Source organism: Antedon bifida, chromosome 3 (genome assembly GCF_963402885.1).
Source record: "Antedon bifida chromosome 3, ecAntBifi1.1, whole genome shotgun sequence".
Classification (NCBI taxonomy): Eukaryota; Metazoa; Echinodermata; class Crinoidea; order Comatulida; family Antedonidae; genus Antedon; species Antedon bifida.
This window is the reverse complement of record NC_136228.1, coordinates 29,820,951-29,893,039: the sequence shown is the minus strand read 5'-3', so window position 1 is coordinate 29,893,039 and position 72,089 is coordinate 29,820,951. Positions and strand designations below refer to the sequence as shown.

Here is a 72,089-nt window from a genome sequence, read left to right as displayed (position 1 = left end):
ATCAAAGCTGACACAAGTGAGCTCATTGATGGAATCTATCAATAAAATGATGAATAAACCACAAGAAACAGAAACTGTTACATCATACATGACAACTATCACTGATGTTGGGAAAAATGTTTTAGCAGATAAATCATTTACTGAAACAAGTATTACACCAAAGTTTGTTCCGTCTCGAAGGCTGAGTGAGTTGATGAAGTATGAAAGTTTTGGTAAACTTATGATTGTCAAGGTTAATAAAGAAGATTGGAACATTTCAGTCACAAAAGGACAGCCATTTAGTGTGAGAGTATCAAGTCTAGCAGAGAGTGATGTTGGACAATTAACAGCCACACTAACCAACTCATCAGGTGAAAAATCTCAGACTAAAGTAACACACAGAAAGAGAGGGTACACAATAACAGGAAGATGTGATTTGGAAGGAGATTGGTACATGGATATCCTTGATGGAGATTTGTCACATGTCATAGGTTCACCAGTGAGTATCAAGGTGGAACCACTTGGACTTGTACATACCACAAACATCATATCAGAGTATAAAGAACATGATAAAGAAGATAATGTAACAGATGTAGTATTAGGTACTGATGGATGTATGTTAGTGTCAAGCTACAGTAAAGATTTAATAAAGTTTGATCAATCAGGTGGCTTTGTTTCTAAAATACAAATACCACAAAATGTAAGTGTCAATTGCATGCATCAAATAGGCAATGGTCACATGGTGTATAGTGACACAACAGAAAAATGTGTTGTAATGTGTGATAATCAATATCATGAAATCAAAACCTTTGGTAAAGGAGTTTTACAATATCCAGAAGGAATAACAGTAAACCAAACAACCAGGATCTTATATGTAGCAGATCGTAAATGTCACTGTGTGTTTAAATTCAATATTGATGATGGCAGAACATTGGGTCAGATTGGTCCTAAAGGTAGTAAAGCAGGTCAGATGAAACAGCCGTCAGATGTTGCAGTAACAAAGGAGGGGTATTTGATTGTTGCTGATTTTGAAAATGACTTAATACAAATGTTTGATGCTAATGATAAGCTGATAAATATCCTTGTAAGCTCTGGTCAAAGAGGTGGTAAAGTCTTTAGTCCTCAGGGTATAACCATTGATATGGATGGGAACATAATAGTATCCAGCAATCATAAAATACAACTATTTGATCAAAATGGTAAATTCATTAAAAGAATAGATAACAGAGTTGATGGGTTGGATGTTCCATGTGGGATTGCTGTAATCTCTAAAAGGCCACGAAGAGTAGCAGTGGCAAACCATGAACCAAACAATGTGAAAATATTTAATTATTAAATAACTACAAAACATGCAAACTATTCAACATCAAATTAAATTGTATGCTTCCAAATAATTAAATAATCCCAGTTAAATGTATAAAATAAACAAATCAGCTGCCTTGAAGCATACAAGCATTGTTTATCAATGTACATTTTATAGTTTTTACTTATATTATTGCTTATGTTGTCTAGCAAGAAATTAATGTTTTACATGTTGGACTACTAAATAAAAGCTGTATTATATGTTTATAGACAAGGCAAAATTGTCTACAACTGTAAATAAATGTTTAAATGTAAATGTATATCAATACAGATAGTAAAGAGGTTGTCTGTTCATCATAAACTAAAAGTCAACGAGTTGATTCAAAATTCATTCAGTTATAATTACACAGTATTTATGATCATTTGTATTTGTTGATATTCAGTTGATTTTGCAAAATTTGATTTCATAATAAAATAATATATCAGGTGCATTGTATTTAACATGGTACCCCTATGTAATCAAATAAGAAAAGTTGACACTATAGTAATAATATAATAGAAGTTTATCAAAATATTATTTTAATCATTTTGACTTACAATATGATTGTATTTTGTAGAATGCTTTTAAGTTGATTTTGTTACATTTTATTTCATTATAAAACAATAAATCAGATGACTTAAATTCAACATGGTAACTCAAGGCACAATGTTACCAACATAATAAATATTGAACACTAGTACAATAAAAGGAAAAGGTTTTTGCAATTGCCAATATATCACCGAGCGGTTTAGTTTAATGTTCTATGCCTAATGTGTTTATATATATATAAAAGTATATCCGCCATACCATGCCGAGGATGTTAGAGAGTTGCTATCCAATCGGGTTTGAACAATACCATGAAAGCCCCAGTGGTCTAATGGTTAACATCTGCATATCAAGCAGAAGGTTCTGTGTTTGAATCTCGTTTGGGGTGACTTTTTCTCATTCTCACAGATTTCCTCATTTTATCGTTTTAAATTAGTTAATTCAATTTCAGTATATCACCAGGCGGTTTAGAATTAATGTCCTATGCCTAATGTGTTTATATATAAGATCACAATGAGATTTATAATAGAAATATATAACATATTTTTATGGCCTATTAATACATTTTCACTATATTATATCTCTTATATTTTTAACTATTTACCTTTTAAAATACAATTAAACTTGTTTATCTGAGTAGATCAATTTTAATATGCCAGAATCTCATACATCATGATGCATAGTTTTACCAAGCCAATGCTATATCATCGGATAGACACATGTTTTATTTGCTGCTTTGATGTTTGGTAAAACTATTTTTCATTGCTAACTTATTATGTGTTTGTGTGTGTTGAAACCAATAAATGGATTACAATTAAAGTATGTATTGGCATACATTCAGAATTTATTTCTTAAACTGTGAATACATTTGGATCCATTTTATAAAGGGAAGTATATCTTCATAGATCATTCATCCTTTTGAAGTTTGCTAATCAAAGATCTAGCCTAACTAACCCAGAATACACTCCACCAAGCCTGCATCTACACGGATTTGTGCGGCCTAGGCCTGGGATGAGGCTTATTGTTGTCACTTTTTGCGAAGCGCATTTAATAACAGGATGGAAGACACTTTTGTACAACCGTCATGTGAACAAGTTGAGTATAAAAAATTACAAAACTGCTTTAAAGTAAACATGTATATATAAGTTGGCCTTATATTTTTAACACAACCAATGAGAGCATACAGTAAATTGACCAGAATCAGAAATATTCAAATGGTTTTCACAATATCGGTATTATGCTAAAGATTTACCTTATGACAACATAACTTTGGCTCAAAGATTATTCTACAAACATCTCAGATTCTATCAATTCAGTATTAATAGAGATATTGTTATAAAGTAGTATTTCCAGTCATATTGTTAAATCGCTGTTACAATGAATATTAGTACTTTATGTACCAATGCACTAACAGGGTAATAAACACTGTAGAAGCCAATGACATATCCAGGTATCACACAAGTGCAAATCAAACAAGTGTATGTAGAGGGCTACTTTAAAGCAATCAAGTACAGCTCGACTCATTAATTGATAATTTGTAAAAATGTCATACAATAGCATAATATCTAAAGAATTTTCACAATATTACTATAAAAGATATTGTGTGTACTTTTTTAGAAATAAAAACAACAAAGAAGAATTTGTAAAATTTCTTGCTTGTATAAGTAATAAATATAAAGGCAAGAGATGCTTGTGGCTATTAAGACTTCTGCTGAATGACAAGATGTATCAGCGCTTGAATGCTTTAATGAACTTGAAATGACAGGTTGTATTCATAACCCTACTGATGTAGACATTTTGTTAGACATTCTCTATAGAATAAACATCTGGATCTTGTGGGGATCCCGATATTTTCGACCAAAAGTTTTGGTCCAGAAATTTGTTGGAAAATATCGGGTTCCCGACCGATGTCCCGATCTTTTGGAAATCCTGATTACCTATCCCGTATTGGAACTTGTCGAGATATCAGATTTATGTCCTGATTTTGATATAGACTGTACCAGGATTTTGGACTGAAACAAAAAGATCCTGATCAAAAATCCTGTTTTGTGAACGTCCACGAAAACTCTGGATTTTTATCGGGATTCACAAAACAACGAGATCCCAATCAGAGATATTCCGTACACTAGAATTCCTAAAGGACTTAATTCGGTTGGTTATTGGTTTTACATTCTACATTTTTCAGCTGTTCTTTGTTTAATATATGATATGACGTCGATATGACTAAGACACATACTTTACTGTAAATGATCTCATTGTAATTGTCAAATTGATTTCACTATAATATTAATGATAATCAAAATCAGTTTTATATAGCTCTGTCTACACTATCAAACTATGTAACAAAAAATGTGATGTGCCCATACTGTATATGGACATGATGATGTCATATCACTACCATATTTTGGCACATCACACTTTTTTTGTCAGACTTGTTTTATAGTGTAGAGCTTGAGAACATAACCAACAGTTTTTTTAAAAGTGGCGGATATGTAAATACTAGCAATTATACCCGTCCCAGGGCAGGTTTCAAAATTAGACGCCAGTATCTCCGTATACGCACCAACCTCCACCCCTTAATAACACCCCATACTCTTTCCAGTGAAGGACAAATTCAATTAAACTTTAGCTTCAAATTGAGAGGGCATACATAGCTATGATAGGCATATGGCTTAAGTACGTTGTAAACTGTGTAAATGAGTAGGTGTCATATTGGCTGATAATTAAAATATATAATGTTGATACTGCGGTCCCCCGGCCTTCTTTCTCCTCTCACCATCGCAGCCGCAATCAACAAACCTTACCTCCTCCCCTTGACAGTTAAAATGTAGGCCTAGTAAGTTTTCGTTCTACAATTCAATCATATAGGCCTAGGCTACTTCATTACACCAGTATTTTCGCTCCTCCTCCCAACACACCCCAGAAACCGGGTGATGCTTTTAAGACGGTACCAGTACAAATTATGTTAGCCATCACTCCCAACCCATAATCCCTCAGTGGCAGTTTTTAAATGTAGTTGAAAACAATCCCAGTTTCGGTCATGGGAATAAATAAATACTGTAACATTTTCCATCCACAGTTCTGGTCAATTTGATAGCCTACTATTCCTAGCCTAAGCAAAATCCCCACTGTCCCCTGAACCCCAACACCATATATCTGCACTACTCCTAGCCTAAGCAAAATCCCCACTATCCCCTGAACCCCAACTCCCAAACCGTATCTCCCAACGCCCCTCTCCCACAATGGGCGTTTTTACCTTGGTGGGCATGGTGATGTAGTTGAACATAGTAACAGTAAAGAACGTGTGTATGTTCACACAGAAATGGATGTCTGTAATGAGACAATCCAAGAGACCAATACATATCTGGATATGGGTAAAGTACTATAATAAAATGTGTAAATGAATAGGTGTCATATTGGTTAATGAATAAAATATGTATATCTATATCTATATTTCCCCAAACGCCTTGCTGAGGATAATTCAAATACTGTAAAACTTTTGTAGTATAATTTTACAATTCGATAGCCTACAACCCCAAGCCCTAGCAAAAATGACATCACAAACCACCACACCCACACACACCCCCCCCCCCTTCCCACAAAAACCCCAGGAGTCGGGGGAATTTTTATAAATGTAGTTTAAAACCTTCCGGGTACAATTGCCATCATTTTGTATGGTTACGTACATGCAGAAACAGAAATTTGTATAACGAACAAACATTGAAAGTGGGGGTTTTGACCACATTTTGGTCCCTAACTTGGATCCTAGGTGGCGGACGATGTTCAAATATAGCTTAGAACATTCCTGGTACAATTGCGGTCATTTTGATACCCCATATGTAATATTACGTGCAGTAACAAAAGTTTGTATAACGAACAAACAGACAGACAGACAGACAGACGTACAAACTCTCTCACTTATAATATAGATGTCTCCCACGGTGTCACTGATGATCATTACTTCATTCATTGTTCATTTATTCATTATATTTATCATTACATATTCATTCATTTCATAACATTGTTGAGTGGTTTTTCAGGACTTTTAGTATGATTATCCAATCATAGTTTTGGACCTTTCCTGAAAAAATAAGCTTTATAAAAAAATGTCTGGGTCAAACTCTCAAACTCAACAGTTTCAAACTTGAAACATCAATGTGAAATTTATAAAAGTTCACTTAACACAGAAGTATGCATTTAAAGGTTATTTCCAGGTTTAGTATTGGTACAGTACTAGGGACTTTACGAAATTGGACAGTTTGGGGAGGACGATGAATATCCTGTGTTCGCTAGAGCGTAAAATCATAATCAGTTTACATTTTATTAGTTGCTCACCCTTGCGCGAAGACCACGACAATCGGCAGTATCTCTCGCCCTCCCCTGTCTCGCGGGGCTCTTCTGAATCACCTAATTGGCTCTGGTGATAAAGCATAGGCCTAGCCTTCCTACCTAGACCCTCAATTCAAAGTAAAACGCAGTGCAAATGTAGGCCTATTGCTTTTAACACAGCCAATTTAACCCAATAAAAATGTTATTTCGTCAAACAATTAAATTAGAAGTTCAAATATTATTTAGAGCTTTGAAAATTCCAGGTTTAAGTGTAATTTGAACTGTGTATTTAAGGTTATATGTACATTATTTCTAGTCGTTCTCCGTAAACGGGAAAATAAAAAAAGTTAAGACAACAGAATTTTATGACAAGCTACGCCCACTTTGTTAAAGCTAATGTTTAAATTATTCATGAGTACCGTCCTGTGGCTTCCCGTCCTGTTTCGTAAAGTCTCTAATATCAACAGTGGCGTAACTCAATGAGCAGGGTATTTGCATTGAGGCTGTTCATGCTCTGGGGGCCCCTAGGTTTAGCCAGTGATCGCATTGCCACTGAATATCAAATTAGAAAGCCACTCCGAGATGTAAAATTCTCCTACATAAGATTTCTCCAGGAAAATATATATATTTGTGTGTGCCTTAATGCTGGCGGAGGTAAAATATAAAATATAAGCATTATTGTGCCAAAATAACACAATTTCTTTGTTTTACAGCAATGAAAAAGAAGTGTTCTGTAAAAAAAAATCAGTTAATTTATACAAATTTTACAGAACAATTCACGAAGGAAATAAATAAATAATTAATTTCAATACATATTCTTACTTGATAATTAGGCCTAAGGATTAAAAGTTATATATATATTATAATTAGCAGAATAGAATAATTGTTAAAAGGTAAGATATTAATGTAAAAGCTCACATTAAAGACAAAAATATCAAAATTTAGTTTGACTTGTTGTTTTAAAACATCGTTGCGTTGTGAAAATTCAAGAATTATCAGCACGTACATATTTTTTTCACAAACCACTGGTGGTGACATAATTTGATTGGTCAGTTAATAATTATTGTATCACTAAAATAAAGTTGAACGCGGTTAAACATCAACAATTGCACATTTATTAAAAATTGTTGGCGTTGATTTTTACCTTCTTTTCCTATATAGTCAGGGTCCTCGTGTATTTCCGTAGGATTTTAATGCCCAAAGTGAGATTTTACTTGATTTCACTTTATTATGGTGCTAGGATACCAAAAATGCTAGGTAACACATTTTTACGATCCCATAACCATGGTAACAGCCCCAAGATCAAAATGGCCCTATCTCCATAACCCTTTGGTCTATCAACAAGATATTGGTATCAAAATACTTGGAACATATATATTTATATTCATTGTAATGGAACATTTTGACGAAATGTAATAGGAAATGCTATTTTTCTGCACTATTGACCCTTGCGTTATATTTCAAAAGTCTCTCATACTATTTTTGTTAATATTAACCTTATTTGAAAGCTTTTATTATTGAACACAAAAGTTTGTTTTACTCAATTGATGTGCATTCTTCATGCATGAGACATTTTCTTTGGATCTTGTGATACTAAAAAGTTTGTTAATTTTAGATTTGAAAGACATTCCAATTGCTGAACCTACACTACTGTATATTTCATTTTGTCGACTATTTGGTAATTCAGAATAAGAGGAACTGGTTGAGTTTGATATAATTACCATTTCATGTAAATCATACTACAGCAAGAAAAAGGTTAGTTGAAAACAATTTTAACTGCAGTAAAGTTTTTTTATGTTCTTTACGTACGTAAACGTTACGTACGTAAACGTTACGTTTATAACTATTGTACCAAAAGGAATTGTGTATATTGAATGGGTACTTTCCCAGCTAATTTTTATTATAAATACATAGTCACCAACCGTCTCACATCGTGAGGGACGATCCCGCATTTCAAAGTGATTTTTAATAAAACATGAATTTTGAACAAACACATACGTGACCACATATTCGTCACATATTTTACAGAAGATATGCATGATTATTATTTTCACTATTTGAGAATAAAATGCATTCAAATTAATTGGTATGTTTTAAAAGGATAAAACAGTTATGTGAATATTCATTAATAAACACCATACATATAAAAAATAATACGAACTATCATGCAAAATTACAGTTAACTTTTCCGTGGCCGCTCATCGTGATGAAGGATGGGCTCAAGATCGCGATGTAAAATCCTACGGTGGACTGAAACGACACAGGAACATTTTGCGTTTATAAATGGGGGAACCCCGGGATGTGCTGAATATTCTTGCCTGGTCGGTGGATCAGTTCAATTTTTACCCTCCAAAAAAAGAAATTTAATAAAATAAATTCAAGAATCAGCATAAAAATAATGTTGAATGATAATAAGAAATACAAAACAAAAGAGTAACAATACCATCTAATAATAATAATGTATTTGCATCGTTCACCGTACCGGAAGTACCTTATTATCAGGGACTGTAGCTTAAATGCTTTGTCTCCTAATTCCCTTTCCTAATGTCACTCATTTCAAATCTCTTAGGTTGGTAACTATGTAAATATAAAATACTAACCCATTCTTATTATACAAATATTTGACATCCCCTTGAGAATGATATTTTGCTCAATGAAATATATATTTCCCAAAGCGCAAGCTGAAGGAAATATATATTCTCTCGAGCAAAATATCATTCCCGAGGAGATGTCAAATTTGTATTTTACTGATATAAAAGGCGGTATCTGCGATATTTTTGTCTACACTGAATGTCTTTAAAAATACATTTTCTTGATTTTTGGATATACCGACAGTGAAATACCTGACATATCGATAAAGCAACAAATATTGATTGAAGAAAACTGTTTTAATTTACAAGTTGTAAGTTAGGATCATATCATTTTCTTCACTTTGATCAGCTAGGCCTTTCGCGCCTTGTAATACGTTTAACCAGGGACGCCAAGCATTGTGCTTACCACCATACAGTACGTTACGTTTAGTCTTTTGACTAGGCCTAGGATCACTCTCCTCATCTAAATCATTGGCTGTTTGGATATTTTTTAAACAAACTAGTGCGGATTATTACAACAATAATATTTACAGTTACTGTTGGTCGTACTGTAATTTTGTATCGTGACAACCGATGAAACGCTTGTCTTTGAATGCTTACATTATAACATAAAAAGGCGTAATTTCTACTTTTGCTCATCATCATGCAGTATAAAGTACAATTTAGAACATTATTCATCCATTTACTACAGTATGTATCATAGTAAGAATATGCACCCTAAGACATCGCAAGCAACTGGTCAGCACCTGCCCACATTAAGCAGGATAACTTGGATTTGAGATCACCACTCTGGCAAGCTCATCGAGATATCCGGTAAAACGTATATTAAGAAAACATCACCACTTAACGTCAAGTTACTTGATCATTATTGCTGGGGATGTCTCCTTAAATCCTGGACCTCAACAACTTGTGACGTATGCAGTAGAGGATTTAACAAGCGAAGTAAAATCATCAGATGCAATACATGCGACGTTAAAAGAATACACACAAAGTGCGCCGGTAAGACGTCCTCTTATACTTGCCATATATGCTCCTGGAACTCCCTCCCATGGCATGATGCAGACTTTCATGAAAATCGGAACCAAGATGAATCTGACGCTAATCAGATTGATCCCCTAGATGATGACATGGACGACATCGCAAAAATAATTAACAAACAAGGAACAAACAAGGAATGCATTTTCTTCAATTTAATGTACGATCGCTGATTCCCAAAATATCTGAAATAAGGGAAATCGCATCAAAATCAAAAGCAGCAGTTATATCCATCCGTCTGTTCCTGATAATGAAGTAAAAAGAGATGGATATACCTTAGTTCGCAATGATAGATCTTCTCGTAGAGGAGGGGGAGTATGTATGTATGTGCGTACGGACATAGCGTCAAGAGAGAAGACTTAATGGACAAAAATGTTGAATCAGTATGGATTGAACTCAACCACCCGGATACCAAACCAATCGTTGTTGGAACATATTACTGTCCTCCTGAACAGAATGTCAACAATTTTCTAAACTTTTTCGAAGACACTGTAAATAAAATTAACCACTTTGAAACCATCATAAATGGTGATTTTAACATAAATACTAACAGAGATTGTACTCAATCTACGAATTATAAAAACGTTCTCGAATTACTAGGATTCTCTAACTTGATAAGTGATGACACTCGTTTTGACAGGAATTCATCCTCATGTTTAGTTATAAACTGTGTGGCATCCCTTAGAAAGATCAGGGTGAAACAAAGGTCAGATCCATGGCTTAATACAGATATTCTAAATGATATACAAACTCGTGATCAATATCTTAATAAATTTAAAAAGAGTAAAATCAAAGAAGATCATGATATGTATTGTAAATTAAGAAACAATGTCAAGCGTAATGTTAAAAAAGCTAAATCAACGTATTTTCGAAATAAAATAATTGAAATAAAAACAATCCAAAGAAATTATGGCAACATCTTAAGAAATTAGGATATAGTCTGAACAAGCTAAAGTTCTTTTGGAAATAAACGAATCAAAAATTCACAATCAACGAGAGGTTGCTACACATTTTAATAATCATTTTACCAATGTAGTAAGATAAATGATGCATGATAAACTTCCACCCATGAGTAACATGTTTAACTATGGTTCCAAAATTGTAAAAGACTTTTATTCTTCAAAAGTTACAACTCTTTTTAGCCTTAAAACTGTGTCAGAAGAATTCATTCTTAAACAACTTGAAAGTTGGCGCCGGTGTACTGGCTTCCCCTTTAATGTATTTTTTCAATTTGTCAATTAATACAGGAGTTGTTCCGATTGATTTTAAAATAGTTAAAGTCATCCAACTGTATAAAAAGAAATGTCGTAAAAATCCACAAAACTATAGACCCATCAGCGTCTTAAGTGTTGTCTCAAAAATTCTCGAAAGGTTGGTTCATGTTCAGTTAGAACCTTGTGGAAAATGATCTTATTTATCAATATCAGTCAGGTTTTCGGCAATTTCATTCTACCGAAAGTGCTTTAATTAATCTATTAGACACAATTAAATTAAATAACTCTGAAGGTACTCATACTAGTATGGTAGTTATAGATTTATGTAAGGCATTCGACACTGTCGATCATGATATATTGTGTGAGAAGCTTTCGTTAATGGGCATCACCTCATTATTGGTTTCGTTCATATTTGTCAAACAGAAGCCAAATTGTTAAAATCGAAGACTTCTTATCCGTTCGCATGGATATTTCATGTGGAGTTCCACAGGGTAGCATATTGGGTCCTGCTTTTTTTATGTTTCATAAACGATATGTTTGTAAGTATTGACCCTGAATGCAAATTGCTGTTATATGCTGATGACAGTGCAATTATTTTTTGGCACAAAGATCCGACTGTCGTCGCTGATAAACTTAGTAAAGCTCTTGATTCATGTAGAGTATGGCTTGTCGATAACAAACTATCTATTCATATCAGTAAAACTGAATCTATCATCTTTTGTACCCAAAAAAGGCTTCAATGTTTACGATCTTTCAATATTATTTCTCATGGCCTTACTTTAACGGGTTCAAAATCAGTTAAATATTTAGGTATAGAACTTGATAGTTCTGCCTCTTGTAACAACATCGCCAAAAGTGTAATAAAAAAGGCGGTATATTAGAGTAAGGTATTTATATTGTCAGGCAAGTTGCTTGGACAAAAATACGAAAAAACTGTTATGCTCTGCCTTAATTCAATGCTTGTTTGATTATTGTGCTTCGACTTGGTATGAAGGTATCGACAAAGTTTTGAAGCAAAAACTACAGACCACTCGGTACAAATTTGTGCGTTTTATTTACGGTTTCGGACCACGATCTCATATTGGTCAGAAGGAGTTATCAGACATTGGCTTGCTTAAGGTGGAAAGTAGAGTAACATTTCTCAGGCTTTGTAATGTTCATAAAATTGTCAATAACAATGCAGCTTCATATCTATCTAAACATTTCTCACGGACATCCACAATCCACACACATAACACACGCCAACGTAATGTTAATCTGGTTCTACCTCTGCTTAAAGGAAATAAACAGTCTCATTCTACTTTTTTCTTCTCTTTCAACAAACTTAAAATTAATTTCAAAATAACTACTTTCAAATCACATATTAAAAAACATTTTGAACGCAATATTGAATATTAATAATAATTATGATAACTATAATAGTCTTGACAACGTGCAATCTCCTCATTACTTTTTTGCTATCTCTTTTTATTTTTCTGTTTAATATATTCTTTTTTATGTATTTTTTTATAAATGTTGTATTTTTTATTGTTTATTATGTGCAATTTGGACCCCATTGAATATGGGCTGGTTTTTTTCCGGCCTAATGGGTGTTCCTGATGCTCGTTATTAGGTGATCATTTATGAATTTCGCGTATTTAACATAGATTTAAAACCATATAACAATTTAAATTGAAACTTAGCAAAAGTTTAATTTATATCATGCGCTAACTTTCTGTGGAAATAAAATTGCGTGTTTTACACAAAGTTACGCGCGCACGCGCATTTAAAATTCAAAATGCGCAAAATTAATTTTTAATCAACTTTCTACGCTGATCATGACATTTTGAGCATGTCAACATTTCCCACGCGCGCGAACAATTTTATGCGCGTTGTGCGCACGTAGCGCTAAAAGTATTTTTTTTTATTGAATTATGTTTTTCCAGCCTTTTATAGTAATTTTACCAATTTTCAAACAATTTCGACTTACAATTACGTCATACGGGCACATTGAATTGGATACTTTACGTGCGTTTTTGAAGAAAAAGTTCAAAAATTTGTCAAAATTATGCCTTTTTTTAAACAGTCATATATTCTAAACAACGAGGTGAACTTTTTTTCAATTACATATTCTGGAAGTTGATGAGTTGTAGAAATCGGATCATGAATCAATATGGCTAACCGGACATTGTGACGTCATCGTATGGCCACACGAATGTAAAGTATAGGATTTTTGTTTCTTTCGTTATTGCTCATCATATTCAATGGAGCGCATCACGCCTATCTGTATTCCTTTTTCTCCGAGATTTTAATATTGTCTAGGTCAATCAACTATCTTACGCATGAGTTCAAAATATTTTAATTTTTATGACGTCATCATGTCTAAAAATATAAAAACCGTGGGTCACTTAATTTCATCTTTACAGTAAATTTCAATCTGTTATAGCTCATCAGAATAAAAAGTGATAATCATGATTAAAACGTTTTCTAGAAGCTATTGGATTGTAGATACGAATTCATGTGAACATTTTTCCAATCCGACGTTGTGACGTCATCATATGGCCAGTTGAATAAAAAAAGTCGTATTTTGATCTTTTGCGTCATAGTTCATCACATTTAAAAGAGCGCGCATCTATATTTTACGTATTCAAATTTCTTCTACACGTTAACATGTTGTTGCTGAGATAATGTACTTCCGAAATTGCTATCTTAGTGTTTCATTTTGATACCGTCGCCATGTTAACTAGAATTTAATTCGTCACTTTGACGAAATATAGGTGATCATTTTTATAATTTTATTGACATTAATATTTTTTAAACATGCACGTATGTTAACATACAATCGGAAAATGTTGATGTATGCCATCCTATTATACGCTTATAGTGCTTAGTTGTGCCTATTATATGTCATTATGTACAGTATATACTGTATATCTATATACAGTGTAGCATTGGTGAAATTACGGACACACATCATGTTCTAATTTTTCGGCACTGATGACATTATCAAAATAAACTTGTGGATAACAATATCGAAAGATAATGAATTGAGCAATAAAATATAACAATTGGAAGAAAATTTGGCACGTAGAAGGGCGGTGCGCGCTCTTTAAAAATTGTATAACTTTGACGAAAGAGATGAAAAAACTACTTTTTAACTTCAACTGGCCATATGATAACGTCACAACATCCGATAGGCTTAATTTTTATAATAATTCATATCTACATTTCACCAGCTCTCATAATAAGTTATAAACATCAAGGTCAACTTTAATTCAGAAGAGCTGTAAGGTATTCAAGTATACCTTGTAGGTGAAATTACGTAACCACCGTTATTTAAATTTTAAGACGTGATGACATCATCCAAATGAAAAAAATATTGGCAACTCATAAGTAACATAATTGGTTGAGGTAGAATATATTAAAAATTTAAAGAAAATCGATCACAAAGCGAGTTGCGCTCTGTTGAATATGGTGGTCCATTACAAAAGGGGAAAAAACCCTATTTTAAAAATTCATGTGGCCAAATGATGACGTCATACCATTTTGTACGTCTAATGTGTATATACATTTATATCTACAACTTATTGGCTTCCATATTAAGTTAAAAAAATTGGGGGTCATCTTCCATTCTGAAGAATTATATTCATTTTAAAAAGGCCCTACTTTTTTACCATTTTTAGCACTTTTGTACAATTAATGTGCGCATTTTGTCATTTTTAACCTGCTCGTATAGCGTTATTTTAAATTCAAATTTGGTGAATGTACTAAGGATGGTGAGTAGAATATGATTTTTAAAAAAAATTCATATTTTTTACGCATTTTAAGAATTGCGCACGCAAAAACTCATTTTTGCGCAGTAATTTTTTGAAACACGCAAATGTCCTAACTCATGCTCTAAATTGATCAAAACTCTAGTTTAGTCTTTTGTCTGTATATGTAATTTTAATGTTGAGCATCAAATAAATTCAATCAATATTATTAATACTAGTAGACCGAATAATTACTAATAATATTTCGTCTTCAAGATCTGATCTTTTAAGATTACCTAATTAATAAATAAGAAAGTACAGTACATTCAAACTACCAAATTATAACACTGATTCTTAGGAGGCCTAAGATAAATTTATATACTGTTCATTTAACATGTTTGCGTGACAAAGTCTATTATTATTAAATTCACTCTTAACAAAAGAAGGTTTGTGTAACTTTATGGCTGAGAAGTTTTTTCTTGATTGTAGGACTGTATAACACTTAAGCAGGCATCAGTCCAGGTTGTGCCTTGATTGTAGAACTGTATAACACTTAAGCAGGCATCAGTCCAGGTTGTGCCTTGATTGTAGGACTGTATAACTCTTAAACAGGCATCAGTCCAAGCTGTGCCTTGATTGTAGGACTGTATAACTCTTAAACAGGCATCAGTCCAGGTTGTGCCTTGATTGTAGGACTGTATAACTTAAACAGGCATCAGTCCAAGCTGTGCCTTGATTGTAGGACTGTATAACACTTAAGCAGGCATCAGTCCAAGCTGTGCCTTGATTGTAGGACTGTATAACACTTAAGCAGGCATCAGTCCAGGTTGTGCCTTGATTGTAGGACTGTATAACTCTTAAACAGGCATCAGTCCAAGCTGTGCCTTGATTGTAGAACCGTATAACTCTTAAACAGGCATCAGTCCAGGTTGTGCCTTGATTGTAGGACTGTATAACACTTAAGCAGGCATCAGTCCAGACTGTGCCTTAATTGTAGGACTGTATAACTCTTAAAAAGGCATCAGTCCAGACTGAGCCTTGATTGTAGGACTGTATAACTCTTAAACAGGCATCAGTCCAAGCTGTGCCTTGATTGTAGGACTGTATAACTCTTAAACAGGCATCAGTCCAAGCTGTGCCTTGATTGTAGAACCGTATAACTCTTAAGCAGGCATCAGTCCAGGTTGTGCCTTGATTGTAGGACTGTATAACTCTTAAACAGGCATCAGTCCAAGCTGTGCCTTGATTGTAGGACTGTATAACACTTAAGCAGGCATCAGTCCAGACTGTGCCTTGATTGTAGAACTGTATAACACTTAAGCAGGCATCAGTCCAGGCTGTGCCTTGATTGTAGAACTGTATAACACTTAAGCAGGCATCAGTCCAGACTGTGCCTTGATTGTAGGACTGTATAACTCTTAAACAGGCATCAGTCCAGGTTGTGCCTTGATTGTAGAACTGTATAACACTTAAGCAGGCATCAGTCCAGACTGTGCCTTAATTGTAGAACCGTATAACTCTTAAACAGGCATCAGTCCAAGCTGTGCCTTGATTGTAGGACTGTATAACTCTTAAACAGGCATCAGTCCAGGTTGTGCCTTGATTGTAGGACTGTATAACTCTTAAACAGGCATCAGTCCAAGCTGTGCCTTGATTGTAGGACTGTATAACACTTAAGCAGGCATCAGTCCAAGCTGTGCCTTGATTGTAGGACTGTATAACTCTTAAACAGGCATCAGTCCAAGCTGTGCCTTGATTGTAGGACTGTATAACTCTTAAACAGGCATCAGTCCAAGCTGTGCCTTGATTGTAGGACTGTATAACACTTAAGCAGGCATCAGTCCAAGCTGTGCCTTGATTGTAGGACTGTATAACTCTTAAACAGGCATCAGTCCAAGCTGTGCCTTGATTGTAGGACTGTATAACACTTAAGCAGGCATCAGTCCACAGGGCCGTAGCCAGGATCTGTCAAGGGGGGGTTCGGACAATAAGTATTTGGGTCACTGCGCCGCGGGTGGGGTCTGAGGCGAATTTAGTGACACCCCTTGATGGCCGGAAATGGTACTCTCGTACATAACATTCATGATAAATGGCACCTCTAATTGGCCGGAAAAACACTCTCATGCAGCATGCTACGATTGAACAAAACGATCGTACTTTTTTCCTCCTCCTCACGATAACATTTGTTGCCGCCGTATGTTAGATGCGCGTGCTCTGTGTGCGGAACCACCGCCGATTGTTTGATCATTCACTCGGTATTTTGTTTTGCGTTCAAGTTACAAGCCCCCCAAAAAAAGCACAATTTGGGTGAGAAGGCAAATTCAATGCTTATTATAGCCAGGGGCGGACCCAGAGGTGTTTCCCTTGTGGCCCGGGCAACAGCCTTAATTTCATACTAAATGTTGTTTCTGCCACTAAATTAAAATTGAGTTCCATTTCATCGTATACAATATCCATCCGGACCCGGAACTTGATAGGCTTAGTCATAAAGTAGTTACAGAGTTGCAGGGCATTTTATTATTGTTGAATGTTTTGATATTTTTATTGTTAAAACGACCTTCACAACCAAAATATTTCTTTTCATTTTAAATGGAACGCTACAAAAATAATCCTCTGCTTCATCGGAGCATGAATACCTAATAACCAGACAAGAACGTATCTTTGTTACGTTTTACTATCAATCCATTTTCATGTCACGCAATCCATTTTTCAACAATATAGTAGTATAACAATAACATTTTGATTGAATAGTGAGGGATTAGTTACAGTTTGACTTTGAATAAACCATTGGCAATTTACTGAAAATCCAAAATTATTCAATTAAAGAAACGCTCAACACATGAGAAATAGATGTCGGTCGATAAACTTCTGACGACGACTAAAACAACGACAATCAGCTAAATGTTAGTGATTTTATTTCATCTCTGGCTTGTTACATTTTTCATGACACATTACCGGACTTCCCCCTCCTCTCGCAATGAACGACAGTACAGATCTTCCCTATCTAGGCTCGTGTATGTAGCATACTACGTTATTCACAAATTACCCACGCATAGCAGTGTTACTAGAGCCATCACAGATTACCTCTAATGGATCAATCATTCATACATGAATTCAAAAATTCATCGACAAACGAAATATAGCCTATATTCATTCCTTTTAAATATTAGGCATATTGCCAAGGCTAATAATCGATTTGTCCATAATTATTGCGTTTTGCCGGGGGTTTTCCATAATCTAAGGCCAATTTTTAGGCCAAATCATAATTGTGCGTATTCTGTATTTCCGATGCGTGTAGTACCATATTTATCTTCATTTCCGTACGTTCGTAAATATTAGGCCGAATTTCCGTAGTAATTTATAGACGTTCCGAAATTTGAACCGTGTTATACCGGTAGCAGAGCAAAGTTTGCTTCTTTCTGCAAATGTCCTATCATTCTTTTCTATGTTTTATTTGGAGTGTGGTTTAAAACAACACTGTTGTAAAGTTTATAGTGGATAAATAAAAATGAATTTTTGGAAATGGTGGTTTTAACATCTGACTTTATTTAGCATTTTTAAATGAATTAAAATTCCAAATTATACAATTTAACCTTTTGCTCAATATATTTATAGCAACAGCTTCATATTTTTTGTATAACTTTTTAAAATTATTAATTGATAATTAATTTACATTAATTGAGTACAGTTATTAGAATGTATTACCGTACCAAAAGTACCTTCATCGGGGACCTCCCCGTGACGTTCGCATTGAACAAAAAAAAAATTATCATGAATTTTACGTGCGAGAGTACCATTTGCGGCCATCTAGGGGTGTCATTTAACAATTTTCTTGCTCAAATACTCAGTGTCTACAGCCCTGGAGTCTTTGGGCAACCCTCTTAAAATAGTCCTGCGACCGCCCCTGATAGCTCTATCTATATTTATTTACAGCAATTTGTTGAGGAAACTAAATATATCAATGTAAATAGGTGGTATTGATACAGTTGAGTAGGCCTACGTATCGGCTGGTGGTCTAGAAAAAAATAATCGAATGCTATAGGTGTAAACTACAGTACATGATACCATAGATATTATAGTGTAATATATTAAATTTACTATAATCCACTATACTTCATAGCCACACATACATATTGTAGGTAACCGCAGCGTTCCATTTTTTGATGTACGTCGGAAGGCTATATATGCATGCTGACTGCCAGTGATCGAAACAATAGGTACGCGGTTGTCTAGCGGTGTCCTTTGTACGATTCGTTCGTGCCCAAGCTCACGTCAATATCATGTTACATCCTGGGACCAAAAATTCGTATTATTTTTCGGCAACCAATTCATTTGTTTAACAATAAGGTATGAGTTATTCACGAACGAGTTAACGAATTTTTAATTTACAAATAACCTTTTGTATTGTGGGGGGCACGTATTTGGAGGATTTTAAGAGATGAGGGTGGTGAGGTATTGGGGATGTCGGGGATGGGGGTTCGCAGTCGGTTAAGGGGGGGTTCGCTGTAAAGGGGGGGTTCGCCCGAACCATAAAAACCCCCCCTGACTACGGGCCTGAGTCCAGGTTGTGCCTTGTTTGTAGAACTTTATAACTCTTAAGCAGGCATCAGTCCAAGCTGTGCCTTGATTGTAGGACTGTATAACTCTTAAACAGGCATCAGTCCAAGCTGTGCCTTGATTGTAGGACTGTATAACACTTAAGCAGGCATCAGTCCAAGCTGTGCCTTGATTGTAGGACTGTATAACTCTTAAACAGGCATCAGTCCAAGCTGTGCCTTGATTGTAGGACTGTATAACACTTAAGCAGGCATCAGTCCAGGTTGTGCCTTGATTGTAGGACTGTATAACTCTTAAAAAGGCATCAGTCCAGACTGTGCCTTGATTGTAGAACCGTATAACTCTTAAACAGGCATCAGTCCAGACTGTGCCTTGATTGTAGAACTGTATAACACTTAAACAGGCATCAGTCCAAGCTGTGCCTTGATTGTAGGACTGTATAACTCTTAAGCAGGCATCAGTCCAGACTGTGCCTTGATTGTAGAACTGTATAACACTTAAAGGGGGGTTCCGGGTTTAAAATGAATAGTAAAAAATGTAAAATATATTTGTTTGTCTCTTGAACGGTAAAAGTTTCAATTTATATAAGCGCCCAGTGAAGCAGAACGAAGGCTGTGAAATGAGGCCAGATTACAAGTGCAGCTACGGCGATATGACACTGTGTTACAGAATAGGAAATTCGTGAAATGGTCAATCTTCCGACGACTCGTTATCATTAACCATATCAATTACTTTTGTGAAATTATACTTATCTGATGTAATTTTAGTCGGTCTTCCCATTTATGAAGTCAATTTTCTATGAAAATTTATCAAAACAGTGAAAACTTAGATATGTTTGCACTTTACGTTTGCCGATTTTCGCACTGACTTAGGGAAAGCCTTCAAAATCAATGAAGCGTAACGTATACATTCCTGAGCGAGGAGAGCGCGATACGACGATACACGTGCTCTCTCTGCCCATGCCTGGCATCGTCACGTGATAAGCAGATACAGTATACAATACCAAACTGGTCGGGTCGAGTATACCCCGTCTATAATCACAACATGAACGATGTACAGTATTTGATTGAAGGTCGACTCGACCTACCGGAATGGTATAGATAATATAGCTCGAATGAGAGAGTTGGAATATTTGTAAACATAAGTATTGCTAATTTTAACAAGTGTAGCCTATAGTAAAAGGCCTGGTAGTAATTAGTATCAATTCGCATAGGGTTTTAACTGGGCCGGATCGGCCAGGTCTCCTTCCTACTACCTGGTCTACTTGCTTGATGCAGTATCCGCTTTTTTGGAGAGTAAACTAGGCCTATTTTTTAGGCCTACTTAGACGATCGGGACACCATAGGCATACGTACGTGCGGACGACGGCGATCGGACCTTGTTTTGCCTCAATATTTACAGCCGATTTTGTAGAACGTTTTAGGTTTAGATTGTTTAGGAGTTTGGTTGATAGTATGGGTTTGGATCCACTGAGTTTTGTTATTTATGGGCCAATCGTTTAGTAGTACTAGTAGGCTAGCTAGGCCCATGATGGGCCCCAATGTAAAACGTAGGGTAGCCATCGTGGCATGGAATCCCTAGTCAGAATGGCTCTCACCCATGACAAAAAATAATACTAGGCTAGGCCTAGCCTAGTACTTAAAGCCGATAATACGATCTGTACTATTCGAGGTATAAAAATAGTATAACTGTATACAATCTATATATAATCTGTACTAAATTTTGTATTTCATTAAATGTCAAATAAATATATGCTACTACTGTTATTATTACACTTTAGGCCTAGCTTAGAAAATCTACAAAAAATGTATTTCACAATGATCGGGTGGTTGTCGTTTGACAGGGGAGAGGGATGTAAATTAGTTTACACACTCGTACATGACGTCGCGAGTTTGGAATCCACTGATGACGTGATTTTGTGAATGTCTCATGAATATTAATGAGCTTCCCTAAGCTGCTGAAAAACAGACTTTCCATGAATTTACCCTAAAATGTATATGAAATTTAATTTTTTTAATTTCTCGTTATTACTTCTTCATTCTGACATGTCTATATTGTTATAATATTTTTTATTTAATAAATAAACGATATTTAAAAGCAATTTTAAACCCAGAATCCCCCTTTAAACAGGCATCAGTCCAAGCTGTGCCTTGATTGTAGGACTGTATAACTCTTAAGCAGGCATCAGTCCAGACTGTGCCTTGATTGTAGAACTGTATAACACTTAAGCAGGCATCAGTCCAGGCTGTGCCTTGATTGTAGAACTGTATAACACTTAAGCAGGCATCAGTCCAGACTGTGCCTTGATTGTAGAACTGTATAACACTTAAGCAGGCATCAGTCCAGGCTGTGCCTTGATTGTAGAACTGTATAACTCTTAAACAGGCCTCAGTCCAGACTGTGCCTTGATTGTAGAACTGTATAACACTTAAGCAGGCATCAGTCCAGGCTGTGCCTTGATTGTAGAACTGTATAACACTTAAGCAGGCATCAGTCCAGGCTGTGCCTTGATTGTAGAACTGTATAACACTTAAGCAGGCATCAGTCCAGGTTGTGCCTTAATTGTAGAACCGTATAACTCTTAAACAGGCATCAGTCCAGACTGTGCCTTGATTGTAGAACCGTATAACTCTTAAACAGGCATCAGTCCAGACTGTGCCTTGATTGTAGAACTGTATAACACTTAAGCAGGCATCAGTCCAGGTTGTGCTTTGATTGTAGGACTGTATAACACTTAAGCAGGCATCAGTCCAGGTTGTGCCTTGTAGGACTGTATAACTCTTAAACAGGCATCAGTCCAAGCTGTGCCTTGATTGTAGGACTGTATAACACTTAAGCAGGCATCAGTCCAGGTTGTGCCTTGATTGTAGAACTGTATAACACTTAAGAAGGCATCAGTCCAGACTGTGCCTTGATTGTGTAGGGTGTGTAGAAAGCGGTTCAGGGACGATTCGGCCCTGAGACGATTCGGCCCGGGACTATTCGGCCCACTTTTGGTGAGACGATTCGGCCCACTTTTGGGCCGAATCGTCTCACTTTGTGGGCCGAAACGTCTCACTTTAGACCAAATTCATATTTATTTTTTTTGGTATTTATCCAGTTTTTAAAGGTGTTTAACAATCCGTATTTATTGATATTGACAAAGTTGATATAATATATATAATAAATTACTAAAAAAACGTAATTTTATATTCAATTTATTACTTTGAAAACCTTGTTTATTTCGTGCATTCGCCAAGCGGCCAACAGAGGGCGTAACTTGTTTACATCGTTCGCGTGACTAAAAAATGATTATTTTCGACAATGTTTTCAAAATGTTTGCTTTATTGCATCTTTATCCCTAGTAGTGCTACCCCATAGTCTCTCTGAAAATAAAGTTTGGGGAGAAAAGCTTATTTTATGCTTATAAATGCATATCAAAGCCGATAAATGTAAGTGTGCCGAATCGTCTCAGGGCCGAATCGTCCCGGGCCGAATAGTCCCGGGCCGAATCGTCCCAGGGCCGAATCGTCCCGGGCCGAATCGTCTCAGGGCCGAATCGTCCCGTTACCTAGAAAGCGACGACCTCGAATTGGACGACCCCAACGACCTCGAATTGGACGACCTAGAATTGGACGACCCATAACACGAAACCGACGACCCCTATAGCCTAGCCTAGCCTAGGCCTAAGTGTGGTATAACATCCCGAAGCCGAACATAGCCAAAGATCTTTAAACCATACCTTATATAATACTCACAAGCAAGCAATTGATTGAAAAAATACAGAAATATCGCCATTTGATACTGAATGTGTCGACACGAACAAACGAACAGATATGGAACGCCAAGAGTGCATCATTGAACATTTTAATGTTATATCTTTAATGCCAGTGTAATTACGTATGGATAAAACAATATAAAATAAAATATTTTTCATCTAGAATAATATGTTAACTTGCGTAATGTATCATTAACACGGAAATAGTTTATTTTGATCTTGATTGTTTTTGTTAGCTTTAAAAATGGTAGCTAGAGCCTAGTAGGGCTAGGCCTTTTTTGCCTCAAAAAGCTAAGCCTACGTTTATTTAATAAACCTTTTTTAAGCTTTTGTTGAAACAATTTATTTAGGTAGCGTGAGCCTAGATGGTGCTATGAAAAGTGTTTAAAAGTCTTTTTGTATCATTTGTATAAATTGTTTATTATTTTTCCGGCAACACATGAAAAAAAAAAAAAAAAAAAAAAAAAAAACTTTTCCTACCGACCTACCCATTTTTGGGATTTACCCAAAACGTGGCCAACACAATAATTTTTTTTTTTTCGGCCTTATGTTCGGCTCTTTTTGATTCGGCCCCTTTTTATTCGGCTCTTTCTGCATTACGATCAGCATTTTCTTATATGGCGCAATTTAAATCTAACCTTTGACATGGGGTCAAATGGAAGAAAATCAACAACTGGAAATGAGTCTATGAAAAGTTTACAAACATTTCATCATAGTCATAGTAGCCAACCGATTAAAGATGTGTTGAATAACCTAAAATTAATTCATCTTTTAACAAATTTTGAGAGAGAAAGGGTAAATTATTATTATTAAAATGTTAGGCTGACACTAGGCTAGGCCTAGCTAGCCTAGGCCATACATCAAACCTTTTATCTCTCTAAATGGTCAATAAGGTGGGACAATTGCAAGTTCTCTAACACATTAATCATGTCAATAAAATGATTAGTCATATTGAAATAGCCTACAAATTCATTTAATTCAACCAACCAAACACTCTACATGCTGCATCTATATGTTTTGTAAACTTTTCATAGACTCATTTCCAGTTGTTGATTTTCTTCCATTTGACCCCATGTCAAAGGTTAGATTTTAATTGCACCATAAGAAAATGCCGATTTAATTGTGCTTAGCTTTTCTTTAATTGCGCGTTTCTTCTTTATTTGTGCATTTCGTTTTATATTTTCATGCTTTCTTTTGTTTATATGCAATTTCTTCTTTAATTGTGCGATTCCTTCTTTAATTGTATGATTCCTTCTTTAATTGTGTAATTCCTTCTTTAATTGTGTGATTCTGTGTTATAGTGTGCGTGACAGTTGTGGGCCACCGTACATTAGTCCAGAGCATTAGTTCATAAGTATAGGCAGACCCAGACATTTCTGGTAACAAGCTAATTTTTTTAGGAATGGTCCAGAACTATGATTGGAACATCATACTAAAAGTCCCGAAAAATCCTCCTTGTGCTTGTAATGATATTACATTACAAGTGACTGAACTTACAGGTTCAAATCATTTAGGATAATAATACTTTTATATGATATGAAATAGGCAAATATTAATGTTACTGTATCTAGTATATAGGCTACTGTTTTACATTGCTACACAACCTTGAGTGCATAGCCTGCTGTAATAACCTTGAGTGCATAGCCTGCTGTAATAAGATATACCAAGGGAACCTTTGTTTTAGATCTGTGGTCAAGTATTTGTATGCTATATATCTATAGTACCACAGTATTCACAGTTTATATAAAGTTATATAACGCATTGATTTAATAGTATAATTTGTAGTTTGATGTTACTATAGCTTACGACAGTAGATAATTATAGATAGTTGATTGTAAACATTTGTAGTTACACACTTTTTATATCCTTTGTTTGTAGTCAATCGTGATACTATATGGAATTTGGAATCTGATAATATTGAGGAACAGAATAAACTTGAATCACGCATTGAAACCGTTGGCTTTATATCGTATGGTGTATTTTGAAGTTTGTTTAAATATTGGAGCCAACAATAAGATTGTATAACTTTGTCATAAGAGTGACCTGTAGCTGTAGATGTGCAAGAAATTTTGTTATATGACGTTAGAGTCGCGCAGCGTAAGTTACGCGCGATTTTATGAATTTCAATGATTGATCATAGATTATAAACCAAAAGTCATTTTGTATTGACACTTTGTGAAAATTTAAGTCATATCAAGGGCAAACTTTCTATGGATTAAAAATAGCATGTTTCATAAAAAGTTACGCGCGCACGCGCATTTAAAATTTCAAAATGCGCAAAATTAATTTCTAATCAACTTTCTACGCTGATCATGACATTTTGAGCACGTCAAAAATTCCCACGCGCGCGAAAAATTTTACGCGTAAGGTGCGCACGGAGTATGAAAATCATGTGTTTTTCTCTTGAATTATGATCTTATAGCCTTTCCTAGTCATTTTAAAAAAGATTGACATCATTTCAAATTAAAATGAGCGCATCTCTCTTTTACGTGCCCAAAATTCTTCAAACTTGTATTAATGTGATTATTTAGATAATTATCTTCTAAAATTGTTATCTTTATATGTCAATTTGATGACGTCATTGTGTTAATAATTGGATTTAAAAGATGGGTCTCGTAATTTCGTCTATGCTACACTGTATATAACATACAGTGTATTCTGTAAATACTGTAATATGCTGTATGCTACAAAATAGGTACAATTCAGCACTTTAAACATACTTAATTCATGTCATCGGATGGCATAATAATTGTCGTTCATATAGTTTAAAGTATGTGCATGTTGCGTTTGCGCGGATAACCCAAACTCGTCAAAGTGACGAGTTCAAATCTAGTTTTAAATTATTTTACAAAAATTAATTGCAACCTTAGCTACATCTTTACTAGCTAATTTCTCAGGGCTTTGTTCTTTGTTCTTTCAAGAAATAAAGATTGCTACCATAAAGTAGAATTTAAATTAAATTATGAATTTTAGAAATGAAATTTGTTTTTAATAGCTTCTAAAAGGTGAAGGAACTTTTAGGATGTTTTTACTGGTATTCTATAAATCAATGTGATTTTTACTACTCATCTAAACACATAATTTAACAGTTACATTGCATTGTACTGTACTTGTAATGATATTACATTACAAGTGACTGAACTTACAGGTTCAACAGGTCCACACACCTTAAGGCTGGTTTCCTGTCGACGTAAGATGCAGTTTTTCTAACGTCAGTTACGATTGTTACGTCGATTTTACGTAAGAAACCAACATTTGACAGGAAACCGCTTACGACAATATTTTGGTGAAATCGACGTAAACGCAAGAAAAATAGACGATCGACAGGAAACCGGGGTATCGAATCTCCGTCTGATACGTCGATTTATCGCGAATTAACAGGAAACCGGGATTTTATTGCTTGCGATCACTTGCGTTGCGTTATTAACGATTCTTACGTAAAGTTGACTTGGAGTCAACTTTACGTAAGCGTAAGAGTCGTAAGCGCAAGATATACAATGGAAAAGGATAGGCCTATTTTTAATAGATACGAAAATACGAATTTCATTAATAAAAGCAGCTTTTTTACAACACCTCTTTACCAAAAAAGGATAAAAATTAGCCCTATATTAAAAACGTACAATTATATTAAAGTTCTTTCTATTCACACTTTTCTTTATTTTATTGACACATTCTCATTCCGGTAATTAAGTTCATTAACTATTCTTTTATTAGGAGAAATGATTCGATGTTTTTAAACAATTTAAACCGGCACTATTTGCTCCATCTGAGTTTTTCTAATCAATGTTTTTGTTGTTTGTGTTGTTATAAGAAGCATGCTATTAGACTCTGATGCAGTAGATGTAATATTAAATATACAGAAGGTAAGATATTTAATAACAATTAATAATAATAATAATAGTAATAATAATAAAGTTATTAAATAATATTTCCATTCAATATCCCTCCACACTTAATAATAAGAAGCATACAGTAAATACTTGTTAAATAAATTTATTTACAAATACATTCTGCACAATACTATTTTATGGATTAGGCCATTTATATAAATTCTCAAAAATAATAGATGCATACACCATGGCATACAGAATATACAATACCGAAAATCAAACCTTTAACTAAATACTAATTACTTACTTATTAACTAAATACATTTTTAAAAAGCAAACACAAACACTTTTACTGATTACCTTAAGTGATATAGGCCCTACAGTAACTTTCTTTGCATACACTGTGTCACACAATATATATGATACAGGAAATTAAACCTTTAAATAAATCTAAAAAGTTGAAATACTAAAACTATAAACATATTTTTAAACTCTGAAACTGTGGTACACTGTACTGTAATTTCTCTCTTTCAGATGGGGCTGAATTAAGGACACAAGTTGATTCAATCTTTCTGGTGTCATTCTTGTATATCTATTTAATAAAGCAAAACAATTTGTAAATGCAACACATACACTTTTAATGTTGATACATTATCAATGTTAATATCAATGTTTTGTTTAATTTTCAGTGGTACTAGAAGCAGACTTTCTGTTCACATGTAAAAATGTTAATAATAAATAAGTGTGATATTTCCTATGTACTGGGCAGTATTTACTTTGGAATCATTATAGGCCTCATTTTGTGTTTAAAATTTGCTCTGTAAAAATATTTAACATTTTAAAACTATTGTGTTGAAGCTTTTCAATAATTATTTTAAATCAAAGAAAAATAATTAAACATATTTAAAGTGTTTTTCACTTGTTTTTCTTAAGTTAATGACTACAAATTTTAATTTTATAGAATTTTCCTGTTAAGCAGCTGACCTACTGTTATTAGTTATAGTTATGTGTACAGTATAGATAACATTTTTAGTTACAAAGATTTAGTTTTTAAACACATTCCAACCAAAGGGCATGTAAAAGAGAAGTTTCACTGTAGATCATTTTTGTTGCAGTTTAGAAGTTGGAATTATTGTGTAGAGTGTGTAGATCCAATACATTAAAATTTTAAAATGTTTTTTTTTTTTAATTTGGCCTATCATATAAAATAAAGTCACACTAAAAAAAAAAGAGAGATTTATGCCTAATTTCAAAGCTAGCCTAGGCCTACAGATGGTGGTCCACTTAATTGGCCTAGGCCTAGTACTTGTAGGGCCTAACCTAGTAGGCTAGTATAGGAGGCCTACTACTACTAAGTACTAGGGGCCTAGGCTATATATAGTAGGTAGGCCTAAAAAAAGGCTTTTAGTAGTAGGCCTAGTATTACTAAAGTAGGCCTAGGCTAGGCCTACAAGAAGGCTACGGTCTAGGACATTTTTAGTACAGGCCTCTTGCCTATATTACAGTAAAATAGTAGTGGTTGTGATGTAGGCCTAAGCCTAGGCATGTTTTATGTAGCTAGTAGGCCTATGTACAGTATATGCCACACAGCATGTATGCCTTTCTAAGCCTAGGCTGCCTACCTGAAAAACAATTGCCTGACATGGGCAACCATCGATCGAGCAAACACGGAAGCGTAAGAAAAAACTTTACGTAACGATCATAAGACGACCGTAAGCGCTTGAAGTTAAAAAAGTCAACTTTACGTAAGGGTCGTTATCGGCTCGTGAGCCTGCGGTTCAGAACGATCAAAACGACGTTCATTTTTGTTCAACTTAACGGAAGAGACGTAACAAACGCAACAATCGTAACAAACGTTAGCATTTCCAAATCTTACGTCGACAGGAAACCAGGCTTTACTGGTATCTAGGTTAGCTATCCTCATAGCCATGACAACCACATACCAGACGTATTAGTAATAATAACTAATGTTTCATAAAGCCTGGTTTCCTGTCGACGTAAGATTTGGAAATGCTAACGTTTGTTACGATTGTTGCGTTTGTTACGTCTCTTCCGTTAAGTTGAACAAAAATGAACGTCGTTTTGATCGTTCTGAACCGCAGGCTCACGAGCCTATAACGACCCTTACGTAAAGTTGACTTTTTTAACTTCAAGCGCTTACGGTCGTCTTATGATCGTTACGTAAAGTTGAAATTTTTTTCTTACGCTTCCGTGTTTGCTCGATCGATGGTTGCCCATGTCAGGCAATTGTTTTTCAGGTAGGCAGCCTAGGCTTAGAAAGGCATACATGCTGTGTGGCATATACTGTACATAGGCCTACTAGCTACATAAAACATGCCTAGGCCTAGGCCTACATCATAACCACTACTATTTTACTGTAATATAGGCAAGAGGCCTGTACTAAAAATGTCCTAGACCGTAGCCTTCTTGTAGGCCTAGCCTAGGCCTACTTTAGTAATACTAGGCCTAGGCTAGCCTACTACTAAAAGCCTTTTTTAGGCCTACCTACTATAGCCTAGGCCCCTAGTACTTAGTAGTAGTAGGCCTCCTATACTAGCCTACTAGGTTAGGCCCTACAAGTACTAGGCCTAGGCCAATTAAGTGGACCACCATCTGTAGGCCTAGGCTAGCTTTGAAATTAGGCATAAATCTCTCATTTTTTTTAGTGTGACTTTATTTTATATGATAGGCCAAATTTAAAAAAAAAACATTTTAAAATTTTAATGTATTGGATCTACACACTCTACACAATAATTCCAACTTCTAAACTGCAACAAAAATGATCTACAGTGAAACTTCTCTTTTACATGCCCTTTGGTTGGAATGTGTTTAAAAACTAAATCTTTGTAACTAAAAATGTTATCTATACTGTACACATAACTGTAACTAATAACAGTAGGTCAGCTGCTTAACAGGAAAATTCTATAAAATTAAAATTTGTAGTCATTAACTTAAGAAAAACAAGTGAAAAACACTTTAAATATGTTTAATTATTTTTCTTTGATTTAAAATAATTATTGAAAAGCTTCAACACACTAGTTTTAAAATGTTAAATATTTTTACAGAGCAAATTTTAAACACAAAATTAGGCCTATAATGATTCCAAAGTAAATACTGCCCAGTACATAGGAAATATCACACTTATTTATTAACATTTTTACATGTGAACAGAAAGTCTGCTTCTAGTACCACTGAAAATTAAACAAAACATTGATATTAACATTGATAATGTATCAACATTAAAAGTGTATGTGTTGCATTTACAAATTGTTTTGCTTTATTAAATAGATATACAAGAATGACACCAGAAAGATTGAATCAACTTGTGTCCTTAATTCAGCCCCATCTGAAAGAGAGAAATTACAGTACAGTGTACCACAGTTTCAGAGTTTAAAAATATGTTTATAGTTTTAGTATTTCAACTTTTTAGATTTATTTAAAGGTTTAATTTCCTGTATCATATATATTGTGTGACACAGTGTATGCAACGAAAGTTACTGTAGGGCCTATATCACTTAAGGTAATCAGTAAAAGTGTTTGTGTTTGCTTTTTAAAAATGTATTTAGTTAATAAGTAAGTAATTAGTATTTAGTTAAAGGTTTGATTTTCGGTATTGTATATTCTGTATGCCATGGTGTATGCATCTATTATTTTTGAGAATTTATATAAATGGCCTAATCCATAAAATAGTATTGTGCAGAATGTATTTGTAAATAAATTTATTTAACAAGTATTTACTGTATGCTTCTTATTATTAAGTGTGGAGGGATATTGAATGGAAATATTATTTAATAACTTTATTATTATTATTATTACTATTATTAATTGTTATTAAATATCTTACCTTCTGTATATTTAATATTACATCTTCTGCATCAGAGTCTAATAGCATGCTTCTTATAACAACACAAACAACAAAAACATTGATTAGAAAAACTCAGATGGAGCAAATAGTGCCGGTTTAAATTGTTTAAAAACATCGAATCATTTCTCCTAATAAAAGAATAGTTAATGAACTTAATTACCGGAATGAGAATGTGTCAATAAAATAAAGAAAAGTGTGAATAGAAAGAACTTTAATATAATTGTACGTTTTTAATATAGGGCTAATTTTTATCCTTTTTTGGTAAAGAGGTGTTGTAAAAAAGCTGGTTTTATTAATGAAATTCGTATTTTCGTATCTATTAAAAATAGGCCTATCCTTTTCCATTGTATATCTTGCGCTTACGACTCTTACGCTTACGTAAAGTTGACTCCAAGTCAACTTTACGTAAGAATCGTTAATAACGCAACGCAAGTGATCGCAAGCAATAAAATCCCGGTTTCCTGTTAATTCGCGATAAATCGACGTATCAGACGGAGATTCGATACCCCGGTTTCCTGTCGATCGTCTATTTTTCTTGCGTTTACGTCGATTTCACCAAAATATTGTCGTAAGCGGTTTCCTGTCAAATGTTGGTTTCTTACGTAAAATCGACGTAACAATCGTAACTGACGTTAGAAAAACTGCCTCTTACGTCGACAGGAAACCAGCCTTAACCACTTGCTATATTGCTGAGCTACAATAAACATCTACCAAACCAAACTAACGTTTTCGTTCATTTATATATTATATTGTTGTGTACAAACAAAGACATAACATCACATGGTGTCAGAAGTGCGAACCAATTTAATGTGGATATATTTTATGTTATCATCGGATTAATTTTTTCATTGGCATATTGAAGTTAGACCTCTGTTTTCTTCGGATCTTTGGACTCTTCTTGCCTAAGAGATAAAGTTAAAATGGAACTTGATCGCATGGAACAGCTTGGTGTGATAGAAAAAATTCAGGAACCAACTGAATGGGTAAGCAACATCGTTACCGTGAACAAACGGAATGGTGACATTCGCCTATGCCTTGACCCTAGAAATCTCAATAAAGCCATAAAGCGTGAACACCTTAAGCTACCGTCGAGGGAAGAAATTATGGCCGAATTCGCTGATGCTAAATTTTTTACAAAACTAGATTTCACATCAGGATATTGGCAGCAACCTCTCGATGACGAAAGTGCACAATTAACATGCTTTATTACACCTGTGGGACGTTACATCTTCAAACGTTTACCATTTGGAATTAACTGCGCAAGCGAAGGGTTCCAAGTGGCAATTAGCAACTTGTTGGAAAACATACCACGAGTAAACTCAATGCAAGATGACATCATAATATCATCTAAAACAATTGAAGAACATAGAGACACATTAAGCCAGGTACTTGACATCATAGAGAAGAACGGCATAAAGCTAAACAAACGAAAATGTGAGTTCTGTGTCAGTCGGAGAGCCGCGTTGGGAAATATGACCGTTATCGCTGAATTTTCGACTTCGCATGACGTCATAAATTTTAGAAGCCCTCTCTCGGCACAGAAGCATCAACGTTTCGCGCGAAAACATTAGCATAAAGTATACGTCATTTAATAGCTGTTTAATAAACATTAGTAGGCGAAAAATTAACCATATATGGGAAGATCAGTTCCTTATATGTTTAAGATGTCGCAGGTCACCTAATTTTCTGAATAATTTGTTGGATTTGTTGTCAGCGACAATTTCTTTCCAAAGTTCGTGTGCGTCCGTCAAAACTGAAGTTTTCTAACAGGTGTTTGTTTACAAATTTTCCATTAGTGGGATTTGCATCCCATACAGTGAATTACCAAAAAACCGACGTATATGGATAGAGTAAGTATCAATAGTCTGTTTTACGTTAAAATTGGCTTGAAACCCTATTTAAGCTTCCTATAGCGAACATTTTAAAAAAGGTCCTCATGTCATATATTGTTACGTCTCGCGGCACTAGTTCCGTCGTGTGTGGTGCATGGTGTGTTGATTGTGGTTGTTGTAGGTGAGTATATGCACGACCTGGTGGATCGTTGTCGTATTATATCGGCCTAGGCCTAGTAACATGTTCTGTTAATAATTTAAATACTTCAGTTACAATTTTTAGTATTATTAAAGTGTCGTTACAATCCTACTCTATATTGAAGATGCATTGGGAAGTTTTAAAAAGATAATTAAGCAAATCGCAGCCTGATACAGGTATAGGCCTACCTATTCTATAGTTAAATATTTATTTATAGTAAAATTATTGACAACTGAGGGGTACAATTTATTTATAATATTAATAATTATTACAATAAACAGACATAAGGAAATTTTGTATTTGCTGCTTTTTCATGGTAGGCCTATACTATATCTGAAAATGTTTTCAGGTTGTTGAATAATTATACTGTATAACGATGCAATGTTTTGTTCATATCATAGTGACAATTATTTAAATAGTTTCATTCATTACATTTCAGCTATTCATTTTCATTTTAGGTTTTTTGTTGGTATCAAGACTCGACGATTTTCTGTCTTGTTCTTCAATATGAGGTTGGACGGTGGAAGCTGTAATGGTTTTCTCGATTTCAATATCATTGCTGCAGCTGATAGTTTTTCATTTTATTCGCTAATAATAATATAACATATACATTCATACACATTCAAGTTTTAGAAGCGTTTCAGATCAGTCAATGATAAGATATAAATTAAGTTGCAATTGATTGATTGATTTACTTTATTAACCAGAGTCACACAGATACATACAATATAAACATATAAAACAATCATAAAATCAGTACAACTGTAAGACTCGCGTAAGTTAACATGATATAGGCCTAGCTAGTTTGTTATGTTTGATGAACAAGGTGCTATTTAAATAAAAGCAAGTTTTTATATACAGTAGTAGTATTTACTATTTATATCAGTATTGTTTGAAAGATATTTGTATTAAAAACTGCTTTTTCACATTCTGTATACGTAAAAAAAAAATTGGTTGCTTGTGTGAAATGCAAGTTGTATCTAATAAAGTAATATTTATATACAAGTGTGACATTTACTGCCAGATACTGAAATACTGAGTACCAACCAATCACTGTAACAATACTCAAGTAAATGATGGACTTATATTTGTATATCTTGGTTTCAGCTGGGCCCATAATTATCTTTTTTAAAAACATGACCATATAAAAATACACGTTTGAGTCTCTGAAACAAACATGCCCGATTTGATAAAACATTCCCCATATATAAATTGAAAATGGGTTATTTTTTTTTGTTTTTCCATTTATTGTTTTTTTAACAGTTTTTTATTTGTTCTGGGCCTAGTTTCTCCTTCAGGCTTCTTCTTGCTTGGTATATGAGCAGAGCTGGGATAGACCTACCACCAGCCTAGACTATAGAATACCCAGCTACTATTATTAACACTCACTAGGGTAGGCCTACCTATCTAATATTAGTATTATATCAGAATTACTCAGCCTAGCTAGGCCTAGAAAATACTATTTTTAGGCCTAGCTAGGCTAGAAATCAAGTAAGTAATTATAGTAGGTAGCCTTTCCTAGCTCAGAAACCAAATAGAACAATAATCGGGGAGCAAATTGAAATCTTAGGCCTATGACGTAATACGCCTGCATGAAAACCGTATTGAACACAGACACGATTCGGTCCGGGACGATTCGTACCAGCTTCGTAAAACGTAAACAAAGTTTCAAAATGGCGATTTTTCGATCGAAACAGAACAGAAATGTAGTAGGTTTGGTTTGATTAGTGGGAGTTGCATCCCAAGAAAGCTTAAAATTAGATTTTTATTTTAATAGATAGCTTAATAGTTTATCTTGAAAGGATTTTAAATTCGCTTTGAAACCTTATCTAGAAAATATGAAATTTAATGATTTTTTACCATCATTTAAAAAAAAATTAAAGTAAAAAAGTTTATACATAAAATAATGATATTTCTTGAAACAAAAAATCTGTGGAATTTAGATCACAGTTTTTATCATTATTTACGCTTGTAGTTCAACTATTGAAATACGTTTATTGATTTCATTTAATATCAAAATTATACCATTTTCTAAGTGTACTAAAATAGCAAAAATTCCAACATTTTCCACGAAGCGCGCCCTCACAATGAATGAAATCAGTGATGCGTTACCAACGCGGCTTTCCGACTGTGTCAAGCAAGTTGTATTCCTTGGTGATTTACTGACAGATAAAGGCATAAAGCCAGATCCAGAGAAAATTAAGGCAATAACAAATATGCCACAACCCTCAACCAAGCTCGAGATGCAACGATACTTAGGCATGGTCACATACCTAGCAAAGTTCGTACCAGACTTATCAAACATAACTGCTCCGCTAAGAGAGTTGACGAAAGATAACGTAGTCTGGGTATGGCAAACATCCCAAGATAATGCTTGGAGAGAAGTTAACAAGCTGCTGACAACTGCGCCAGTTTTGCAATTCTATGATCCAAACAAGCAATGCAAAGTCAGTGCGGATGCATCAAAGGATGGCATCGGAGCTGTTCTACTCCAACAGCACAATGATAGATGGGCGCCAATAGCATACGCCTCAAGAGCAATGACCTCAGCAGAAATAAGGTACGCACAAATTGAAAAAGAGTGCCTAGCCACAATGTTTGCATGTGAAAGATTCCACCAATTTCTTTATGGACAATCAGTTATATGCGAGACTGATCACAAGCCACTTGTATCAATTTTCTCGAAACCGCTAGCGGATGGACCTCTGCATCTACAAAGAATGCGATTGCATCTGCAAAAGTATGACATAAAGATAATCTATGTACCTGGAAAATCACTCCAAACAGCGGATACTCTTTCACGAGCAGTTGACGCGACAGACCAACTGTCGTCAGAGCAACAATTTAATGATGACATTGATATGTATGTACAATCAATAATTGCAGCGCTACCTACTACTGACAAAAAACTCAAGGAGATTGAAGTTGAGTCAGGCAACGATGAAGCGATAAGAGAACTGAATCGCACAATTCAACAAGGATGGCCTAACAAGCGAAACAAATGCCACCCAGCAACACGAGATTACTGGAATTATCGTGATGAGCTATCAATAAAAGGCGATCTCGTATTCAAAGGTGATCGAATCGTAATACCTGCTAAAATGACAATGGACATGCTTAAGCAAATCCATACTGGACACTTGGGTATCGAAAAATGCAGGAGACGGGCTAGACAAGTAATATTCTGGCCAAACATCAACAAGGACATAGATGACAAAGTAAAATCTTGTCCGACATGCCAGAAACACCAACCAATGCAACCAAAGGAACCAATTGTATATGCAGCCGATAACACCCAACCATGGCAAAAAATTGGGGTTGATCTTTTCACGGTAAACAATAACAATTATATCACATGTGTTGACTATTATTCTCAATACATTGAAGTTCGTCAACTAACAAGTTCATCTTCAGCAGCTGTAATCAACATACTGAAATCATGGTTTGCTATACATGGTACACCATTTGTACTCTTTTCTGATAATGGTCCACAATTCGTCAGTGAAGAATTTCGGAAATTCACCAACGAATGGAACTTTGAACATACAACTTCCAGTCCATATTTTGCGCAGTCAAATGGACAAGCTGAAAATGCAGTAAAGATAGTCAAACGAATTATCAAGAAATGTACAGAGACAGGAAGATATATACTTAGCACTACAGATATATCGTGCTACACCACTCGAGCATGGACTTAGTCCAGCAGAAATGATGTTCTCAAGGAAAATCAGATCAAACCTCCCAGTTAATGAGTCAGCGCTAAAACCAAAACTTATTGAATTAAAGGAAAAGAAGGATGAGCTAAAGCAAAAACAAGCGCGGAACTATAACAAACATTCAAAAACTCTAGAAACCATACAATACGGACAGAAAGTTAGAGTATATGATACAACATCTAAGTTGTGGAACAAAGTTGGAACAATTCACAAATCACTACCTCATAAATCTTATCTTGTGAAATGTGGAAATGATATCTATAGACGGAACAGAAGGCACATCATGCCAATACCATCCATTGACAGATATGACAATGACGACTATGACTCGGATGACGACGTACCGGTTACAAATGACAGAAATGGTCAAACTACCGATCAAAACCGACCACGACGTCAAGCCCGACGACCAGCATACTTAGACGACTATGTTACAGACAAAATATAATGTACAGTATATAGATAATTATGCAACGACTTATGAATAATGCTAGCATGTACATAAATAAATTTAAATAACAAGATAAAAATATTTTTAAAAAAATAAAAAAAAATCTAAGTATAATACTCTTGAAATCTTATGCATGAACTATGGATACATAAATAACAGATTTAAAAGAATACTAAGAAAAATATTTTAACTTTCAAAAGAGGGAAGATGTAATGATATTACATTACAAGTGACTGAACTTACAGGTTCAATAGGTCCACACACCTTACTGGTATCTAGGTTAGCTATCCTCATAGCCATGACAACCACATACCAGACGTATTAGTAATGATAACTAATGTTTCATAACCACTTGCTATATTGCTGAGCTACAATAAACATCTACCAAACCAAACTAACGTCTTCGTTCATTTATATATTATATTGTTGTGTACAAACAAAGACATAACATCACAGTACTGTACTTCTACAAATAAGGAATGGTTATAAAAGAGTTATCCTGGAGTGTGTGCATGTTTAGCTGCTGGTAATACCCATACATCAAAAACAATTGATTAATAGCATACAAATAATATATTCTGTGGATACAGGTATTTTATTTAATGAAGTGCTGAGTAAAAAAATGTCTTTTGAAGGAAGTATACACAGCATTCAATTTATATTTTACCCACTTTGGTGTAAAACTAAATAACTATGTTATACATACTGTATGATTTTTTTTACAATTTTGATTTTTGATTTTTATAATTTTTGTTTTGTGTATAGACCACATTAAGCAGGTCAGTACCAAGAAGTCATAGTCCAAGTCATGCAAATTCTAATCAGAATTCTACGTCATCATCCGCTAAGAAGAAAAGAGCACAAAGACAACCAGATGAAAAGGACATGGAGAAAGACAAACAACCTGGTAATGTTTATTAAGAATAAATAAAGGGTGTAGCTACAGTACAAAGCTGGGATGGGGCTAAGGAGGGAAAAAAGTTAAGGGTGGGCGGGAAGACTTGACACTGAGGAGGTTACAAAGAAGAGAGGTGCTACAGTAGGTATTTAGACTAGTAATTTTTTCCCAGCATGTAACAATCCGTGTTGATCGACCTATATCACACAGAAACATTCAATATTTGAAATGATAAATATTTATTTATTGTTTTTTTTGTATTTACTGTTTGTATTGTTTGAGGTTTGAGTATTGCTTAATGATCAGCTGATGCTGGATGGACCACCCTCATAAAATATTGTTGAAATGAATGTAATGAGCTACTTATGATTTTAATATCTTTTCCCTCGATTCTATTCTATTTTTGTTAAAGCATTTCATGTTGTTTTCTCCATAGAAAAAGTGACCAAAGAAATTAAAACGTCAGCAAATTCTAAGACTAAAAAGGAGCAGCGTAAGAAAAAAACTGACGAGGAAAAAGTTATTGAAACTGTGAACAAAAAGGAAATTGCGCCAGCAAAGCGTTCTCGTTCGCATTCCACTAGTTCCGAAGTTCAGGAAGACGATAAACAAACTGATTAACAAACTGTTAATAAACAGGAAAAAGTTTCTGATAAGTCAAAATCAAGGAATAAAAGTTCAAAAAAGACTGAGGAATCTCAGACAAATAATCAAGAGATTGAAACAGACTCAAATGATCCAATTTTGAAAAAAGAGAAAACAAAGGAAAAGAAATCTAAAAGTAAGCATAAAAGTAAAACAAAAGAAAGGACTGGAGATAAAAATAAACCAGTAAAAATTGATAAAGAGGAAAAGAAAGATATATGCAAAGAAGAAAACAATTTTGTGGATAATAGTATTTCCTTACCTCAAAATACGAACCAGGTCCTTGATACCGCACAAGTTGAGTCGGTGCTCGCTATTGAACCACAAAAAATTGAGCGTGTGGAAAACCCTCTTGCAGAGAACTATACTGCTGTACAGCAGAAGGAACAAAAAGAATCTGCATTAGAGTCCGTGACAAAAGTATTGAGTTGCGAGGAAGTTTCTAGCACGTGTACAGAACCTAGCATGGTACATTTTACCTCCACTTCTGAAATCAAGGAAGCTTCATCACCCTGGGTCGGCCAGGTTAAACAGAAAGAGCATACAACGGAACATAACAAACCAGTTGAATACAAACGGACAGTCATTGAACACATTAGGAACGCGGAGGTATCGCAAGCCTTTAACACGTAGGCCATGAATCCATCCTTGCGTTCATCACCTGATGTTAGGACTGATCAAACGTCAGCCATAAATATGGAAAAATTGGATGGTCATAAGCCAAAGGAAAGGGATAAATCTATAGAGAAAAAACAGAATTTAGAAAAAGAGGAAGCAAAAGAATTCAAACGTGAACTGCCACGATCACACTCTACTGAGAGCAATCGCAGTTCTCTTGCAACCGAAACAAAAGAACCTGTGCATCTTTGTTCAGATTTGAGGGAAAATTACGTAATACATGTTGATTCAGTGCAGCATCAGCATATTCATAGAGGTGAACACGCACCTTCTCCGTCTCAATCATTAGGACCTTCCTCACATTCAAGTCTTCGTCCTCAGCCTGGTCTCGGGCCATCCCCAAGTGCCTTTGCTCCACAACCGGTGTCCCACCTTCCGGCTCACCATCATGCGAATCAACAGGCTCAAGCCCAAGCTCAGGCCCAGGCTGCCGCAGCGCATCATCTGTATGCTCAATACGGGCTGTACCCCACTCAAATACCAGGTATTTCGCCACATTACGCTTCACCGCATCTTTCAGCTCTCGATCCATCGTTTCATACACGATTACTGACAGATCTTGACCACTTTCGTTTTCTTCATCCGCAATTGTCGGTTCTAAAGCGCCCTGCCATGATGGGCGTTCAACCAGGACTTGCTAGGCTGCTTCCATCGCATCATCATGCTCTTCACGAGTCCATGGAACATCAGTTGCGTCTGCAGCAACATCAGCAACAACAGCAGATACAACAACAACAGCAGCATGCGCAGCATTCAAATCCTCCGTCGCACGAACCAATGAAACGTTACCAAGAATTCCAAACTAACACAAGTGACCCAAAAGCTGCAGTACAACAACACTTCCAAGAGTCACTTCGGAATTTATCTCTACCGTTTATAATAGCCCAGCAGTCCAATAAAGGTGGAAGTATAACTAAGGGTACACCAGCCCAGCGGCAGGACACTAGTCCAGCACGACCCTCAAGTGAACATCCGGTAAGAAACATTCTTTACCTAGCATCATCACTTCTCAATTTTACCCAATTCTTTTTTTTAAATTATAAGATATTTCCATAACATTTTTTAAAAATGTTGATATAAAGTTTGCGGTACACCACGTGTGTTACTCCTGAGGACGATCAAAGTACATTGATCGAAACGTCGAGAAACTCAACAGTTCTTTTCAGAACTAACACACGTGCTCACTCCTGAGGACGATCAAAGTACATTGATCGAAACGTCGAGAAACTCAACAGTTCTTTTCAGAACTAACACACGTGGTGTACCGCAAACTTTATATCAACATTCGATTTCGCCATGCAAACCTTCAAACAATATATTTTTTAAAAAGACAGCAAATTATTTGAATATTAACTTGAGAGAAAAGCCTTGATTTGGTAATACTATATTACAAGAGCCATAAACGTATTGGGTGAACGGGACACTCACCTGAACAAAATATGTTTACACATAAATCGTAAAAATAAATAGTCTTTACCACCACATCCTGGTTCACAAATAATCAAAGGTCTGAATTATCACAGATGAGTTAATCAGGATAAAAATAGTTTGAACTAGTAACTGAGAACAATTATTTTAGTGTTACTGATTGTGGAATTTCATGCCAATATTGTGAAGGATATCCTCATTTTTGCTGGTCTTGTTAAAGCATTTACGTTTTAATAATAGACATAAAAAAAAATGCCATAACCCAGTTTATATTGCATTTCATACAGTAACAATTTAGGTGGTATGTTCAAACAACTTTAAATTCTGCAAAATTCTGTAATTCCTAAATTTGTTTGTTTGAAAGTACACTACTAGAAACTGTACCCTTGGTTATTTCACAAATGCTGATCACTATTAAAGCCCCCTTCCCTACGTTTTTTAGATCTAATTTAAGATCACAAACTATATTTAATGTAAAAATAATACTATATGGTCCTATTGCGATAACTTTTTTTGTCTTTAAACGGTTAAAAATGTGAAAAATAAGTCGATTCTAATAATTATAGCGGCCCGCTATAAATCCCAAAATGCATTGCGCGCGGATTGATATTTTTGTTTTTCACCTGTAATTCGCCCACTTTTCGATCGATCGTGAGGCCAAAACAAATGGAAGACTCCTAACTTTTCAGCGAAAATACCGGGTTTTCCCCAATTTGTATCAACGGAGTCTGGCAAAAATAGAAAGACAACTATACAACGTCAGGCTAGGTATATAGCTAGCGTACGATGTTCGTACGTTACCGATGTTTACCAGCTAGGCCTACAAAACTAAGCCTAGCTAGGCTAGGCCTAAGACCGTCCACGAGAGGTCGATCGCCGCGAGCTACTTAGGTAGTGCATTGTTTCTCACTTTTTATCATAATTTACCATAAAACGTACATTTAAGACAAGGAATGACATGGTTTAATATTTTTAAAGTGATATATATGTATTATTTTCCAAAAAACGTCCAAAATTGCAGGGAAGGGGTCTTTAAATTACAGGATCAATCTCTTGTTAATAACACTTAATTAACTATGTCATGGCTAATTTTAAGCTTTTAACCTCAGTATAATTATAATGACGGTGTTTTGTTAATTAAGCATTTAAATTTGAATACAATCATCAAAATCCCTGAGTATGGCCAATCACCTCATCTTTTATTCAGGTCATACTACGTAATTCACACAGAATAAACCCTTTTATGCCTTGCTGCTTAGCGAACAACAACAGTAACATACTATTATAGTTTACTAATCACTTAGAAAACCATTGATTATCCGTCGCCATCGCTTTACTGATTGTAAAGAAAGACAACTGATTAGGTAGTAGTGCGATTAACACCGGCAAGCTAATATGAATAAAACGGTTAGCTAGCCAACCATGGAACATTGTTACTGATTACTATTGTGACATAAAGGCTCTATTTGATTTTTGCAATGTCTTATCTTCAATAACCAAATAGAACCATTATAAATAGTCAACCTTGATGTGACAGGCTTCACAGCTTTTTCTTTATTACTATTTTTTCAATGTTTTTTTTTTAAAGGAATGCTTTTTTGACAGCCTTGTAAACAAAATATAATTGGCTGTACACTAAAATAGGGAAAGATAGTACTGAATTTGAACAATTCTATATGGCTACACATTATTAGGTTGTGTTGTATGACCACATAAATAAGCACAGGACTGTTTGCAATAAGATAACTAAAAAAACTAATAAATATAGCATTTACTATAACTATAGAATTAGAATAATATTTATTTACTCTATGATATAACATAGAAAGAAACACCATCACCGACCACACCTATCTGCCAGCATGGTTAGAAGACTTTTTATACTTTATCATGGAGAAAAATTCTTCTATGCTATGCAATTTTTAGTTTGTTTTACCATTCATTATGTTTGCAAGATGATAGTCAAAATTGATAGTAAAGCATTGCACATTATGTGCTGTACTCTAGATAAGAAGAAAGGATGGGTGACCAATCAACTAATTGGAAGCTATTAAGAACTGGTTAAAGGGCGTTACTTAGTCGGCATTTGTACAGCAAAATTTCTAAAACAAGATGGGAGAAAACATATAGGCTGTGAATCCAATGTTTACGGTCATCATCCTAAGATAGTTTAAAAATAAATTTGTGTGGATGAAAGAAGTTTAGGCTGGGCAATTAATCCACCTCCGCCCCCGCTCAAAACTATCATATCCTTGACAAAACCAATTAAAGGATATGATTCTGTACACATGAATTAGTATTTTGTTTTTATTACCTACATTTTGCATTGATAGATTACCAACCTGTACTATCTACAAGTGTTAGAAATATCTCATTAACAGTTTTAATATAATCATGGCCTTAGGATCATGAAATAAGCTTACAAGACCTTGGATAGCAACAATCAACCCTTTTGACTCATTCCATGGTCATAATGTCTTGATATTGATTAATGTACAGTGTAATGTTCAAATTGAATATTGTCATCATATAATCATTTGTGATTGGAAACAGAGACATTGGCACATTCAGGCTTAGTAATTTAAGTGTAGGGTGGGGTGGGGATAAAATAAGTTGGTTAACTACCCACCAAATTTAACAATAATTGGTCCAAGACGCCAACTTAAATTAATGAAGTCTGAACATGACATGACATATATTGCGTTAATAAAGCATTTTGTGTAGTTACATAATGTAAACAGTTTTATTGTGTATTTGCATATTTTTATTTTTAGAATAGAGGGATGTTATTAAGGGCCTGTTTCTGCTGAAACTGCTCAAAATATGGTATAAAAATACAGTATAAAATACGGTATTTTTTATACCATATTTTTTAGTACCCCGTTTCTGCTAACAATACTTCTTGGGTGGTCGTGTTAAATTTCACCATATTTACCCAAATTGCCATTTATTTATTTGGTCGATAATTAAAAGTCGCAATAAAGGAAGTTTTACGCCTCACTTTCAACAGCCTAGCCCTAGTGATAGAGATGTTGTGTAGTATATCGCAAACCCACGCACACGGACAGATATTTACACAAGCGATCTTTCCACCATCCGTCAACGAAGAAATCAATTTGTAAAACTCTTATCAAAAGAGCGCACACCATCAGCGACAAGAAGTGTCTCCGACAAGAAATACATCATGTCAACAAAGCATTGGAACTCAATGGTTACAACAGGAAGGACTTCAAGTCATCGTCAACCAACAACAACAATCCTGTAGAGTTCAGAAACTTTATTGATAGATGGGTAATGTGACTTGGGTGTCAGTCTATACCAGACAGACTTCTTTGTTCCTGTGCATTCACTGTGCTAGCTCCACGAAGGCGCAGGATTGGTCATAGCAATAAATAGCAAACAAATAGCTGTGTAAATGCTATACCTGATACAGCAATAATAGCAATTAATAGCTAACAAATAGCTGTGTAATTGCTATACTGATACAGCAATAATAGCAAATAATAGCAAACAAATAGCTGTGTAATTGCTATACCTGATACAGCAATAATAGAAAATAATAGCAAACAAATAGCTGTATAATTGCTATACCTGATACTGCAATAATAGCAAACAAATAGCTGTAGAATTGCTATACCTCATACAGCAATAAAAGTCCTCCTAAGGATAAACATGGTGTTCAAGTATTCATGGGTTGCGTTACATATTTATCAAGGTTTCTGCCTAAGCTGTCCGAGGTCGCTGAACCTCTACGTAGGTTAACGGATAAAAATCACCATTTTGAATGGCTTTCTCACCATGAAGAAGCATTTCAGAAGCTGAAAAGATTGATAGTAGCCGCTCCTGTTTTTAGCATATTATGATCTGCAAAAGGAAGTCACTATACAGTGTGATAGTAGCCAGTATGGTGTAGGTGCAACACTCCTACAAGAAGGAAAGCCAGTATGTTTTGCGTCAAGAGCACAAAGACCACAAACAAAATTATGCTCAAATAGAGAAAGAGTGCTTGGCAATCGTATACGCATGTGAGAAATTTGAACATTATGTATTGGGACGACATATAACTGTGCAATCAGATCATAAACCTCTGATACCGATATTTCGAAAAGCTATAAATACAGCTCCAAAACGTCTGCAGAGAATGATGTTGAGACTGCTGAGGTACAAGATTAATGTCATTCATGTACCAGGCAAAGAAATGTTTGTATCTGATCTATTGAGCAGAGCACCAGTTAATGAGAAACAAAGCAAAATCATGGAAGAGCTACAAAACATAAATCAAATAGATTTTGTTAATGTCAGTGAGAGTACACAGCTACAGCTTAAAGAAGCTACGAAAGGTGATTCAGAACTGACAGAAGTGATGCTGATGGTTCATACAGGATGGCCAGAAGTAAGAGACAAGGTATCACCTCTGGCGAAACCATACTTTACATTCAGAGATGAGCTGACTGTACAGAATGGCATAATATTTAAAGGACAACAGGTTGTGATCCCAAAGATTCTACAACCATGGATGATTAAGAAAGTTCATTCTAGCCACCAGGGCATAGATGCCACACTAAGGAGAGCAAAAGACAGCTTGTTTTGGTTAGGTATGACATCTCAAATTAAGGATGCCGTACAGACATGTCAATCATGTAATGCGTTTTTGGACAAGCAGCAAAGTGAAACGCTTATGATGTGGCCGATACTGACAGAGAGATGGCAGATGGTTGGTCAGGACATTTTTACACTAAATAATCAAGATTACTTAGTTACTGTTGATTACTTCACAGATTATTTTGAAGTGGATGAAATTAAAAGTTTGAAATTATCAAACATAATTAAACACTCGAAAAGACACTTTGCACGATGACATTCCATCTATTTTTGTTACAGATAATGCACAGACGTTTGTGTCTGATGAACACCACAACTTCACCAAAGAATGGAACATTGATCACCGAACTAGTTCTCCATACCATAGCCAAAGTAATGGAAAAGCTGAGGCGACTGTGAAAATAGCCAAGAAGCTCATAAAGAAGGCTCTAAAAGATAAAGATGATATACAGCTAGCCATATTAAACTGGAGAAATACTCCCAGTAAAGATGGTAGTAGTCCAGTGCAAAAGTTGATGTCACGGAGAACAAAAACACTTCTACCTACAACAAAAGAATTGCTGAAACCACTGGTTGTTGACAACATTGTGGATAATATCGTACAGCGAAGGAAGATGGCAAAGTCACAGTATGACAAAACTGCTAAAGATTTGCCAGAGTTAGTAACTGGTCAGTCGGTCAGAGTACAACCCGACCAAAACCATCATGAATGGAGAAAAGCCATCACGCAAGAGAAAGTAGGTCCTCGCTCATATCTGGTGAAAACTACTGATGGATCACTCCTTCGCAGAAATCGTGTTTTCTTAAAAGCTACTAATGAAAGCATAGACGTAGGTGACATACCACCTAAAGCAACAATATGTTAGTGACACTTCAGCTACTTCACTCCCAAATAAACCGTCTGCACAACCGGCTCAATTGAAACAACAAATAAACAAATCACACATAATAACTCTGAGACAGCAGTCCGTCCGAAACGAAACATTAAGAAGCCTGTAAGGTTGATTGAACACATGTAATTACAAACAATAAAACAAAGACAGGTTGTAATTTTGTTATTGAAAGTTTTATTGTCAGTTCTTACCAGTTGTCATTAATATGTATTCTTATCTTAACAAAGTATAGACAGTTTTTAAAGAGAAGAGATGTTAGTAGAACTTGTTATCTAGCTTAGTTGTACGCATGCGCAAGAGTTACAAATAAAACGGTTATCATCTGGAACTCGTGGAGTCAGTCACGTTTGTTTTCGTCTTAAAGTATAGTTAGGAATCCAGCCTAATATCTAATGATATAAACATAAACAGATATGATGGAAGATGTTATGTGTTTAAAGGAGTTTGGAAAACTAAAGATGATTTTACAGTTGCAATTAAACATCTTAACACTGTTCAAAAAATTGAAGTAATCGCACTAAACAAGATTAATGACGATGAAGAAAATAAACACATTGGTAGAAAGTTCATCACAGAGGTTCTAGGAGTCATTACCAAGCATATAACTCATCGTAAATTGTCACATTTTCTAATTACCGATAAATATAATTTGAAACTATGTGACTTTGGAATTGCCTATGTAACTGAAGAGACAGTGACTACATCTATTAGTGGTACGCTAGCATGGATGGCTCCTGAAAGTTTTAAAGAAGGGTCAAATCACATCCCAGTTTCTCACCGTTCGAACATTTACTCATACGGTGTAGTGATATGGGAAATGTGGACTTGTCAAAAACCAAATGGTTTGATGAAAGCGGATGGTATGTATCTGATAGTTGAAGGAACACCCTCTAAGTTAAAGGAAATGCTGCATAATTGCTGGGAGATGGACAGAATGAAAAGGCCAAGTATTCAAGACATACTGCAAACCATGGAGGATTGTCTAATACAATGGGGATTTAAGTCAAAGATTTTATAGAGGTACAGTAGTCTTCCTAAAAATAATTTCATTAATGTTTACCTTAATTTGCCTCATTGTAGAGGCTTCATTATGTAAAGCCTCAACACTCATTTGTTCCTGTAAAAATTGCTGTCAGACATACTTGAGCTGCTAATTAGTTTCAGTTGCATGTTTTTGCTTATCAAGCCCAAGAATTCCCCTTTTAAAATTACAAATAGGGTGTCAAAGGTGATGGGTCTCCAGTAAAGTTTGAAAGAGTTGCAAGGAAGTACAGTATATAATAGTCATTAGTAGGTCACAAATTTTGTTTCCACTAATTTATAAACAATATTTATACCAATAAGAAACTACAATATTTAACCAAAAATAAACTGTGTTTACGCATCATCATCGCACCGACTTATAATGAAACTGGAACATGGGTCTGAACAATGAATAATTGAAAATGATTTTTCATAGGCCAAACTGGCTTCATCAAGATCCAAAAACAAAATCAATTTCAATTTACAAAAAAGAAGACAAACATCAGTTTGCAAACTATAGGCCTATCTCGTTTCTTTCTTTCTTTCTTATTTATCTAAGATTTTTAAATGAATAATGTATAATAGACTTCTTATTTTTTTTGACAAACACAACGTCCTTATAGCAGACAATATGGCTTTAGAAGACAACATTCCATGTTTTAATCGACATTTTTTGATAAAATAACCAATGTCTGAAGCAAAAATGAGGTAGCTATTGGACTTTTCTTGGATCTATCGAAGGCCTTTGACACCATAAATCATAATATTCATATTTATAAGCTTCAACATTATGGTGTCACAGCCTTCCTCTCCAATTAATTAAAAGCTACCTATCAAATCGTTATCAAATTTAATTCTGTAAATTCTCCCTTTTAAAATTACAAATAGGGTGTCAAAGGTGAAGGGTCTCCAGTACAGTTTGAAAGAGTTGCAAGGAAGTACAGTATATAATAGTCATTAGTAGGTCACAAATTTTGTTTCCACAAATTTATAAACAATATTTATACCAATAAGAAACTACAATATTTAACCAAATATAAACTGTGTTTACGCACCATCATTGCACCGATTTATAATGAAACTGGAACATGGGTCTGAACAATGAATAACTGAAATGATTTTTTTTTCATAGGCCAATTGGCTTCATCGGGATACAAAAACAAAATCAATTTCAATTTACAAAAAAGAAGACAAACATTAGTTTGCAAACTATAGGCCTATCTCGTTTCTTTCTTTCTTTCTTATTTATCTAAGATTTTAAAATGAATAATTTATAATAGACTTTTTATTTTTTTTGACAAACACAACGTCCTTTATAGCGGACAATATGGCTTTAGAAGACAACATTCCACCGAACATGTTTTAATCAACATTTTTGATAAAATATATTTTATTCTCATAAAAACAGCAATGTATTATTTCAAACAATAAATTGTGAACTTCTTAAAGTATCCTATTGGTTTAAGTTAAATAAATTATCTTTTTAAAGATAATTTATTTAACTTAATTTCCAAAACTAATTATATTTTGTTCAATAAACGCAAATCTTGCAAATTCAAGGATGACATATTCATGGCTGATTCCAAACTTTAACACGTCACTGAAACCAAATTCAAAGGCATTACCATAGATTGTAACTTAAACTGGAAACCTCATATTAATCGTGTATCTAATATAATTTCTCGAATTTAGGAATGATGAATAAACTAAAATATTATTTACCACCTCAAATTCTTTTAATCCCTTATAGCACTTTAATTTTACCATATCTTTCTTATGGTAATATCGCATGGGCAGTCTGCATTAATAAATTTGAATCATTATGTCCTCTGTACTGAAACTCCAAAATACAACCCTTTGTTTAGACTTCAGAAACGAGCATTGCGTATCTGCGATTCTTAATATTTATGATTTGAATAAACTCAAAATAGCCTCATTTATGTACAGATTACAAAGCAAACCCTGTCTTCTCAATTTATTCATTTCTACTTCTTCTGTTCACATTTACTCAACTAGATTTTCAGCTAACAATTTTCATTCAATATCACCCTGCAATTCCCATCTGAGACTGCATTCCATTTTTTATGCTGGCCCCAAATTATGGCAATTTATTTCCAATTTAAATTTAGATAAAACATCAGTAAGAAAGCTGAACTCTTTCAAAGTGAATAATGATGTACTTTTTATGTTTCACCAGAGTGTTATTTTTAGTGTTATAACTTTCAACTGTGTTGTTTGGTACAATAGTCGAGTGCTAATGATAAAAAGAAACTTGACCGTACTATGAAAACTGCTAGTAAAATAATAGGAAGGAATGTCAATGTTATCAACGCAGTTTACAGGCGCGATGTTATTAGCCAAGTTAAGAAAATAATGGAAGTTAACTCACACCCATTAAATGATAAATATGTTGTTAACAAATCAGGTAGAATTCGTCCTTCAATGTGCAATACCACTCGATGTAGGAAATCATTTGTCCACAACTCTATTCATGTTTCCAACTCAACATTTCAAAGATAGTTGTTTTTTTATTCCTTCTGTAAATATAACTTGTTTACTAATATAGTTTTAATGTACTGAATTGTATTGATATTTTTTATGTTTTATATATTGTATGTATTGTATGTGTTTTTAAGCATCAAGGAAAAGCAATGTCATGTTCGCCTTGTTGTGTTCATGACAATAAAGATTTATCTTATCTTAATCTCAAATAGCTGTAAGCGTGCGTTCAAAATTTCTCTGATCTCGATAGGTGAGTAAATACCACCTGATTAGAAAGAGAGATCTTGCTTTGCAAATAAAAACTTGTTGTTGTTCAAAAACAGCTTATATCCTAAACACAGTAACTTTTTTTTTTCAGAGAGAAAGACGGACAATGTCAGGTAATAGACAATAGCTTGTTTTTTATGTTTATCAATTCTATAGATTAGCACAGTGCAATTAGTTAATTCTTCTAAACAACTACATGAAAAAGTAAGTTAAAAGGTAAACTTATTTTTTATAATTTCTCCACTCATAATGTAAATAACAACAAGCTATTGACATAATAACATACAGTATGTAAATTTGAGAGGTTAGAGGTCATGTAGAGCTTGCAAATGTAAATATTGTCCAAAAATGTAAAAGATTACCACAAATATAAAACAATATTACTCATAAAACTAAAATAATTAGCACCTCAGCAATGTAGCTCTACTATTTTCAGCCACCTTGGCAGTTTTAACCATACACTCACAAAAGCAAAAAACTATTTTGCTTATATTATAGCTCAAACATTTAAACACACCTACCCACTATTTAAAGTAAAATTGTATTCAATGTATCTGTCGCTTCCAATGTCAACGAAGGCTAGGCTATGGCAGCGCTTGAGTTTTGGTTTCGAGTTGTTTTTGACGTCATTTATTTGGCAAATAGTAAATTTTATAACACAGCAAGCAGATTCATGTCATTTGATTGGAGGATTGTAGGTCACATGATATTAAATAAATGTTCTATTGCACTCTTAATGACTTCATCGGGAGTGCAATATTATTATGAAATTTTGTTTTGTGCGTTCATTTTTATATTAGTGCAATGGAATAAATAATTTAATTTAGTGAAAGATGAAAATTTGTTATAGTTCACCTCAATTATTTGTACCATTACTTAAAACATTCACTACTGTATTTGTACAGTTCAGTTCAGTTTTATTCGGTTCACTCAAAAATACAAAGACAAACATAACAGAAAAAAAAGCACAGGATAACAATATTAATAGAATGAACCGAGGAATAACCCAAGAAAGTTTAAAAGAAAACTTATTTCCATTGGGGTCCTCAGACATAAAATTAACACTGATAATTGCACTTACAGCGCCCTATGACTACTAAATATAATATTAAGCATACCAAGTGTAGTAGCCAACATGGGCTCTGGGTTCCAACTTTGCAATAAATCTTACTAGTTTATTTTGGGTGGTTTGTAATTTGTGTTTAACCAAGCTGGTGAGGCATAATCTAGTAAAGGCTGTACCAGCGCCATACCTAACAGTTTTCGTGACTGTTTGTTGATAAAAGGGGATTGACGCCAAAGATATTTTATACGGGAATTAGCCTTTTTATAGACTGATTGAGCAAAGTTGTTCCCAGTGACATTATGATCAATTACAATTCCTAAGTAGTTTACACTTGTTTTACGTTCAATCACTTGACCTTTACAAATTATCTTAAATGATTCAACATGTTTAACTTTTCTTTTTGATCCAAATAGTATTGCTTCTGTCTTTCCAACATGCAAGGATAACCTATTATCTGCCAGCCATTCGTAACATGACGATATGTTTTTACTTCTTTCTTTCTTTCTTTATTTACCCATAAATATAAATTATAAACATTGTAATAATATACAAATAATAATAATTATATCAAGGGAAGGGCTAAAAAATAGTTAAAACTAATCAAGTTCAGCCCCTAAACATTGAAGTATAAATAGTTATATAAATAAATTAGGGCTACTTGTCTAAAATAAAATTAATATACATAAACATTTTTTTTTTTTTTTAAATACACTTTCTCTCAAATATATACAATATAATTCTTTTATAAAATAAATAAATATCACTATACAAACAAATAGTATGTTTTCATTTCTTTTTTGAATTTGCTTTTTGTTAGAAACCTTAAGTCATCCGGGATTTCATTCCAGAGCTTTGCACCAGAATACTTGATGGAATGTTGTCCTATGTTTGTTCTATATTTTGGTACATACAACTTTTCTCTAGTCTGAGACCTTGATGAATAACGAAAATTAATATACAAAAAATATTTAGGAGTTGTATCTGGAAATTTACCATGTAAACTATCATGAACAAATAAAGTAATTAAATACTGATGCTGCTGATAAATATTTAAAATTTTAAGTTCTTTGAATAATAATGATGTTGGTGCTAGTCTATCAGAATAAGTCAATGTGCGTATAATACGTTTTTGTGTTAAATATACTGGTTTTAAATGAGTTTTATAAGTGTTACCCCAAGCTTCTAATGCAAATGAAATATGAGGCAAAATAAAACAATTATATAAAAGCACCAAAATTGATTGGGGTACAACATATTTGAGTTTGTACAATAAACCAGCCTTAGAACTAATAATTTTATCAACCTTATTAGAATGCACTTTCCATGTAAGTCTATTATCTATATCTACCCCAATGTAAGTTGTAGCTTCAACTTCATCTAATTTTGATTCCTTTATGTATATATCCCCCTTTACTTCAATTATTGTATGCTGATTACGAAATATAATATAATTTGTCTTTTTAGAATTAATTGTCAACTTATTAACATCACACCAATCTACTATATGTTTCAACTGCTCATTTACATTTGTTAGGTCAACAATTTCATGTGGATTAAAAGAACAAAATAAACTAGTATCATCTGCAAATAATCGTGTATCAAAAAAGTCAGAAGAGTTTACAATATCATTTACATAAATAAGAAACAATGTAGGTCCTAAGACCGACCCTTGTGGTACTCCACAAGTTATTGAATTTTCATTAGACTCTATTCCATTTACACTGATACATTGTTTCCTATTATATAAATAATTTTTAAATAAAGCTAATGGCAACCCTCTTATCCCATATGCACTTAACTTATCCAGTAGTATTTGATGATTGACTGTATCGAATGCTTTCTTTAGATCTAAAAATATTCCAACAACTATGTTTCCCTTATCTAATTTCTCAGACAAATTTTGTACTAACGCAATAATAGCAAGTTTTGTGCTGTACCCTTCTCTAAATCCATACTGTTGATGATATAATAAATCAAATTGACTTAAATAACACAAAAGTTGCTTATTTATAATTTTCTCAAATACTTTACTAAATTGTGGCAATACAGATATTGGTCTGTAATTCCCTGGATCTGATGGCAGACCCTTTTTAAATAATGGAAATACCTTTGATTTTTTTAAGTCATCAGGGAAGATCCCTGTAGATAATGACAAATTAATTATATACGTAAAAGGTCTAGATATATAATCTGTTGCATATATAATTAATTTAGGATTAATTTGGTCCAAGCCTACAGCTTTATTCTTATCTAAACCCTTTAAGATATCATTTACTTCTTCATCAACAACATAACTGAAAAATAATGAATTTTGGGGTACAGTTGATAAATATATATTATGATTTACATTTGTGTTATCAATACATTCTTCTGCAAGATTTTTTCCAATTGAAACAAAATAATCGTTGAAACCATTAATTATTGCTGTTTGATTAGTTTCTATATTAACATTGCCATCACATGATTTAATTTCTAATTTATTAGGTAATTTCATTTTCTTCTTACCTCTTCCTAAAATATCATTAATAATTTCCCATATTTTATTTGTATTACCACACTTTTCTTCAAATTGATCTGAGTAATATTTCTGTTTTGCTGTTCTTAAGGTGTTTGTAAGACAATTTCGATATCGTTTATACTTTGCTAACATATCTACATTGTAATTACTTTTTATTACCTTTGAAAATAACCTATGTTTATGCTTAATTGATTTTTTATACTAGAATTAATCCATGGTTTCTTTAGTTTCTTTCTTGGGTTAACAGTTTTTAAAACTAATGGTGCATGTTTATTACAAACTTCTAGAAATAACCTTTTAAACTCTGTGTAAGCAGAATTTACCTCTTGACTATCAAATACTTCAGACCAATTTACATTCATAAGATCACGTTGGAAGTGTTGGATATTAAACTTGGAAAAATTTCCAAATTTGATTTGATCAGTCTGTTGGAAGTAGTCATTAAAGTTCTCTAACATACAAAAAGTAGCCAAATGGTCTGATATATCTAATTCTATGGTTCCTGAAGTTAAAAATCTAGAATGGATATTTGTATATACATGATCAATTGTTTCCATTAAGTATAGCGTGGTCAACCGCGGAAGTAAAGAAATTGTTGAACTTGGAAGCAACAGTCTTAGAATCATGACATACATTTCCGTTTATCTCTAGTACAGTAATTCCATTAGTAGTTTTCTTAGAACTATATCCAAGTTTCTCCAATGTATTCCAGAGGCATTTGGAGTTGTTTTTATTAATGTTTTCTTCAATCTGGGTGTTAAAATAATCCGCTTTGGCATTCTTTATGTCTCTCTAAACACTATTTCTGAGGCTCTTATATTCATCATAGTAATCCGTTCTCTGCTTATGTTTCCTAAAGAGCCCAAAAAATTTATCTCTAAGGTGGATCTTCTCCAAAATATCAACATTCATCCAAGGTTGAGTCCGTTGTTTAATACGTACTTTCCTGGAAAGTGCGATTTTATCAATAGCACTTATAAATAGATTCTTAAAATATGACCAGGCAATATTTACATCGGTACTTGTATGCACTGGTGTCCAATCGACATTAGATAGTATATCATTAAAAGAATCTTTACTGTATGACTTTAATGATCTTAAAACTACTGTATTATGACTATCATATGTATTTCGTACAATCTTTCTAATACAGTATGTTAGAGAATGATCGCTCAGACCTATAGGAACAATTCCAGATTCAATTATGTTTGTAGGTTTGTTGGTAAGTACATGGTCAATTAGAGTAGAGCTGCGTTCAGTAATATGAGTTGGTTCATTTATCAATTGTTCAAAACTGTGAAGATCAAGACATTCGCAAAACTTTTTTACCGGATAAGACGACTTGTCCTGCAAGTTTATATTAAAGTCACCGAGTATTATAACTTCTTTCTGATGATCTATCTTACTGACGGTAATGTCAAATTGATGTATAAAATCAATATTGTTATATTTTGGAGGACGGTACACACAACCAAGAACAATTGATTTTGATTTAGGCTGAAATATTTCTATCCACGCAGCTTCAAGTTCATCACAGTTCAGTTGATCCAATTCCTTGAAGGCGAGATCACTTTTAATGTAGATGCAAACACCACCAAATGTGTTTTCTCTTCTGTCTCTGCGTATTATGGAGTAGTTGTTGATGCTGATTTCTCTGTCAGTGACTGAGTTGTTGAGCCACGATTCTGTAACGCAGAAAACTGATGGGTTGCAATTTTTGACGAGTTCACGAATTTCCGAAAGTTTAGGGATAAGAGATCTGACATTCAGGTGTAGGCATTTCAGACCCTTTCGTTCCAAACTTTTAAAATCGATTCCATTTTCAGTATCGTCGAAGTTTTTAACATTGTCATCTAATTTGAAACCTTGGTCCGGTTTATTTAATTCAAAAACGTCAAATCCTGGTAATTTTGCAAACAGGCATTTGGAACATGTCCAATATTTGAAATTATTTTGTAACCTGCCTACCTTGTAGGTCTTCGGCGATATTTGTCCACATTTAATGTGGCAGGCTATCGTGCAATCATTGCATTGAACAGCCACAAATGCTACAAGGATTTTTTACTGGCCCTGGATTTGTATGTATATCACCAGAGAGTAACAGCGTATTAAATGTGGCATCCGCGTTTCTGTAATATGTACATGGACAGCCAAACTTTCTCCTGATCCCTCTCGCCGAATAAGAAATGAATAATGACCTTTCTTGTAGATCTGGTAGTAGAGAATATCTACAACCGGTAGCATTAGTGATATAGCATATAGCATATTTGTCCGATGATGTATTTATATAGTTGTTGGAGTGTAGTATGAGTAGGCCTAGTATATATAGACACACGCCTAGTAAGGTTGATTTGAACATTTCTGGCAACAAAATATTCGACACTGTCTTAATAATACGTTCAGCACACAATTTATTCCGATGGTATCCGGCGCCCCGTACTTTGAAAAGCGTAACCTAATGCAGTAATACGGTTGCCTTATTTGGCCGTGTCCATGTTTGGACTGCATCGCGAAAAGCCTGTGATCGTAGCTGCTATAGGCCTGGCCAAACTAAGCTACAAATTCGGGTTAAACTTACGGGATCGCAAAAATACGAAGTGTTCTAGTGTACCTGTGTTGACTAACAATCAGGATATTTGATAAAGAATAATTGTATCCAACTGGAAATGCGTATATTTAGGCCGATATTTAGTAATTCTTTCCGAGAATTTCAAATCTAACCACCACTCAATAGCGTCCCTGTCTTAACTGCTCACATAATCAATAATCAATAATAGTCATTTCGAGATGGAGATTCGAAAGTAGTCTAGTCTAAATTCACTATTTTGTCCAATGCGCTCAATGCTGAAAAATAGTAGAGCTACACTCGATCACATGTTGATGCCATTTCAACCAATCTAATTGTAAACTACTATTAAATCATTATTTTTTAAGATTCCACTCCAATTGAGATACGTGCTCGGGGACCAGAAGCAGTTAGATCATTCAATGAAGCTCTGCTAGAAGGGAAAACTGAAGTTAAACAAGGCAGAGTTATTTTTGTAGGTCTGGAGGGAGTAGGAAAAACTTCTACTATTAATTCATTACTAAGGAAAAGGTACGAAAATTGTGGTATAAATGTTGTTTAAAACAATTAAAAGTGACTACAGAAAAAAAAAATCATACAGTGAGACCCCATGCCCTGAATGACAAACATTTCTTTTTTTCAAAATATCAATGCCAATAAAGTAAAATGAGAAGGTTTTGAGTTGGAACTTTATATTGACTCCCAGGACATTTTAGTTTTAATATGCATTTAAACATAATTTCCCCTCAATTGTAGGCATTTTTTCATTATGAATTTACTTTTTACTACTGAAGACACAAAAACATATTTTATGAGCCAATTAAATGAAAAATAGTACTGTTGTTATAATTAATTTTTTATAAATACTTGTAATATAAGCCCCAAAGGCTCGGTTCATGCTGAGTTTATGTTTATATATTGTATGGCCATAGTGAAATAATAATTTATTAAATATTTTTTCTGTAGTTTTAATCCAAATCATGAAATAACTGATTGCATAGCAACAACAAAAACAGTGTTCACCAAAGATAATGCTGAGGAAACCATGTTGGAAGAAACAGAGACTTGTAAGTTTCCAATAAGACTTATTCCATAATTCATCCTGTTTAAAAAATTGCTTGTGCCAAATGTAATTCCTAGTATAGGCCTACTGGCGAAAACATTTATCAACACAAGTTTGCAAACATTTCGTTTGTGACAAAGCTTCCCATATTTTTCTATGATGAAGCTGCTTCACAGTTCTGTATTTTGCAAATACAGTACCCACTATCAACTTAAAGACACCTTTCCTACAATTTGTGACGTTTTGTAAAAATAATACATATATATTACTTTAAAAACATTAAACCAGGTCACTCCTTGTCTTAAATGTACGTTTTATGGTAAATTATGATAAAAAGTGAGAAACAATGCACTATCTAAGTAGCTCGCGACGACTGACCTCTCGTGGACGGTCTTTAGGCCTAGCCTAGCTAGGCTTAGTTTTGAAGGCCTAGCTGGTAAACATCGTTAACGTACGAACATCGTACGCTAGCTGTATACCTAGCCTGACGTTGTATAGTTGCTGCATTAATTGTCTTTCTATTTTTGCCAGACTCCGTTGATACAAATTGGGGAAAACCCTGTATTTTCGCTGAAAAGTTAGGAATCTTCCATTTGTTTTGGCATCGCGATCGATCGAAAAGTGGGTGAATTACAGAAGAAAAACAAAAATATCAATCCGCACGCAATGCTTTTTGGGATTATAGCGGGCCGCTATAATTATTAGAATCGACTTATTTTTCACATTTTTAACCATTTAAAGGCGAAAAAAGTTATCGCAATAGGACCATATATTATTATTTTTACATTAAATATAGTTTCTGATCTTAAATAAGATCTAAAAAACGTAGGGAAGGTGTCTTTAAATTAAATGAAGCTTTACACACAAACTAAAATCTATTGTTCTATTTACAAAATGTCTGTCGATACTATTTAACATCTTACCTCACATCGTTTTGCTTTTTAATTATTTTTTAATGAACTTTATTCCACTTGATTTTTGTCCACAAACAGTAGGGAAAAAATGTACAACACAGAACCTGTAATAAATATCAAAGATATGTTAATCATTCAAATGATTCTTCCTTTTTAACACTTTCTAATAATATATTCACGGTGTACAAGCATATCAGTAATATAAAAATTACACTTCTTTTTTAAGCTGAAGTGTATGTGAATATGTTTGAGAAAGCAGTTGCTAGAGAAGTGGTGAGAAAAGTGAAAGAAACAGCAGCATCCACAGAAAATGCTTCTGATAAGAATAGAATGAGACAAGAAGATGTTGTAACAGCACCACAACAGGCTTCTGGCAATTATGAATATGCTCCCACACTGGTGAAACATGTGCACGAAGAAAAGAAACATCTTACGACATGTACTAAATTCTCCTCTCACTAATTGACAAGCTCTTTTATTGATCACGAACAAGCCGAGTAGAATCATTAGGGAAGTTAATTCGAAACCTGAAATCATCGGAAACTGTGTTATTCTGTATTCTTTCACTTCTAAAATTAAAATTTTTTTTCTATATTTTAAATTTTAATTACCATTGCTAAATATATTAGAATCCTATATATTAAATTATACTAATAAAAGGCCTATACAAATTACATACAGAAACATGATATTGGATACTTTATTTGTCAATGAATCTAGTACAATATTTTAAAATGTTTAATTTATCTAAATTACAAATAACCAGTGAATACTGTACTGTATAGGGCAAGAAAAACATCAGAAACAGATTCCTTCAAAAATTGAAGAATTCATAAAGATTGAGTTTCAGAAAGAAGGAAGTGACAACAAGACGACTAGCGACAAGTTTGTGATGAACATCTGGGATTTCGGAGGACAACCGATTTATCATGTGATGCAGCGGGTAAAGTGGCTACATTTTATTGCGCGAAGCCTTTTCCTCACATGCATGGAAGCAAAATGCTGGTGTTGATGCCTACATTGTTACCAGCATATAACAAACAATCCTGCCGGGAATATTCAGTATATTGGATATTCTACCGGACAGAAAATCAGACTAGCATGCCTAATAATTTATTTCCCACATATTCCCGGCACACAGTTCTGTGAGAAATGGTTAGTTCTACGTGTACAGGTCATCTATATTAAAACAAACAAAGGTTATGAAAGTTCAACACTTAGTAAAAAATAAACAAGTAAAGATCGCAAATCTGTAATAAATTTAGTAGTAGTCTAGACATGACTTTTTTTTTAAATCTAAAAAGTAAAACACTATGAAACACAAACACTACAATTCCAAATTTAAATTTCATTGATTATCAAAGCATTTTGATATATTTACCATTAATTGAATGTCACTGTTTTATTGATCTCATAGATCTTCATGGTATCTTTTGCGGTTATTTGTGTAGTATTCAACCTTTGTGCTGATCTTGATGCCCCAGCTATGGTTTTGGATCCAACAACTGTAAGCAGTATCATAATAAGTTTGTTTTAAATGATAATTTACTGGTTAAAATACTGTAGTTATTAGCTATTCTCTATGATATAATTCATTTAAAAAAAAACAACTATTTTATTTATTTCATTCTTGAAAAATGTTGGAATACCTCTCTTGGACACACGTGAACTTGTTTCAAAGCTTCAAATGTGAGATTGTCTACTACATTAAAATAGTTGACCAATGAAATAGTTGACTTGAGTCTTTGGCAAGAGATTAAGATGTTACTATTGTATTTTTAAATTTAGGGTGAAACATATCCACATCGAATGACAAATCTGCAGTTCATTCTTTCTTGGATTCAGTCCATATACACAAACAGTAGACCTGGCGTAAAGACAATAGATGGAAAGTCTTGTCCTCTTGTATTACTGATAGGTACACATTTAAATGGCCTTAAAGGAAATGAAGCAAAAAGGAAGCGTACGGTAAAATGAAAGTTTAACAATAAAGAAACTATTCAGTAAACTAATTTGTTATTGATATTTTTCAAAAACAACATGAAGAATGTTCACTGTAAATGTTTACTACAATTTTAACAGCCACGTTTTTGTATTTTGAGATTAGCAAATGTTAGTGGCATTGTTATTTTGATTCATTATTTTTTTTATTACCTCCGCCAAGGAGGTTATGTTTTCACCCCTGTATGTTTGTGTGTGTGTGTGTTTGTGTGTGTGTGTGTTTGTGTGTCTGTGAACAGCCTGGAGGCCACAGTTTTTATCCGATTCTCACCAAATTTGGCCACAATGATCTATGCCCCAAAAGCTCGGATGAGTTCAAATTTGAGGGGAAAAGGTCATAGGTCAAGGTCACAACTAACAAAAAACTATTTTACTGCCTAGAGACCACAGTTTTTATCCGATTCTCACCAAACTTAGCCACAATGATCAATGACTCATCATATAATTGTGGTTAAATTTTGAAGGGTCAGGGTCAAAGATCAAGGTCCACAAAAAAAAAAAGAAATAAAAAAAAAATAATAACAAAAAAAAAAACCTCAGTGGGACTTGAATCAGCGATCTTAACTGTGAGAGGCTGGATACATAACCATTACACCAAACTCTCATCCACAACTTTTTAGTGTGCAGTTAGCCTATTTACACTTAGAACTAATAAAAAAAAATTTAAAAAAAATATATATATTTTTATATGTAGGGGAATTTTACAGTAGGCGGAGGTTTGTACTCTCGGAGTACCCTCTAGTTATTTATTTTTTTGGTTGTAAGTAAAAAACACATAAGATTTTGTAGATGTAAGATTGTGGTAATTGTACAAATTTTGGAAATAATGTTATATTATATATGTGCCTGTGATGTTTATATACATATATAATATATATAAACACAGCAGGCAAAGAACATTAATTCTACACCGCTCGGTGATATACTGAAATTTAATTAATTAAATTGAAACGATAAAGATGAGGAAATCTGTGAGAATGAGAAAAAGTCGCCCCAACCAAATATATATATATCATGCTGTTCCACCATACCACGTCGAGAGTGTTAAAAAGTCGCCATCCAATCAAATTTGAACAATACCATGAAAGCCCCAGTGGTCTAATGGTTAAGACATCTGCATATCAAGCAGAAGGTTCCGGGTTCGAATCTCAGTTGTGACGACTTTTTTCTCATTCTCACAGATTTCCTCATCTTTATCGTTTCAAATTAATTACCGGTAATTAACTTTCAGTATATCACCGGGCAGTTTAGCATTTATTCTGTGCCTGTGATGTTTATATATAATTAATCTGTTAAAACTTTATCACACACTCTGATAACAAAATATTAAAATATATAATTCACTTTATTACAGCTTGAAGAAATAAAGACAAGAATTTGGAAAGCCCTGAAAGGCAAATCATACAGGGCTATGGTGTGTTCAACTATCTTTACTATTGAAAACAATTTACCATTTGCACAGAGCAATGCTTCTAACATCATTAAAAAAATACTGGATTTGTCAAAGAAAATGATCCGCACTTGGCCAATAAAATGGCTGCAAGTCCAGCAGGAAATACAAAGCTTGAAACAGAAGTCCATATATTTACCAATTTCTCAGGTAGAAACAAAAATGTTTTGAAAATAATATTTATTCCAATTAGGTTAGGTTAAAAATTGTTTTCCATAGAGGCGAATCCAGGGGTGTCCATGAGGTCTATAATACGCCTTGTTCCTAACTATGCTTTCCTCAATTTGACACCTTTTTTTAGAGGTAATAAAATCTAGGCTACTATTTGTTATTGTGTAATAAACGAGTACTGCTATTACTGCTTTGGGTATCTGTTAAAGCCAGAGAGTTGATATAGCCGAATGCTACCAGCCAATGGGTTTTTGGTTGAATTTAACTCTTTTAAAAAAAATTTCACTAGGCATAAAACATTTTTTAGGCCTAGTAGTTTATTTTTCTATGGAAGTGATAACTTTATTAAAACTACAAAATGACCTATTCATGTTTTTGAGGGACAATAGCAGGTAATATAATACTAGGATAAAGAAAATTTGGTGAAATTATTCTTATTATTTTTGTAAGTATTAATAAACCATGAATAGTGCAATATTAAACTCAACAAACTTTAGAATTATAACTTTAGATTATCATTAAGATTTTAATCAATTTACTTATTTTAGATCTTTGATTTATTAAACAACTGTAATGTAACACAAAACCAAAATGTTCTGCTTGAGTATTTACATGACATTGGTGAGATTCTCTACTACCCAGATGATGAGGCACTAAGAGATATAATAGTTATAGATTTGATGCGACTAGTTGATATGTCTAAAACAGTCATCACTGTTATAGATCCAGAGCTTCAGGTTAGCAAACAAATTAAAAAACACTGCATTGAACATTTCACTGGCTTTAATTCAGTCAGATGTGAACTCGTCACAAAGACGAGTTAAGCTATCGCGCAATGCATCGTAATTGCACATGCTATATAATTATTAAGCTTTGGTGTATAGTGTACTGTACTACAATAGCCGTAGACTCTACAGTCAATCAAAAAGGCAATTTTGAAAAGGCAATGAGGTTTAGTCGTCATTAGACTATTAATATGTAGGTCAGTTGTTCTATCAAGAACAACTTTCACAAGTATTATTAATTTGGTACCAATTATCTTTGATTGAAGATGAAGTTTTCATTTTTTTTAAACATAATAGGAACCAGATATGAGTGACGCTTGGGATAAACTGGAAGAGGGAATTTTAAAAGGTGAATTGTTGGAAAAGCTGTTGAAAGATTTTAGTGAATCTGTGACTTTGAAGGACTTTGTGTCTCTCATGCAAAAGTTTGGTTTAATGTGTGAACGAAAAAGTACAAAGGTATTGATAATAAACAAGAATTGCTCTGTTAAAATTCACCTTCATCATTTTTTATTTATTTTCCAAAAAATCTATATACTTGTCTCTACTTCTTTTTTTTTAAACAGAATGATGAACGCATTTTCTACGTTCTTGCATGTTTGAAACCAGAAGCCAAAGAACTGCCACAAAGAAAGCATGCAATTTCGCTTTTTCATGATTTTGGTAGCTATCTTCCAGACGATCTATTTCAACGTGTTGCAACTAAATTCATTGAGGAATTCCAAATGGAAGATTATCCACCCACCCTGAACTATGAGTGTGTTGAATTGAATACTGATGCTGATCACCTTGTCATTCTATATGTGGCTACCATTAAGCATTGTCGTATGTTACAGGTAAATTTTATAATTGGTACTTGATATAGTGACAGAAGCTTAGGACTAAAATAAACCTCAAGATTTAAAAGAAGCACTGAACTAAAAGATGCAATGCCATAGGTTATTAGTCTATCCTACAAATTATTTTACATTTACAAGTGTATCTTGTCATTTGATTGGTTTATTACATATTACGGCTGGTTTTTCTCCAATTAAATTGTTAAAAGGTACTAATCAACATACTAAAAAATGAACATATCAAAAAACTTTTTTTAGTAAAAGGGCCACCTTTTAGAATGACAAACTTTGACTTGACTCGAGATTCGCTATATACTGTACATACTACATACAGTGTAGCATAGGTGAAATTACAGGACCCGCCTTTTATTCCAATTTTTAACATGATGTCATCAAAATAAAACATGTAGATAGCAATTTCGGAAGAAAATTGTCTGAGCAATATACATATTACCATGTTGAAAAGATTCGAATACGTAGAATATAGATGCACGCTCTTTTAAATGTGATGAACTATGACCCAAAAGATGAAAATTCGACCTTTTTAAGTTTTTACATGAATTCGTATCTGCAATTCAATAACTTCCAGAAAACGTTTCACTTTTCATTCTGAGGAGCTATAAGTGATTGAAATTTACTGCAAAAATATAAGTGACCCACATTAATCAAATATTTTTGTTTACCTTATGATATCATCAAAATTAAAATATTTGTAACTCATGCGAAAGTCAATTTATTGACCTAGACAATATCAAAATCTGGAGGGAAATGGAAAATGGATAAGTGGAGATGTGCTCTATTAAATGTGATGACCTATTACGAAAGATACAAAAATCCTAAATTTTATATTCGCGTGGCCATACGATGACGTCACAATGTCCGGTTAGCCCTATTAAATGTATAAATAATAACAATTCATATAAAACTACAGATATTAAAAAAAACAGAAAAATTCAAAAAAATATAATGTACAGAGAGTGTACAAACATTTATATTATTAAACGCTGTGTATGATTGATCATAATTATTATTAACTTGTGTCATTATACTCGAAAATGCGTTGTGGGACGAATGTTAGTTACAAAATCCAAGAGATAACTGCATGAATTCATATCTATAACGTATCTGCTTGCATATTAAATTACAAAAATTGGGGGTCACTATTGACCCTGAGGAGCTATAATAGATTCAAAATAGGCATGATTTTTACAATATTTTTGTAACCTTTTCAACTAAAACGCACTCAAATTGTCCAATTCAACGTGTTCGTATGGCATGATTTAAAGTTTAAATGGCCTCATTTAAAAAAAAAATTACTAGCAAAGGCTGGAAAATCATAATTCAAGAGAAACAACTATGATTTTCCTATTCCACATCCTACGCATAACAAATTTTTGCCATGCACAAAATGCCATGAATCGCGTTTTTATTGCCACTTAAAAGTGGCAATAAAAAATGACTTTTAGTTTTTATTCTATGATCACACAAGACACAAAAATGAAGGAATGAAAGAAGAATAATACGGAAAAAAAAAAGATGATCCAATACAATAACAAGGAGTTCTCCACATATTGCAGATAACTAATTAATCATACAAAACTATCATCCACAAGGTTGTTCTATTTTTTTTTTCTTCAGACAACAATAATCAGGACAACAAGCTTTGTTACTCCTCCTCCAGAAAAAAGAAGAAAAGAAGAAAACATCATGCCACTACCTGAAGTCTGTCAGAAGGTAGGATAGTAGATACAAAACTCATAACAAACAACATACATACTGTAGGTCTAAATAACATATATTTAAAACAATTTAACACTTTATTTTTTAGGTGCTTTGTTTCCTTCAAAAAGAGTTGAAAGTGTTCAGCCAGAGTGGAGCACGTGGTCTTAAAGCAAAGATGTACATCCCTTGTGCTTGTGAAAACAACATTAAAAATGCTCATATGCATGTTATTCACAAGTTTGACAAAGATTTACCTTGTAAAGTTCGTAAAATGGAAGTGAAACTTTACCGTGAATTGTTTGGCGAAGACATCTTATCAAAAAGTAAATGTATTTCTTGTTTTTTATCAAAAATAAAATGTAGATAATGTACATACTGTAGTTGCAAATAAATGTTGGGTTTTATTTTGGGTTGAAATGATGTAGATATTCAAATAGTAATAATGGGAAGGTTGCAATTAATCCGTACATTTGAAATGTTAAACAATAATAATAATAATTTAATTTGCGAATTATTGTATAATTGCAATAGTATTATGGTACAATTTTGTTCAACAAGTAATATCTATTTTATTTTTTTAGCTGATACTCCACAGGCTGAAGAAGAAGGTAAATTAGTTTTTAAGAGAGATTTTATGGTATTTTAAACAGCATGGGTCAGATTTATCAAACTTGCTTAAAGCCCCCTTCCCTACGTTTTTTAGATCTAATTTAAGATCACAAACTATATTTAATGTAAAAATAATACTATATGGTCCTATTGCGATAACTTTTTTCGTCTTTAAACGGTTAAAAATGTGAAAAATAAGTCGATTCTAATAATTATAGCGGCCCGCTATAAATCCCAAAATGCATTGCGCGCGGATTGATATTTTTGTTTTTCACCTGTAATTCGCCCACTTTTCGATCGATCGTGAGGCCAAAACAAATGGAAGACTCCTAACTTTTCAGCGAAAATACCGGGTTTTCCCCAAATAGTATCAACGGAGTCTGGCAAAAATAGAAAGACAATTAATGCAGCAACTATACAACGTCAGGCTAGGTATATAGCTAGCGTACGATGTTCGTACATTACTGATGTTTACCAGCTAGGCCTACAAAACTAAGCCTAGCTAGGCTAGGCCTAAGACCGCCACGAGAGGTCGATCGCCGCGAGCTACTTAGGTAGTGCATTTTTTCTCACTTTTTATCATAATTTACCATAAAACGTACATTTAAGACAAGGAATGACATGGTTTAATGTTTTTAAAGTGATATATATGTATTATTTTCCAAAAAACGTCCAAAATTGCAGGGAAGGGGTCTTTAACAAAAAAAACATCTTAACTTAAATCCTAAATCCTTGATTTTGCCTAAGTCTGATTTATTAATGTATCTAAGCAAAAATATTTGCTTAATTTTGTCTTAAAATCTAAGATAAAGATGAAAAATGTTGTCTTATCTCATTTCTGCAACAGAAACATAACATGACATTCCTTTTTGAAGTTGGTTACTTAGTTCCTTCATTCAAATTAAATAAGGGGTCACAAATATTTTTGAAAACAGATTTTAATACGTAATAACTGCCTAATTGAGTTGTTAGCCCTGACCTCCTACTTCTTCCGGTCAAAGTTCAATAACATTTTATGCATTTACGCCCTCTACGGCGAAATAAGCAACTAGCTTTTACCAACGTTATAACACTTGACCTACTTAATATTTTTAATATATTTTGGTATGGATCAATGACCCTTGACTTTATCATTTGCCACCCTAGTTCCGCGAATGTTTTTGCATCTACGCCCTCCACGGCGAATAAGAAACTGGCTTTTACGAAGGTTATAACACTTGACCTACTTAATTTTTTCAAAGTTGAACTATAACAGCCAAAGTGCAACCCCCATATTTTTGTAAATTTACATTGAGGCAAACAAAGTTTGACCACTGCTTTTTTTAATTGGCCTAAATTCCCGGTCTGGCGTTTGTCAATGATGTACGATGGATAAATTGAATAAAAGTAGGTGTCTTATAAAAAAAAAAATAGAGCAGTTAATTTTTTAAATCATGAAATATTCTCACCATCCAACTCATAAACATTATTATTGTATAATATTTTTCCTATTTAGTTTCTCATTGTGTTTGATTAACCTTAATCATTAAAGGACAACTTGACTAAGGACAGTATTTTGACAACGTATTAGGGATTTCAGAACAATCGCGAGATTAAGGATATTGCTGCACGTGCTCGCCGTACAGTCGTCGCCGTAAATTGCTGAGACATCACAGGTGCATCGCAAAATCTACTTAAGAGTCCAGATAAGCAAAAGAAACAATTAAAAAAAAATCAACATTTATATTTTTTACGATCTATTTACAAAGTGTGTTTTCAAGAAATTTTTGTGATTTGCCAGAAAACTCAAGACGTAAATTTTGCGATGCACCTGTGACGTCACAGAAATTTATGGTGACGGCTGTAAGGCGAGCGCATGCGGCGCTATCCTTAATCTCGCGATGGTTCTGAAATCATGTACATCCCTAATACGTTGTTAAAATATGGTCCTCTGTCAAGTTGTCCTTTAATATGTAATAAATCTATTATAATCACTGAGTTAAAGCAAGACAACATACAGTATTTTTAAAGTAAGTTAAAGTCTGGCACATGTATGTTTTTGCAGGCCTGGTGTTTGTCATCTTTCAAGAAAGGGTTTAAAAGCATCATTTAACAGATAAATGATGCTTTTAAACCCTTTCTTTAAGGGTCTAAAATTTGATACAAATAGAGGAAAGTGGATTAACTGTGATGACGTCATTAAGAATTAGCGAGTTTGGTACACATTTTAAATAAAGTGGATCTGCCTTTGTTTTTGTGTGCGTTAAAATGGATATTTATATTCTCTCTAGAGAGTAGAGTAGGTAGTTTTAAAAAATGGTATTTTGATTAACAACTTTCTGCTATTTTTCTTATATTTTTCAAATTTATTACAAATCTATTTATATAAAATCAGAAACCATAGCAATTTATATTTACTTTGTTGTAGAAATATCACTGCACTTCTATGAATTGTTAACAACAGTATCTGAATGGTGTGACAAACAAGTCGGAGGAAATCTAAACAAGATGAAAATGGTAATCAGCAAGTTCAAGACTAGGCCCAATTGTGAGATTACACTCGTCAATATCCAGAAAGTGAATACGACCTATGATCTGATTAGCTTGCTTGTCACTCCTGGAATTATCAAACCAACAGACATACGTGTTCTCATTGAAGTTATTAAATTATGTGCGATGGGTGGTGTTGAAAGCATGATTAAGCCAGAGTGGAATTTACCAAAATTTGAAAATGTTCCAATCACAAGCTTTTCAGATCATTGTAGAAAACTATTACAATTCGGTTGCACAGTAAGTGATGAAAACTTGACTACCATTGGACATTTGTATGGCATTAATGGAGAAAGTGATCCATATTCATTAATTCTAAAATTAGAAATGAAAGGTTATCTGACAGAAGGAGACAAGATGAATGAATTCATTGAGAAACTTAGAGAAAAGAAAATGATTAATGAAGTTAATGCACTGACGAGTTTAGATAATTGATATTATTTCCATTCCCTCACACAAACCAACAGTGGTGTTGGTAGTCTATTTCGTGCCTTGATTACCTGGACAAACCAACAAAATAGCCCATCTCCCCGAAGAGAGAAAAACATTTTGAACAGAAAAAAAAACATACATAACCATAAAAATGGTTACGGATAATGGTATAGTCCGTTTAACAGCTTACACACCAACCTAACATCGTCAACATTTCTTTTCGTAACGCTGTTGTGTGTGTATGGCTACAAGAGACAAATTGAAGAATTCCTGGAATTCCTGAGTTGAACTATACTAAGAAACTATAAGTGTCGTAAACTGTCATCATGCTAGTGAAATGCATGAATTAGTACAGGCTTTGCTATTAGTGATTCGTTAAAAATCGATATTTTAGGGTGTTACCTAAAATAGAAAATAAGAGATACTCTATTCTAGGCTATAAAAAGACTAACTAGAATAGAAACCAATACGTTGAGATACGTTATTCTAGCGTTACACTTGGATAGAATTAGAACTTACAGAGTTAGGGAATTTTAGGTCAAAAAAATGCCAATCTGTGAAATAATTATTAACAAATGTTTTTCAATGGATTCATGTTCTAATGCATCCCAAGTCATCCCAAAAAATTCCTCCATGAATTTTGAGCTGGGGAAAGGGGGTAATTTTGAGGTCAAAGGTCATTTGGTGTCAAATTAGAGATACGCCTGTTATTGTTTTAATAACGTTGTGAATTTTAAATGTACCTCATTTTATTTAGTATCAAATGATAGCTTATTAAATTATCTTTATTTTGATATATAGTTATGCAGGTATATATTGGGTTATAGTATGAATTTTGGTCAATTAATACTAATTTATAAGCATTTTTTCCAAAAAAACTAAAAAATTTTATAATTTACAAAAAAATAAAATTTTAAGGTAGCGCTCCATTGTAACGAAACTTCTCTAAAAATATCTCTCCAATATAATGATCTCGTGTAAAAAAATTTGAATCATTTGATAGTTGATTGTGGACATGGGTGTAGATTTTAGTTATTGAGACTAAAACTGAGAAATATCATGTTTATCATATACTCTGTACTGCTTATAGTGTAAACAAAATGGCAACTATTTTAATACAATATGCTATATTGTATTGAGTTAAAATTGAGTCAAAGTGTTCACAATGTATATGTTGATATTGGTTCTAATAGAACATTTTTTGTAAAATTGACCGGAAACCCCATTTTCAGTAATTTTGACCTTTGACCTTTTTATGCCATATCTAAGTAACGGCAGGTCGGAGAGAATTAAAACTAGGAGCAAATTGTTCCCAAGCTATATATTTATATTCAGTTTAACAGAAGATCTTGCTTGAAAATGATCAAAAGTGTGGTTATTAACCTTTGACCTCTTTTCGCCATATCTAAGTAACGGCAGGTCGGAGAGAATTCAAACTAGAAGCAAATTGTTCCCAAAATATATATTTATATTCGGTTTAACAGAAGATCTTGCTTGAAAATGATCGGAAGTGTGGTTATTGACCTTTGACCTCTTTTCGCTATATCTAAGTAACGGCAGGTCGGAGAGAATTAAAACTAGGAGCAAATTGTTCCCAAGCTATATATTTATATTCAGTTTAACAGAAGATCTTGCTTGAAAATGTTTGGAAGTGTGGTTATTGACCTTTGACCTCTTTTCGCCATATCTAAGTAATGGCAGGTTGGAGAGAATTAAAACCAGGAGCAAATTGTTCCCAATATATATATTTATATTCAGTTTAACAGAAGTTCTTGCTTGAAGACATTTGACAAGTTTATTTATTCTATTATTATAATAATATAAATTGATAAATAGTTGTCGTAACTGAGTGTACTATACTAATCCTATACAGTACAATGTCTTTCAGAAAAAAATTGATAGGCAATAGTGAAGCAGAATAGTCAGAAGTTATTGGACAACATAATACAGTACAATAATACAGATTTATTGAGTACTTTTTCCCACATGGTCCAATGCAAGGGACCCACAGTTCGATCTATATATTTCTGATTCAAGGCCAATTTATAGGCCATAGAATACAAAAGGTTCATTTGGGTAAATCGATTTTTTCCCATATATGGTCGAATCCATATTATAAGTTGTTTCATCCAGGTATCCATGTATCTCCAATAAAGGACAAGTATGGCCATGTAGAGAATCCAGAGGTTACCCCTGGTTCATTTTGGCAAATCCATATGGGTTCCTTAAGGATTGGAGTTGCACAGATAGGCTGGAACCCACAGTTTTACCCGATATATTTCTAATACAGGGCCTTATGTATCCAAATGCATTGATCCGATACAGGGGCCAAATGTAGAACTGAACATAATCATAATAAAAATATCCTGGATTTATATAGCTCCTAATGTTGTGAAACCACTAAGCGCTGTACACAAACTAATACGATTCCAACCATGCCAAAAAAAAACCCAAACCGAAGTAACCCAAACCGGATCGGATTTGACCCTCAGTCTAATTGAACCTTGGTCAGCACCAGTTGTGTCTCGGCCATCCTGGACTCGGGCGCCTCCTGCCATACTTAAACTAGATCTAAAACAATCTAGGTGGCATGGAAAAGGAGATTAAATGCTTTATTAAACAATATATCTTTAAAAATATGTCTTAAGAAGCCTCTTAAAAAGAGCCACCGACTGTGCATCTTTAATGCAGTTTGGAAGAGAATTCCAAAGCATAGGAGCTGCATAAGATAATGCACAGTGACCATATGAGATGGTCTTCACTTTAGCATGAACAAGACGATTCTGAGAATTGGAACGAAGACTGCGACAAGAGGATTGTGGAGAAGAGATTTATATGTGAGCTGCAATATCTTGAAATTGACACACTCCTTCACAGGAAGCCAGTGCAGTTCATGCAAGATAGGTGTTATGTGGTCTCTACGCTTAGACGGGCAGCACTATTTTGTAACCTCTTGAACTTCCTAAGCAGGGTCTTGGGCAGTGCAACATTAATACTGTTACAGTATTCCAGACATGATTATATAAAGGCAGAAGTCGTGTAGTTGTTTCCCTATCCAGAAATCTATGAATTAGACCAATCTTAATCCCAACCATAGCAGAACGATGGAATTGATGTCCATCTGCAAGTGGGAATCCATTTACAATCCCCAAGAACTTCTGGGAATTTCTTAAGATCTAATACAAAAGATGGTTGCAATGGCAGAGATTTTCGGAATCGTGATGTAATATGGATAAGCATACAGTAGAGAACCATGGAAGTGTCTAAATAGATGACCTGCTGTTGGTTCATTTTAGGCAAATCCATATGGATTCCTTAAGGATCGAGAGTGCACAGGCAGCTTTATTCCATGAACCAACAGTGTCACCCATTATATTTCCAATATGGGGCTTTATGAAGCCCTGGTCACATAGTGAACCCAGAAGGGATCCATGGCGGACCGGTTCTTGGGTTAATTTGGGTAAATCCATAAATGTTCCTTAAGGATCGAGGGTGCACAGACACATTTATTCCATGG

At 34.0% G+C, this 72,089-nt stretch overlaps 2 protein-coding genes and 1 long non-coding RNA gene across 3 annotated transcripts in view; all 3 read left to right on the top strand.

The window, feature by feature from the left end:
- LOC144837687 (uncharacterized) overlaps positions 1–1,379 on the top strand; it is a 4,366-nt gene extending 2,987 nt beyond the window's left edge. Inside the window, exon 4 of the mRNA XM_078692904.1 lies at positions 1–1,379. This exon is cut by the window's left edge and continues 677 nt beyond it. Coding sequence (XP_078549030.1) covers positions 1–1,315 — 1,315 coding nt within the window. The 3' untranslated portion in view covers positions 1,316–1,379.
- Positions 1,380–37,415: 36,036 nt separating this feature from the next.
- On the top strand, positions 37,416–38,498 carry LOC144837684 (uncharacterized). The gene is made up of 3 exons (XR_013611541.1): positions 37,416–37,500; positions 37,740–37,881; positions 38,309–38,498. It is a non-coding gene; the product is annotated as an uncharacterized LOC144837684 (long non-coding RNA).
- Positions 38,499–39,213: 715 nt separating this feature from the next.
- LOC144838366 (uncharacterized) lies at positions 39,214–68,575 on the top strand. The gene is made up of 16 exons (XM_078693704.1): positions 39,214–40,170; positions 50,002–50,023; positions 56,429–56,591; positions 57,027–57,127; positions 58,264–58,476; positions 58,823–58,980; positions 59,455–59,544; positions 59,826–60,005; positions 61,393–61,638; positions 62,208–62,396; positions 62,742–62,903; positions 63,011–63,280; positions 64,919–65,014; positions 65,109–65,325; positions 65,584–65,610; positions 68,019–68,575. Exons 1-16 carry the CDS (start codon positions 39,214–39,216, stop codon positions 68,573–68,575), a joined length of 3,648 nt encoding a protein of 1,215 aa, XP_078549830.1.
- The last annotated feature ends 3,514 nt before the right edge of the window (positions 68,576–72,089 follow it).

What these genes read in the sequence shown, in the direction of transcription:
- LOC144838366 (XM_078693704.1), top strand. Translation starts at nt 39,214, where the DNA reads ATGGAAAAATTGGATGGTCATAAGCCAAAGGAAAGGGATAAATCTATA. An exon ending in GACCCTCAAGTGAACATCCG is followed by an intron (nt 40,171 to 50,001) that starts GTAAGAAACATT and finishes TTTTTTTTTCAG; the next exon opens with AGAGAAAGACGGACAATGTC. An exon ending in AAGCAAAAAGGAAGCGTACG is followed by an intron (nt 60,006 to 61,392) that starts GTAAAATGAAAG and finishes ACTTTATTACAG; the next exon opens with CTTGAAGAAATAAAGACAAG.